This window comes from Triticum aestivum, chromosome 2D (genome assembly GCF_018294505.1).
Source record: "Triticum aestivum cultivar Chinese Spring chromosome 2D, IWGSC CS RefSeq v2.1, whole genome shotgun sequence".
Classification (NCBI taxonomy): Eukaryota; Viridiplantae; Streptophyta; class Magnoliopsida; order Poales; family Poaceae; genus Triticum; species Triticum aestivum.
The window spans coordinates 624,017,492-624,089,205 of NC_057799.1; the positions used below are offsets into that span (position 1 = coordinate 624,017,492).

General features: G+C 47.5%; 3 protein-coding genes and 1 pseudogene across 3 annotated transcripts; 1 reads left to right on the top strand and 3 right to left on the bottom strand.

The window, feature by feature from the left end:
• The first annotated feature begins 34,844 nt into the window (after positions 1–34,844).
• Positions 34,845–36,063, top strand: LOC123056089 (exocyst complex component EXO70H1-like; annotated as a pseudogene).
• A 718-nt stretch (positions 36,064–36,781) lies between these two features.
• Positions 36,782–39,938, bottom strand: LOC123055085 (ubiquinol oxidase 4, chloroplastic/chromoplastic). The gene is made up of 9 exons (XM_044479003.1): positions 39,465–39,938; positions 39,154–39,376; positions 38,970–39,063; positions 38,726–38,841; positions 38,440–38,548; positions 38,268–38,336; positions 37,713–37,784; positions 37,546–37,593; positions 36,782–37,258 (listed from the first exon to the last, which is right to left on the bottom strand). Exons 1-9 carry the CDS (start codon positions 39,596–39,598, stop codon positions 37,122–37,124), a joined length of 1,002 nt encoding a protein of 333 aa, XP_044334938.1. The 5' UTR covers positions 39,599–39,938; the 3' UTR covers positions 36,782–37,121.
• Positions 39,939–40,148: 210 nt separating this feature from the next.
• LOC123055086 (uncharacterized) lies at positions 40,149–43,736 on the bottom strand. Its single transcript, XM_044479005.1, has 5 exons — positions 43,470–43,736; positions 43,269–43,341; positions 42,487–42,551; positions 41,848–41,957; positions 40,149–40,819 (listed from the first exon to the last, which is right to left on the bottom strand). Exons 1-5 carry the CDS (start codon positions 43,581–43,583, stop codon positions 40,513–40,515), a joined length of 669 nt encoding a protein of 222 aa, XP_044334940.1. The 5' UTR covers positions 43,584–43,736; the 3' UTR covers positions 40,149–40,512.
• An 11,571-nt stretch (positions 43,737–55,307) lies between these two features.
• On the bottom strand, positions 55,308–56,979 carry LOC123050523 (uncharacterized). Its single transcript, XM_044473307.1, has 2 exons — positions 56,500–56,979; positions 55,308–56,314 (listed from the first exon to the last, which is right to left on the bottom strand). The coding sequence occupies exons 1-2, from the start codon at positions 56,953–56,955 to the stop codon at positions 56,207–56,209; spliced, it is 564 nt and encodes a 187-aa protein (XP_044329242.1). The 5' UTR covers positions 56,956–56,979; the 3' UTR covers positions 55,308–56,206.
• Positions 56,980–71,714: the final 14,735 nt, after the last annotated feature.

Genomic DNA, 71,714 nt, shown 5'->3' on the forward strand with positions numbered 1-71,714 from the left:
TCGTCGGCGCGCACGCACGCAGGCATGACATCGCCGCCGAGCGCACGCACGCACGCCCGTGCTCGCGCGCTACCCACCCACGTCCTTCTCTGCTTAGTCCTCCCCAACGCCGGCCGCTGCGTTCCCGCCTTATCCTGAAAGCCGCGCCGCCACACTGCCCACGTCGCTTGCCGTCCCGTCACGCACACACCATGCTCTGCTCTGGCTGGCCGCTGGCCACTCACACACACAACAGTACAGCATACACCAAGACTCCTCTGCCCACTCACGAGCCGCTCGGGCTGGACCAAGTCAGTGGAAAAACGAGCCGAGCCACCCATATGCAGCTCGTTGGTTTCACGAGCCGAGCCGCTCCAGACTGAGCTAAAGCGTGGCTCGGACCTAACTCGGCTCGGCTCGGCTCGTGTCCAGTCTTAGTGACGGGCGTACTATATTACCCGTCACTGCTACACTCACTGGCGTGTACTAAAAGGGACCCGTCACTGCTCTTGTCACGGCAATGAAGGCCACTACGTCGTACCCGTCACAGGTGAATTGCCTTCAAAATCCCTGCTTGATGAAAACCTCTAGTGGCAGCCACCGCTAACCGCCCGCTACTGCTCTATCAGACAGCTATGGCGGGTGGCAAAAATCGCCTGTCACATATGTCTTTCGGCAACTCATGCCGTAGTCATTCAAAAATTACAAAGAATAGCAGTGGCGAGTTCCTAACTTGATGTGGCGGGTAGTGGTCTCTGCCCGCCACTTGAACTTAGCTGTGGTGGGTGTTGTAATGCGCTCGTCACTGGTCATAGACCATATGGTTTACGGTTTCTAAGCCCTATGCGTCCGCATGCGCCCATATCTTATTCAAAAATATTTTACTCCCGTCCATCTCGCCCATATGAAACGTTTTAAGCAAGATGACATAATGTAGATAGAATAAAACCAAGCAGTATTTATTAAACCTCATCATTTTACTCTTATTAGCAATAATACAAATATGTGCCTCGATACATCAGCTGTCACTGGGTGAGGACACCGCAAGATTGAATGTACTACAAAGCACTTCTCCCACTGAAGGTAAATCAATCTAATTGGCCAAACCAAACGGATAGATCGAAGAGGAATACAAAGCTATAATAATTGTGCATAATAAAGTTCAGAAAAGACTCAATTACTTTCAGTGAATATTCCAATCATAAACTCACAATTCATCGGTCCCAAAAACACACTGCAAAAGAAGATTACATCGGATCGATCTCCGAGGAGAACATTGTATTGAAGATCAAATAGAGAGAAGAAGTCATCTAGCTAATCACTATGGACCTGTAGCCCTCCGTGATGGATTCCCCCTCCAGTAGAGTACTAGAAAAGGCCTTCAGATGGGATCACGAAAGAATAGAAACTTACCGTAGCAGAAAAAATGTTTCGGGTGGTTCTCTGTTGGTTTTGGGATTTACGGGAATTTATAGGACTGGAATTAGGTCAAACAAAGCTGCATGGGACCCACAAGCTCACGTGCCCCCCCCCCACCCTCGCCCCGAGGGTGCGTCATGTGAGCTTGTGGCTCTCCCATAGATCTTCTGGCCTCCTTCCGAAGCTTCTAGGGTCCCTTCTGGTCCAGAAAAGTCACCGTAAAGTTTCATCGTGTTTGGATTTCGTTTGGTATTGATTTTCTCGAAAACAAAAACATGCAGAAAATAGGAACTGACACTGTGCACAGAAGTTAATAGGATTGTTCCCGAAAATGATATAAAATTGCATATAAAGCATTGAAGACTGATAATATAATTGCATGAAACAATAAAAAATTATAGATATGTTGCAGACGTATCAGGCGGCGGTGGCGGAGGTGGCTGCGTGGAGGAGGAGAAGAGAGGGGCAACCTGGGATCCAGAGGGGCCGGAGGTGCCGTTGAAGAGAGATGGGTTCAACGTGTAGACAACTCTTCTCTTGCCGGGAAGCACTTGAAGCTGAACTTTGTGCTTGGATGGAAGGATTGTCTTTTGCCATTCAGAGGAGTGACTTGCCAATTATAATTGAAATGGACCCTGTCGTTGTCGTCAAGTTGATTCAAGCTTCAGATCTTGATAGATCAATTTATTCTTCTATAGTTAGAGAAATTAGGCACCTTATGTCTCTTCGTGATTCTTGTGTTACTCATGTAAATCACAATTAAAATAAGGTTGGCGATAGCTTAGCTAAATTTGCTAGAGTAGAGGGCAGAACGATGACCTGGGTTGGTTCTGGCCCGATAGATTCTTTAGAGCTAGCCAAAGCTGATTGTACGGACAATGAGATTTAAGTAATAGTATAAGAATTTACCTGTAAAAAAAGAAGAGAGATGGGTTGGAGCTAGCCAAAGCTGATTGTACGGACAATGAGATTTAAGTAATATAAGAATTTACCTGTAAAAAAAGAAGAGAGATGGGTTGGTGCCGAAGACGAAGGAAGGAGTCGCAGCCTGGGCGGTGAAAGAATTGGTACTGGCGGCGGTGGCGGCGGAGGAGTGGGAGCTCGGCGAGGCGGTGGAGGAGGAAGAACCTTGGTCGTCAGCCGTGGCAGAAGAAGCTGTATCTTATACCAAGTTGGAAAGTGAATCGACAATAATCACTGATTGATTGCCTAGCCGCGGTACAACAGTTTGCATACCTGAGTTGCCCATGAAAGTAGGCACGCAGGCCTGGGCACCGGTCAGATCCTACAATCTAGGATACAAATATGGCAACGTGACAACGTGCCCATACAATATACATGTACATGTTAACAAAGCCAGTCCATCTTTTTAGCTCTCTGGACACAAGGACGGTCCGGATCCGGTCGCGAGAATGTGCGCGTGATGTGGGTCCACTCGAGGGGACCGCGGCCTCGTACCCAGACTGACCCTGGCGCATCTCCTTCACCCCCACCCGCTCCACCTCGTTTTTGGCTCTTCGCCAGTTCGTCGCCCACGGTCGTCTTCATCTTCACGCCGTGAAGCCGCCGATGACGCCGTGTGGCTCAGATGATGGATGGTTCAAAGCACATGATGTTGCGAGTTGCTTAGGAGCGAAAACAAGCTCCCGCGTAGCCAAAAGAATTGTGTAACATATATTCAAATAAATGTTTAAAAATATGTATTTGAAAAACTATTAATCATGTATGCATTTGAAAAAGAATTAAAGTGTATAAAAATAATGTTTCTGATGCATATATGGAAAATATACAAGGTGTATGAAAAAAAGTAGAAATTGAAACATATATTTTAAAAACTATGTTATGATGTATGTAAAAAATTGTTAACTGTGTATGAAAAAAAATTCCTAATGTATACAGAAAATGTACAATGGGTATCAAAGAAAGTACACATCAAAACATATATTTCAAAAAAAATTATCATGTACTTGAAAAAAAATGTGTATAAAAAATATTCCTGATGTATACTAAAAATATATGATGCGTATGATAAAAATAAACATGTGTTGAAATTTTTAAAATAAAATAAAAGGAAAACGATCAAAACTGGTGAAAAGACAGATAAAACAAAAACAAAAAATATTCATTGAAATCCGACAAAAAAGCAGTGCCTAAAACCCGCTCTCCCAGGAACAAGATTGGGGCGGCCCATAGGACGCTCACTCCCTCTCGCTATAGGCGAGAAATAGTTCCCGCGAGGCGAGCTACACTTCCTATGGCAATAGGTGACATGTAGTCCTCCGCAAAAAAAAGGGTGAGATGTAGCCGAGCCCTCCTCCCTCTGCGCCCGCTTGCTCTCCACGACATCCTTCTCGTCCTCATCGCGTTGTCTTCCTCTGCAGCCCGGGGCTTGTTTCGTGTCACGCAGGAGGGGTAAGAGGTTTCGCGCGTTGGCGACGGCGGGAGACAAGGTGGAGGTCGTCGACGAGTCCTTCCCCTTTAGGAAGGCGACTAGCCCTCTTCCCGGAGGAGGCGCAAATGCCGCGGACCTGTTGGCTCCCGCGGAGGATGACGACTCCGTCGTGAGGCTCAAGCAGTCCTTCAACATCTTCCTCATGGTGAATGACTGATACAGGCAGCTGCCTCCAGATTCCCTACGTAGAATTTAGGGGGTGTTTGTATCCAGGGACTTTTTGGTGTAGGGACTAGAAAAAGTCCCTCTTAGTGACTTTTTTAACCAAACACAGGAGGGACTACTAGGGACTAAAAGTTGCTTTTTGAGACTAAATGAAGTAGACTCTCAAGGAGAGTATTTTTTGAGACTTTTCCAACAATGCCCCTCCCTGCACCCATTGCCCCACCGCCCATGGTATTGTATGGTTGTTATTTTCTGTATACTAAAGGTAACATGATCTTTTACATGTCATTTAATAACCTCTAAGGAGGAACCAGGGACTCTGAAAACAAACAGGGAGAGACTTTTTAGAGACTAGGAACTTTTTAGTTAGGACTAGAAAAGGTCCTATGACTTATGAACCAAACAGGGACTTACTAGCTCTAAATTTGTTTTCAGCCTGTCCAAAGCTCGGAACATGCGTATACATTTGAGCTCTGAATCTAATTTCAGCCTGGCTCCAGCGTTTGACTTGTCGCGCGTCAAGAGGATTCTCTTATCATGCATTACACGGAGTACTTGATGCTCTGTACCTGGAGCGTTTCCGTGTAACAAAGGAGCAATCACTCTTCCTCATTACCACTCCCTGCACCCCGCAGCACCCACTCCAACGTCAAGCCCTGCATCGACATTCAACTTCACCCAGCCATGAGCCGGAGAAGCCATCTCTCAATACTACGTACACCAGACTGAGCAAGTACATGATTAATTTGAATCGATTCACCAACTCAGGCGCGGTGGATCCAGGCCTTGCCGGTGGCAGGGCTCCAATTTTAAGTGTGTTTTTAAGTTTTATTAGAGTTTGTATCCTGCTCAGAAAGACGAGACGAAGATGGCTCTCTGAAGATGGAATAAGGTTACCCTATCTAGTACCGTCGGTGAATGTGTGGAGGTTTGTCTTTGGCAGATCTGCCTTTGGTGGATTTGCTCGGATCTATTCATCGTTCGTCTATGTTCATGTGTCTTCGGATTGGATTCTTCCGATCTACGCTACTCTTCATCGGCGGCGGTTGCTATCACTACTAGGGAAAAGCCTAGTAGTAGCGCTAGTTTTAGGGCTAGCAGTAGCGCGGGGGACCGCGCTATTGCTACGGCGCTACAACTAAAGGGTAGCTACCCGCGCTACTGCTATACCTACTTAGCACTAGCGCTTTTGGAAGAACGCGCTACTGGTAGTTACTAGCAGCGCGCCTCTCCACCCGCGCTATTATTATTATGACGTATTCTATTTCTTTTTTGTTTTACGTCGTATTCATACACCACTGTACAAATTTTCATATAATAGCAATTTAGAGATTGTTTTTACATTATAATGAGTTATTACACCACTAGATGAAAGAACCGTGGGTTAGTTTCAAATGGATGGATCCAAAGTGACCAAGTCATGGACGCTAATCCATGACTTGGTCACTTTTTTCGAAAAGGGGTGCTTTATATTACTTAACAGATTTAAGTATTACACCCGGCCTCTGCATAACTAAGATGCACACAGCCAAATAAGATCCTCTTATACAAATTAAAAATAATAAGGCGAAATACAAAGAGACATAGAGTCCGTATAACGCCTAAACGTAGGGGGGGCAATTCTAAGATCATGCTGCCACCCATGTTGGGTAAAAGTATCCCTCGCCGTAGCCTCCAATCGTGTACACACCTCCGTAAACGAGTCTTGATTCTCCACGCGTTGTAGAGAGGACCATAAACGAAGAGTCCCGGTACATCTATAGATAACCTACATCAAAGAAGTACTTTTATCATCAAAAACCTTATCGTTTCTACATAGCCAAAGCGACCAAATAACGACAAGCGCTCCCACTCTGAGAAGAGTTCTAAACCTGTGATCAATCTCATGCAACCAGTTGCCAAATACATTAGCAACCCTACAAGGAGGATACAAGCCAGAAGCTATTTGGACGACTGACCATATAGAACGAGCCAATTTGCATTGGAATAATAAATGTATTATTGTCTCATCACGGTGACAAAAGACACATTGCACACTTCCATGCCAATTTCTCTTAATAAGGTTATCTTTAGTAAGAATGACTCCACGATGAGGATACCATGCAAAGATTTTATACTTAAGAGGTATCTTCATCTTCCAGATCTTCTTATTATTATCAACTGACACATCAGACTAGATTAACGCTCTATACATTGACTCCACTGAGAATTGTCCATTCCCATGGAGGTTCCATCGGAAAACATCAGACCCATGTGACAATTGCATCGTGGACAACCGCTCGAGCAGTGTGTTCCATGATTGGAGTCTGGGTCCAACTAAATCTCTTCTGAACGTCACATTTGGTGGAAATGATTCCATTACCGTGGCAATAGTATCACCCTTGTGGCGCACAATGTTGTATAGAGCCGGATATTGTTCCCGGAGTGTGGCATCTCCTAGCCACGTGTCCACCCAGAATCTAATTTCTGATCCGTCCTTAATTGAGAAGGATCCATAGCAGAAGAAATATCTCTTCGTAGCCATTAGACCCGCCCAAAAGTGTGAATCCCCAGGCTTCCAGTATGCTTGGGATACCGCCTTGGAACCCACATATTACCTCCTTAGGAGGCTTTGCCATACACCATCTTCCGTCAGTAATTTAAACAACCATTTGCCAAGGAGGGCCCTATTCTTAACCTCAAGGTCATGAATGCCCAACCCGCCTTGGTCTTTGGGATGGCAAATCACACTCCATTTTGTCAGTCGATATTTCTTTCTCTCGCTATCTCCTTGCCAAAAGAATCTTGATCGGAAATAGTACAATCTATGTAAGACTCCTTTCGGCAACTGGAAGAAGGAAATCATATATAGTACCATATTATTTAGTACTGAATTTATGAGAACCAATCTTCCACCCAGAGACAGCAGTTTACCTTTCCAACTGCTAAGTCTTTTTTGCAGTCTCTCCTTGACGTGCTTCCATTCAACATTTGTGAGTCTCGGATAATGTATTGATATCCCCAAATATGTGAGCGGAAACTGGCCCAACCCGCATCCGAACAGTTCAGCGTACAAGTGGGCCTCGTCTTGAGCGTCGCCAAAGCAATACAATTCACTTTTATGAAAATTGATCTTGAGACCCGAGAGTTGCTCGAATGCTGATAAAATCGGATCCATCCACTAGAAACTAATCCGCGGTTCTTTCATCCAATGATATAATAACTCATCATCATCATAATACCATTAACAACTTATCATCATTGTCATATAACAACTCCTCGTGATCATCATTTTTGTCCATAAGACATCATATAACAACTTGATCACTAGTCATAATCACAACTCCTCCTCCTCATCATCAACTCTAACACATTATAACACATAATAACAACTTCTCATCATCATCGTAGTCATAATCAAAACTAACAAATTGTTCTTAATATCTAGGACCTACTCCTCTCTGCTATATAAAATATCATAAAAGAGATAAACCGGTCCATCTCCATAATGGAAAATGTAGATAAACCTATCTCCAACTTGTGGCTTGCGCATATTCATGTTGTATCCAATTAGTTGTGTGTGCGCATTCATAATTTTGCTCCATTCATTGATTTTGAGCCTTCCATCATTTGAAGAAATCAAGTATGTAGTATGGTAAGCCTTCGAAGGAGTTGGTCGTAAGCTAACCATATGCATATAACCTTCGGTAAACAGCATGTAAGGCACAACCTCCTTCGGGAGCCTCTGTTGAAAAACGTAATAGTAACATATATAGTTAGCAATGTAGTTTATATACTTAAGAAGAATGTATGCAATAAAGTTACCATCATTAACAAAACCTTACCAAGTTTTTGGCAATGTAGTTACCAAATTATGGACTAGTGGCACGTATCCAGTAAAATTTGGGAGGATAGAGTGTTTGGTTTTAAAGGCCTTAACATCATCTATGAATGAGACAAGATAACCTTTCTCCTCACAATTAAGCTCGGAGTCATAGCTGTAGTATGTCCTGTCTACAGCCTTCCGAGTATTTTTGGAAGATAAGAAATAAGCTGACAATTATAAATAAAGATGTTTAGTACCGATGAACACCAAATATTTTTAAATTAACAAATTAGATTACTTAACTTAACAAATTAGTTTGACAAACTTACATTAAGGCAAAACTTGAGGCATATCCACATCCACCCAGATGTTAACATTACCATCATCATCATCTTTGAGACTAATATCAAATGTTATTTGCATACCCTCATCAAATCCATATGCCTTGCAGAGAGCTTCACAATTAGAGCAACCGAAATGGGAGTGATTGACCGCATTGTACACCTTAACCCAAAACGCATAACCATGTTTAGTTCTTAAGTGAGTCCTCCTCGTCTCCATATTCTCAAAGTCTTTGAAATCGAGCTTCTGCAATACATATGGACTTGCATGGCACGGGATGTACTAATCGAATTGAAAAAAAATCAAGAAATTACACGTTGAACAAAAGAAGCAAAAGTGATGATATTAATTACGATGAAATGCTTGTCGTTGCGTATCGTACAAACATCAAAGGTCTCTTCTAGCTTCACTATGAAAAACCTATCATTTTGCAGGTGAGTATACCTGTCGCACAAACCCCAGTCATCGTAGCAGTAATGGCGCTCTGGGATCCTATCGTCATCAGACATCTGCTGTGTTCATAATTCAAAGATTAAACTTCTGAATATTCATCATGGGTTGACTTTCGGTCTGTCGAGCCTTCCTTGAAAACTCTCATCTCACGTGGTGTATATGGTGGGCACTCCCTCTTTCATATATTCGGCCGTCTGTGAATGCCGCTCCTCCCTTCGTCCCCGATTGCATTACACCAAATTGTCTAGCACACGGGAAAGAAGGAGAAGCGATCCTCACAACAACTGTCGGGATTCTTCATCTCTGACATTTGCGACCGTCGATGATGGTCGTTCTTCTCTTCATTCCCGTGCATTACAAAAGATCTATCACGAGAAAGAAGAGGAAGAGCGACCCCCACGACAACAGTCGGCCTTCTTCTCTCATATATGATGGACACTCCCTCACAGTTTTTTGACTGTCATGTATGGAGTCCCAACAGACTTAAAGTCAACCCAAAATATCGTTTAATGCTCTTTCCGGCAAATCCAAGGCACTCGATATTTCCTACATTCTAGCACAAGCCATGCTAAAATTCACGAAAAAATCCAGCATGACCTTTGCTAAAAAGGACATATCGAGCGCCTGAAATTTGTCGGAACGGAAATTAATCAACACTCCAGCAAAACATACGCCACTCGGAGGTGTTCTCTGCAAACATAGGCCACTTGGGCAAGCACATATCCTATTTGGCTACATCATCATCATCGACATCAATGACATGGGGATTTGACTGCTCTCACCTCAAGGTCGAAGGGGGTCGGTGACGGGGACGACGACAGGGATGATGCAGGGGCTCCTTGATTTCTGCAAAAACAAAATATAAACCCTATAAGCTATCTACTAAACATTATTATGTGGATTCAAAAGACCTACATTTACTAAAAATTCAATATATCTTTTAACCCGAATATTTCATTTGGTTAAGAAGCATAACTAATGTTTCTTTCTAAAAAATTCCATACCTAAATTTTCTTCCTAAAAATTTCTGTTACTAAATTTCTCATATGGCATTGTGATACATTTCTATATTTAAAAACTAGAATACCTAAACAATTTCTATTACTAAAATTTCTATTCAAAAGACCTAAAATTTCTGTTACTAAATTTGTATACCTACATTCTACAAGAACAGAAAGAGAAGGGGTGGAGGGAGGGAGGGAGAGGAGGGGGGAGGAGGGAGGGAGGGAGGGAGGAGGGGGGAGGGGGGAGGAAGAGGTGCCTCACTTGCGGTGGCGCGTCCGTGACGGCCGGGTGGTGCAGCGCCGGCGACGGCGGGGGGTGGTGGGGCGCAGGCGTCGGCGGCGGGCGGCGGTGACGGGGACGGCGACCAGAGAGTGTCTTGGAGTGAGAGTGAGAGTGTGGTGAGGGGGAGAAAACGGGCGGGGCATATAGGATAAGGTGGTTTTAGCAGTAGCGCGGGAAGACGAAAAGTGCTACAGCTAAAATGTTTGTTGTAGCGCGTTTACGCGGACCGCGATGCTACTAAAGCGAGACCCGGGGTGGCCGTGTGGCCCACTTAGTAGTAGCGCCTGGCTAGTGAGAGCACGCTACTGCTAAGTATTACCAGTAGCGCGCCCGCTTTACACGCGCTGCTGCTAGTTAGTAGTAGCGCGCCCTTTTAACATGCGCTACTGATAATGATCTGTGTATAAGGTTTTCCCTAGTAGTGCATTCTGTTGTGTTGGTCCTACATGGCCTTAGCACGACGACTTTCCGACTGTCTACTATAATAAGTTTTGCCCACTCCAGTGAGAGAGGGACGATTATGGCGGTGCATCTTCGGCTCGCTTCAGTGCTTGTAGTCATCGCTAGGTGGTCTATGAATTTGGATGTATTTTTTATTACTTTTTGTGTTTTGATCAAAGATGAATAGATCGGATATCCCCCCTCCCCCCAAAAAAGTGAAAAGAATAGGATTCTAATGCATAAAGAGAGGTCATCATTTGATAAAACAAGAAATAGGTCTAGCATTCGACTCATAAGGCCAACTCCAATGCACGACCCCAAACAAATGTCTGATTTTCCCAAATTTTGTGGGTTTGGGTCAACCTAGCAGACGATCCTGCCCGATTTTTATGTGGGGGATTTGCGTATGTCCAACATGGCCGACGCATTTCAAACTTTCTCCGTCTTTTGAACTTAAATTTAAACATAAAACAATTAAAACTTGAACTTATATACTACATTAAGTCCAAAAGTACTCCCGGTCGTCCATTAAACTTGAATTAAAACTAAAGAAAATAAAAAAATGGAATGAAAGCCTAGATCGCTTGTAGCCGCCGCCGCATGTAGGCCGCCGTCGTTGTCCTACTCTTCTTCTTTGTCCTCGGCGAGGTCCATGAATGGTGATAGCTGCCAAAGGTGGGCAGGTGGCGCGTGCGCCAGGCCATGCACCGCTAGAGGTGCATGCGGCGCCTGCGGTTGCTCACGGGGTGGTAATCACGGTTCGTCGCGCACCCAAAAGGCCAAGGCAGACACCAGCTCCTGCGTGCAGGGCAGCGTCGAGGTCCATCTCCAGGACTGCCCCACCAACGTCGGATCCCAAGGCACGGCTGGCGGCTCCAGAACGACGCCGTCCTCCGACTCCGGGATGGCCACATCTCTCACGGCCAACAGGGCCATATGCACGTCTAGTCCATCCAATTGTTTGTGCCCGTACTCGAACGAGTCCTTAAGCACCTTCTTCACGAGATTCTCCTCCTCTTCGGCGCTCATGGCGGGTGGCGCTGGTGGTGGAGGTGACGGGGACGGTGAGCGTGTGCGGCCCCACGCATGGGGCGGGTTGGGACCACTCGCACGGGGCGCGCTGTGAGCATGACCAATAAAGAGTCTTTGCCACTTCAGGTCATGCTTGTCCCCGAACCAGGTATCCAAGAGCGGCGAGTCGTCATAGCTTGGGTCGCTGAGGAGATGCGAAGGAATCTGAGCCCACCGGCAATTGATCTCCAAGAGGCGGGCACGACCGCTCGTCGGGATGGCCGGCATGGGCACCCAATCCGGGCTTAGATGCCACCCATTGGCTAGGTGCGCATCAGACCAAGGAAGCAGGGTTGTCGTCTCCTAGTACCGTCGGCAAATGTCGACCTTGACATGCAACCTGTTGCACGGCGCGGCGGCGAGCAGGGAGATGGAGAAGCCGGTTCCGCTCCTCGTCCGTGACGACGAAGAAATCGACCCCGCTTCCTGGTCGTTCTTGGTCGTCTTGCCAGGGATCCACTTTCGCATCCCGATTATGGGTGGCGGCGGCTGGCGGCGTGCTCTAGGGCTTGTCGGGGCTCGAGGGGGAGCGGAGGGTGTGGAAGTGAGCCGCACCGGCAGTGGATGTGGATTGGCCGGTCCACGACTTCACTATTAAAAATGACGCTTCGGGGGCGGCTGGGTGACTGACGCGTGGAACCATCCATGTGTGTGGATTAAATGGGGCCTATGGGAAGTGGTTGCATGGTCGACATGCGGGCTCGAGGGCGAACGATGAGAGGAAGCGTGTGGACGCAAATCTGGCCCAAATTTGCGTCAGAATTGGGACGAGGCAGGCGTAATTTGCTCATGCTCTTGCGCGTTGGGTCGTCACATTTGTCGGTTTCGACCCAAACAGACTAGGATGGACGAAATGGGCTCGTGCATTGGAGTTGGCTAAGGTATCGGCCTTCCTCTTCTCTTACAGGGGTCCAATGAATACAACATGCCAAGTTTCATCCCTTTTTCTAAGCTCTTTTGCACGCTATTTCGTACCGAAGAGTGTCTTGCCCTTCTAAGTGGCGAGAAAATCAGCTAATGCATCGAAAAAAGCAGACCAACTCAAAAAGTGGCCAAATTTGAGCATGGGGCTTTGGATGGTGTGTATTACTCATAGAAAAAGTTTGAAGTCTAAGGGATTTGAAAAAAATGGAGTTGAGTGAGAAAGACTCTGGTTTTCTGTTTGAAACCCTGACACTTGGGGGGAGATCGTCCGATTTGTACACAAGGTGCATCAAGGTTTTTGCTTTAACGCTCTAAATTTGTTACCACGCTCTACATGGGTCCAATGAATACACCATGCCAAGTTTCATCCCTTTCGGAGCTCGTTTGTACAGCATCTTGCCCTTCTAAGTGGCGGCAAAATCAGCTAATGCATTGAAAATAGCAGATCAACTGAAAAGTGGCCAAATTTGAGCATGAGGCTTTGGATGGTGTGTATTACTCATAGAAAAAGTTTGAAGTCCAAAGAATTTTTTTAAAAATGGAGTTGAGTGAGAAAGACTCTGGTTATTTGTTCAAAACCCTGACACTTTGGGGGACAGTGTCCAGTACGAAAATTATGCTCAAACCCTCAGGAGCAGGTGTGTGCTGCCTTACATGTTACTACTTACTTTGAAGAAAAGATTCCCGATTGGTCAACCCCGGAAGGTCGTATGTCAAAGGGCAAATTTTAGAATCTCCAAACTAGTCTGCCTAAACGACTGGTTCAGTGGGGCGCTGGATACTTGGCGCAGCCTGGAAGGGAGGTATAATTGGGGTTCCAAGAAAGGTCGGCGGAAAGTACATTAGAAGGCATGTGAGTTACATCCAAATTGCAAAGGTGGCTTAGGGTTCCAGGTCTTCCCTATGTTCAATCAAGCACTACTTGCTAGACAAACATGGAGACTTATCATTATGCCAGATAGTTTGTGTGATCAGGTGTTGAAGGCTCGGCACTACCCAGATGGTAAGATTGAGGATACGGTGTCTTGGGTAATGCTTCTTCGTCATGGACAGCAATAAGTCATGGTCTAGATATGTTGAAGAAGGGCCTTATAGGCAACTGGGTTCCACAGCCTTTTTCTAGACACAGTACTAGGGTGGTATAGGATCATGTTTGTTTCGGAATTGCTAAATGGAAACGGCTCTTGGAATATTGAACTGTTGCAATCCTACTTTGTGTTGTAAGATGTGTCTTTGATTTTGAAGATCAGAGCTTCCCCAAGATTGTTAGATGATATGATAAGCATGGGGTCCGGGGACATGTGGTCTTTTTTCGGTTAAGTCGGCGTACACTTTGGCATTTGAGGAGGCTACACGTGACAATTATGTTGCTTCAAGTTTGAATCCTGATGGATGTAGACCATGCTAGAAGTATATTTGGCCATGTGATCTTCGTCCAATTGTAAAAACTTTGTGTGGCAGCTTGCAACGGATTCTTCGCCAACTTGGCAAAATAAATAGAAGCGAGGGCTAGCTGGAGGTTTCTGACCTATGTCCAGTTTGTGGCAATGCTACAGAAAATAACTTTCTGTCATGTGGGGCCAGACTTATAGGCGCAAGGGCCCTGCACCACCCTAGTTCTGTCCCAGTTTAATTATAGAGTCCTAGATTTAGGTTAAAGAGTCTGGGTCTTAGTTGGAAAGGTTTAGTCCCGAAGAAGGTTACCCTGCTAACACCCAATTAGAGTTGGAGTCTGTCACGTCATTGTAATAGGCTACTTATAGCCACCCCTATGGGATCGAGGAAAACAACCAGAAAATAATCTATCTTCTCACCTCATGCACATGCGCCTCGGCGCCCCCTCCTCACCTCTTTCTCCAACCATAGGCCGACGAGAGTTTCGCCCTCGTCCTCCGACCTCCCACGACTACAACCTCCGGTCCAATCCAACCCCAGCCCGTGACAACTTGGTATCAGCTTCACCTTCGATCCCGGCGGTTGCCATGGCCTCTCCGCCGCCCCTTCCGCAAACCGTAGAAGAACTCGCTGCCAAACAACAGGCGGACCATGAAGCCGTGGTCGCGACTCTCACCGGCCTCTCCGATGAAAATCACACCGCGCGGGCTGATCGCGCCGAGGACCGCGCCACCCTCAAGTCCATCACCGAGATGCTCCAGAAGCTCCAGGGCCAGCTCGCCGATACGTCACAGCAACAGCGTGCGCAGAATCTGGCCCTCCTCCGGCTTGCAGGGAAGGGCATGCCTCAACTTGGTGGCCTCGGGCTCATGCAGCCACCTGCGCCTACATCCAACGCCGGGGACAGGGCCACGCTGTCGGATCCACCGATCGTGCTCCGCGACTCCACAAATCGACTTCCCCCTCTTTGACGGGGCGAGCGACCCACGGCCGTGGTTGACACGCTGCAACCTGTTCTTCCTCAGCCAGCGGACGCAGGATTCCGATAAGACATGGCTCGCCTCCTACCACCTCACTGACGTCGCCGCCTTATGGTACAGCCATCTAGAGGCAAAGTTGGGCCAGCGGCCGTCTTGGGGAGAGTTTCAAACACTCATCTCTAACCACTTCGGACCGCCGACACGCGCCAACCCCTTTGGCGAGCTGATCTCCACTCGCCGCTCCGGCACCGTGGCGGAGTACTCCAAGCGTTTCCTCGAGAATCTCTCTCGTGTGCACCCAATTGCCGATGCCGAGGAGCGTGATATCTTCACCAACAATTTGGGCGAGCCCATGAAAACTCAGGTCAAGATGCTTAAACCTGCGACTCTAGGCGCGGCTATGGACTTGGCAATTTCGTTCGAGCACCTCAACACTGTCACCGGAGCCACGGCCGCCGCCGCTCGGCCGAGCCGCCAAATTTGCCCCATGGCCAACCCCGGTGCGGTATTATCTGAATCCTCCAGCTCCACGCCGCTGCTCGTATTCAAAAAGCTCACCCCGGCCGAGATGGACGACCGGCGCGCCAAAGGCCTTTGCTTCAACTGCGATGAAAAGTTTGTTCGGGGCCATCGCTGCAAACGTCTTTTCTACATCCAGTCAGCAGACGATGAAGAAGAGCCACTAGCGGATTTCCAGGAGGCCACGATCTCGCTTCTGGCTGTCACAGGGATTCCCACCAGCGACACCATGCAGGTCGCTCTTCGTGTCGGGGATCGTGACCTCGTCGCCTTGCTTGATTCCAGTAGCACTCATAACTTCATCCACGAGGAGCTGGCCACTGTCGTGGGGCTGCCCTTCTCCTCCAACCGCCGCCTCGGCATCACGGTCGCTAATGGTGATAAGGTTACCTGCCGTGGACTCCTCAAGCATGCTGCTATCACGATTGACAAGGAACACTTCATTGTCGACCCGCACGCCATACCATTGGGCGGATTTGACATCGTCCTCGGCACGCGCTTCCTCAAAACCTTGGGGCCAATTCTGTGGGATTTCAATACCCAGTGGATATCGTTTTGGCACAGGGATCACCGCGTGGAGTGGTCAGGACTAGGCTCACCAGGACGGCCTGCCCACTTACATGTGTGCGACAGCAAGGACCTGCTCGACAGCCTCCTGGCCGCATTCACAGAAGTCTTCGCCGGGCCCCAGGGATTGTCGCCGCCGCGTGCCCATGACCATCATATTCACCTTATTCCAGGGACACAGCCTGTTGCCGTACGGCCTTACCGCTACCCGACTATTCAGAAGGATGAACTGGAGAGACAATGTGCTGAGATGCTGGCTCGTGGCCTTATCCGGCATAGTTCATCGGCGTTTTCGTCACCCGTCCTACTCGTCAGAAAGCATGATGGTACTTGGCGTTTCTGTATCGACTATCGTGGACTCAACCTTGTCACCATCAAGGACAAGTTTCCTATTCCAGTCGTCGATGAGCTACTGGATGAGCTGAAAGGCGCCCGCTTTTTCACAAAACTGGACCTCTGATCCAGCTACCACCAAGTTCGGATGGCCCCTGAAGATATCCACAAGACGGCGTTCCGCACCCATGAGAGTCTCTTCGAGTTTGTGGTGGTGGCATTTGGTCTGACAAATGCTCTAGCGACATTCCAGGCACTAATGAACGAAGTACTCCATCCCTTCCTTCGTCGCTTTGTGCTTGTTTTCTTTGACGATATTTTGATATACAGCTCCTCCTGGTCGGATCACCTTCGTCATGTCAAGCTCGTCTTGGAGGCTATGCGCACACATCAGCTTTTCCTCAAGCGTTCCAAGTGCTCATTTGGGGAGGAATCCATGGCTTACCTTGGGCACGTCATCTCTGCAGCAGGAGTTGCCATGGACAACAATAAGGTCCTCGCTGTGGTTGACTGGCCAGTTCTGCTCACTGTCCGTGCTGTGCGTGTTTTCTTGGGTCTTGCGGGCTACTACCGCAAATTCATCCGGGGTTTTGGCACCATTGCATCACCCCCTCACGGCGCTACTCAAGAAGGATGGGTTTCTCTGGACATCTGAGGCAGCCACCGCGTTCGACACTCTCAAGACTGCACTCACCACCGCACCGGTGCTCCAGCTCCCTGACTTTGCAGTTCCGTTTATTGTGGAGTGTGATGCATCTGGGTTTGGTTTCGATGCGGTACTGCATCAAGATGGCGGGGCAATTGCCTATTTTAGCAAAACCATAGCTCCTCGACATGCCTCTCTAGCCGCTTACGAGCGGGATCTCATTGGTTTAGTTCAAGTCGTGCGCCATTGGCGGCCATACCTCTGGGGGCGCGCCTTCGTCGTCAAAACTGACCACTACAGTCTCAAGTTTCTGCTGGACCAACGCCTTGCCACAATACCACAACATCATTGGGTGGGCAAGCTCTTGGGCTTTGACTTCACCGTGGAATACAAACTAGGCCGCCACAACATCGTCGCCGACACGCTCTCTCGCCGTGATGTTCCTACAAGCCACGCCTACGCCATCCAGGGGACTTCTTTTGATCTATTTGAAGCCCTCCGGCAGGCTGCACACACAGACCCGGCGCTTGTCACATTCAGGGAGCAACTGGAGTCTGGCGAGTTGGGGCTGCCTTGGGCTCTAGTCGATGGCATTGTTACCTTTCAGCAGCGGGCTTATGTGCCGCCCTCGTCACAGCTGGTAGCGGAGGTCCTGGCTGTGGCTCACGATGACGGACATGAAGGCATACAAAAGTCTCTGCATCGTCTCCGCAGGGATTTTCATCTGCCTCAAGCACGGTCAGCACTTCAGCAATATATCCGTGCTTGTTCGGTTTGTCAGCGCAACAAGACAGAGCAGCTTCATCCGGCTGGCCTGTTACAGCCTTTGACAGTACCATCTCGTGTATGGGAAGACATCTCCATGGATTTCATTGAGGCATTACCAAAGGTGGGCAGTAAAAGTGTTATTCTTACAGTGGTGGATCATTTCTCCAAAGATGTGGTGTTCACTTCGGGATTTTGGAAGGCTTTGTTTGCAGCCGCGGGCACACGCTTGCACATGAGTTCTGCCTTCCACCCGCAGTCAGATGGACAATCGGAGGCAGTGAATCGCAGCATCACTATGTACCTTCGTTGCATCACTGGGGATCGCCCATGCCAATGGCTCCAATGGTTGCCGTGGGCCGAGTTCTGCTACAACACTTCATATCATTCAGCGTTGAAGGACACTTCTTTCAGGGTGGTTTATGGACGGGACCCCCCATCTCTCCGGGACTATACTCCGGGCGAAATTCGCAATCAGGCGGTAGAACGGCAGATCATCGACCGCGACCAGTTCTTAATAGATGTCCGCGAGCGTCTCCTTCAAGCAGCACAGCAGTACAAGCATTACTATGATGACAAGCATCGGGCCCTTTCCTTTGATGTTGGGGAGTGGGCTTGGCTCCGTCTGCAGCACCGCCCAGCGGCATTCCTCGGAACAGGCGCAAAAGGCAAATTGGCACCCAAATACTATGGGCCTTTCAAAGTCCTCGCTAAAATTGATACGGTTGCTTACCGTCTGGAGTTACCCCCTCGCGCTCGCATTCATAATGTCTTCCATGTCGGGGTACTGAAGAAATACCATCGTCCGCCTCCTGAAGGTCCGCCCATGCTCCCTCCGCTGTTTCAGGGTCGAGTACATCCAACTCCCGTCCAGGCATTGCGTGCTCGTATTGCTCGCGGTATACAGCAGGTGCTGATTCAATGGGAGGGACAGCCTGCGTCTGCTGCTTCTTGGGAGGATGTCCCAGCCTTCCGCGACCGTTATCCAAGTTTCCAGCTCGAGGACAAGCTGTTTCAGAATGGAGGGGGAGATGTCATGTGGGGCCAGACTTATAGGCGCAAGGGCCCTGCACCACCCTAGTTCTGTCCTAGTTTAATTATAGAGTCCTAGATTTAGGTTAAAGAGTCTGGGTCTTAGTTGGAAAGGTTTAGTCCCGAAGAAGGTTACCATGCCAACACCCAATTAGAGTTGGAGTCTGTTACGTCATTGTAATAGGCTACTTATAGCCACCCCTATGGGATCGAGGAAAACAACCAGAAAATAATCTATCTTCTCACCTCGTGCACCTGCGCCTCGGCGCCCCCTCCCCACCTCTTTCTCCAACCATAGGCCGACGAGAGTTTCGCCCTCGTCCTCCGACCTCCCATGACTACAACCTCCGGTCCAATCCAACCCCAGCCCATGACACTTTCACTCCCTTTCTGTTTGTGCCCAAAAGCCATGGAGTTATGGACTGATATGTCTGTTGTTTGGAAGCTGTCAGCAATCAAAGAAGTTGTGCATACTGGAAAAGAATGGCTACTCCATGTATTAGAACCTCTCAGTGAATTGGAACGAAGCATGCTACTACTGACGCTTTGGAGGAGTTGGTTTACACGCAATGAGATTGTCCATGATAAAACACCACCACCTGTTGACGTCTCGAAGCGTTTTCCATCGCTAGTATAAAAGTTGAGCCTTATGCTGATGCATGTAAAGGGAAGACTCCTTTGTTGATAGGAGTGATTTCCAGCCCACATAAAGTACCAGAACACACTGCTCTTCCTGGCTGTGGCTGGTCCCTGCCTCTAGCTGGGTAGCTCAAACTGAACTCAGATGATTCGTTTGCTTTTGGATGGGTCTGGTGGGTATGGTATGGTACTTCGAGATGAATCGGAATCGATTGTTTTCTCAGTTTGCAGAGTACTTTGCTCCTGTCGGGAAGCGTTCGAGGCAGAACTTGATGCATTTACGGATGACCTCTCCGCCTCTCATATGATACAGTTCAGCGACACTGACAGATCGGTTTACTCGTCACTGGTTGAGGAGATCAAGTTACTCCTAAACCTTCTTAGAACTAGTATTACTCAATATTAGGCGCTCTCAAAATAAGGTTAGCAACTGTTTGGCTATTTTTGCTCTTGTGGAAGGTAGAACCATGACATGGTTGGGGTCTGGCCCTCCTAGTGTGATAGAGCCAAACGATGTTGATTGTAATCCTCCTGTGATTTGTGTAATACAAGTTTGTTACCCGCAAAAAGGAGATTATGTTCATATCGCGTTTGTATTTGCCTTGGATTTAGTAACGACAGACAATGGTGACCGTTGCCCGTGTTTTTTCTTTGATAGTAATACATAAGCTGTTTCCTTGAGCAAGTGAATGGAATCTAAGATTTCTTTTCATGCTTGGGCCTGTCTGTCTGTCTTCATTTTGAAATTGTGAAAATAACAGTGAGTTTCAATGTGAGTGCTACTACACCCTTATCTACGACGCTGATCCTTTACATCCTTGATTCAAAAACAAAAGATATTGCTATGATTTCGGGTTTGTTTTCGGTGGTTGATGAGCAGACCGCTCAACAGGGCATCACCGAACAAATAAACAGCTGCAAAAACAACCGGTCAGCGCAATCCAACAACCGCTTCGATAGAAGGCCCGACAACCGCAGTGTCCCGCCCAAACTTTCACAACAATGGTATATAGGTATTTCGCATGACTACGTGTCGAATTGTCAAGGAAATGCAAGCTGGACGGCACATATCTACATTGAAACGCGGTTGCCCGGCATATCGTTTGGCTTTGGTTCCTTCCTAGAAGCTGCCGGTGTGGCCACCAACCCTCATCACGCGGCTCCATTATTTTTATTTTTATTTTTATTTTGATGAAAAATGGAAACTGCTCTACTACTTGATGTTGACTTGAACCGGGTCTTGCGTTCGTGGGTCGCCGTCAAGGGGTCGGGGTTCCGGTATATTATTGTTGATTCTCGTCGCCCGGGCTCCCAATACTGCACTTCACTCGGTGGTTTCCACCCCTGCCAATCTCATCGAAGGCAAATTTGACAACTTTGACCTCTGGACGAAATCAATTCACAGAATGAACTGTCCGTGAAATTATTTCACTCCCTTGACCTTTTTGTGTAGCGCCCGCCATGCTGGCGCCACACCCTACGGTGCAGCGCCTAGCACGGGGGCGTTGCACTCCTGTCCACTGTGGCAGCCCCTGGGCCCGCACCCAGCAGTGCAGCGCCTTCGAGCTAGGCGCCACACATGTAATGTGCAGGGCCTAAGAGCTAGGCGCCACGCATTTAAAGTGCAGCGCCTAGCGCATAGGCGCTGCACTATGACTTATCCAGCCACTTGGCTGGCCCCCCTCCCCCACTCCCCCACACCACACACTCTCCCACTCTCTCCCCGAGCTTTGCCCCCTCTCCCACTTTCTCCCCTTCTCAAATCCTCTCCCAAATCTTGCAAATTTGAAAAATTTGTCCGTGGATTTCGAAGTCAAACCCTCCCTCAAGGTAATCTTCTCCGATCCCCTTGTTTTGATCCAAGTAATGTTATCAAATTGCTCATTTGTTGCTAGTTTGGGGAAACCCTAGTTTTGTTTGGATCTAGAGATTTGCATGGAGATGTGAGATGTTTGTTTGCCAATTTCCTATGATTAGGCTTTGTTAGTATGCTAGGATTATTCTTATGGGTGTTCTTATGTTGGTGCTAGGGTTAGGTTTATGACTAGGGTTATGGTTATGGTTAGGGTTAGGGTTATGGTTAGGGTTAGGGTTGTTGTTTGATATATATATTAGGGTTTGTATTCCGTGTTAATCCTTGGATTTGTATTCATGGAAGCAATGTTACCTTGTGTTCTTTGAATGCTTATAGGGATGGGAAGAACATGTGTGTTTGTTCATCATGGGGACAAAGACGCCTTTTTGAAAGGCAATATAGAACCGGACCTGGATGAGCTTGACATGGTGTTTGATAGTAGTCCTAGCTATGCGGAGCTCTTGCAACAAGTGAGGAAAGATTTGAATTGGATGGACCCTAGTGATATCGTTGAGTAGGAGGGAAGGCATAATGTTGGTTTTGGAATGCCCATCCGTTGGAAGACAATGCGTGTCAACTCGGAGCAACGTTGGGTTGCATACAAGGAGACGGTGGCCGAATCACTAGACAAGGCTCTTAAGTTATTTGCAACGAAGAAGGTTGATTCAAGTTTGCATTTGGACTTGAACCGGAACCCCTCCCCTTTGGTTGCTAGTAGCCCCCCACCCTTGAAGCGAGATAAAACTGTTGAACCTCTTTTGACCCAAGAAGTGAGGCCAACATTGAGCCCATTTACAAACAACCAAGATGAAGCTTTGCAAGAGGACAATGATGAGTATGCGGACGATGACAATGAAGTTGATCTCCATGACAAGAATGTGGGTGATCTCGACAAATATCATTTGCAAGAGACAATGGACCATTCCATCCCTTTTTCCCGTGCATATGCATCGGACTCGGATGACGATGGTCTCGATGAACAAGTTGATGCGGAGGGGTTCACGGTGAAGGAGGCCGAAGCTTTCGAGAAGGTATTCGGTCGGGATCATCGGACTACATTGTTCAAGGATGTTAGTCTCGCGGATGAAGCCGTGGTAGATGGTGGCCAATGTGTATCTCTTGGGGTTAGGCCAAGCTCTCACCGTGATTTGGGAGACGACAAGAACCGGATTGCTAAAGGTTCTAAGTTCGAAACCTTGTTGGAATTGAAGATGTGGCTCGACAACTACTCGGTTACGCATTATCGTCCACACAAGGTGGTGAACTCGGACGTCAATGTGCGCTGCACGGTTGCATGTGCATGTGAAGATGAAATATGTCCGTGGATTGTACGTGCAAGACCATGGAAAGGAGGTCCAACTTGGCATGTAGTGAGTTGTGTGCCAACTCACATGTGCCAAGGCAAAAGGGTGGATGGCAAGATTGTGTCCCAAGACCACAAACAACTCACATCCGAGTTCATCGCTTACAGGCTCTCCAACTCAATATCCACACTTCCAAGAATGAGCGTTCAACATGTCATTGACCTTGTGAAAGCCATCTTTCATTACAAGGTGAAGTATGGCAAGGCATGGAAGGCGAAGCAAGCCGCATTTAAGATGTTGTATGGTACTTGGGAGGAAGCATACAACCGAATCCCTAGGTTGTTGTTAGCCATGGCCGCGACAAACCCGGGCATGGTTCATGTGGTCGAGCCTCGTGGGCACCAAACAACGGTTCATGAAGGAAGGAAAGTCCGAGTATTTGGCCGTGCTTTTTGGGCGTTCGAGCAATGTGTGAGGGCTTTCGAACATTGTAGGCCGGTCATCGCAATTGATGGCACGTTTTTGACCGGACAATACAAGGGCATCTTGTTGGTTGCGATAGCAAGTGATGCCAATAACCGGGTGTTGCCATTGGCATTTGCTTTGGTTGAGGTGGAGAACAATGACAACTGGGAGTGGTTTCTGCATCTTTTGAGGACGAAGGTGTTACCCGCTCAAAGGGAAATTTGTGTCATATCGAATCGGCATCCAGGAATTCTTAACGCGATGGAGATTGACATTCCCGGGCATGCTCCGTTGCACCATCGATGGTGCATGAGGCACTTTTGTTCAAACTTCTATAGGGCATGTGGCCTTAAGGAGTTGGCCGATGATCTTCAAGATTGTTGTCTCGCTTTCTCCGATAAGCGCTTCGCCACTTTGTACAACAAATTGCTCGCACACAAAAAACTTGATCCCGAGGGTCAAGACTTTCTCAATAGGCACAAAAGAAGCGTCAAAAGGATTTTGAAGAAAGAACCATGAAGTTTTGGGCAATTGCAGCTGAAAAAAGAGAGAGGGAGGATCGAATATTCATGGAGAGGGTGGTTAAGGAGGATCACCTCATAAGGAAAAGGGAGGAGGAAGAGGAAGAAGAGAGGAAGAAGAAGAAGGGAAAGGGGCCTTGCTCCACGCAATAGATCTATGTCATCCTCTTCGATTTGGTTGTGAACTACTATGTGTCATGAACTACTATGTCTCCTCCTCGATTTGGTTGTGAACTACTATGTGTCGTGAACTACTATGTCTCCTCCTCGATTTGGTTGTAAGAACTACTATGTGTCGTGAACTACTATGTCTCCTCCTTGATTTGGTTGTAAGAACTACTATGTGTCGTGAACTACTATGTCTCCCCCAGTCCAAAGTAGAGGTTGGACTGGGGTATTGCTCTGCAGAAGACAAGTGCTCAAACTTGTACGAGAAATGGTATTTAAAGGAGAACATGGTCGGAACCACGATTGAAAAAGGCCAGATCCCAAATATAAGATGAACTTATACCAATGGAATAATTAATTTAAGAAAAGCTTTAATGATAAGATCTACATCGTGTCCATGGGCATGAATGCAAAGTTCAAGGTCGACTCCCACTTCTTCAATGCATAACCTTTCATTCACTTCTGCGTTTGATGAAGTTGTAGTGTTGAAAAATTTTATCTGGCAAAATACCAGAAGAGTATGACTCATGAAAACTTTCGAGTTCACACATATTATGAAAGGCATAGGTTCAACCCATCAAGGCATCTTAGGAACATATACCAGAAACTTCGGAGTAAATATTACAAGCTCGAAAGAAGAGCATTGTTCCAAAGCAGATGATACAATTTACCAAAGGCATTAAATACCCATGGAAAGGCTCACAAGGTTATTCAATAGGAAGGACGCTGTCGGATAAAATCCAACAAAGGAACCGATGGTCCACAAGGGATCTGATGTGAGCATCGGTACTCAACCAGAGGAGGAAGAATGCAAGGAGATCTGATTATAGAAACAACTGACTAACTCAAGGTTCAAATGTAAAAGAATTTTGATTTTCAAATCAGGGGGTCAGAAGCAACGCTCTGATCAAGGATGGATAAGTTGAGTAGGCTTAGGGGTACAATCGATGACGATTAGATTGGTTCTAGATCCAGCTCATGTTAAAAATGATGTCTGAGCCGGAAGGATGAATTCTAAGATCTGATTGAGGATTGCGAGCATTCGTGACATATTGAATCAATGGACTCAAAATGATAATGACAAGAGATGCCAATAAGATTACGAGACTTATGGGATTAACCATAATGCAAGCAAACAAGAATTTCAAGAGCAATAGGCTCTTGAGGATTTTCGGAAGATCGACTAGTATTTTGAAGACTATTGTGAAATACTTGAATCAACTGGGGATGACCGGATACTGGGTAAGTGCGAGAATTATCCGTAGGGGTATTCAGGTGACAAAGAACAGCAAGGCAGTAAGCTCAAAGGATTTTCGGAACAACAGAGAGAATTTCGGGGTATCTTGTAATAACAAGATCAACTGGGAAACATTGTATCAGTGGCGAGTATACGTGGTTATCCATAGGAGTTTATCGATGAAAGGGAATTGCCAAAGCGATGAACACAAGTTCTCGGGTTATCAGCGGAGAGTATCTTCAGGGTCTTCACGTGCAGCAGACGATCATCAGTAATAAGGGGCTCTCCGGGTGAAAGTGATAACGAGATCCTAATGTTAGATTTAGCAAAATTCACTTAACCCGAATAGAAGAGATGTCAGAGTCCCAGAGTAAAGGTCGAGGAGTAAAAGATCCTAATACCACCCAATGGCGACGTGGGCCCGTAAGACACACAGCCATGTTAGTAAAAGTTTTTGAAATGTCTAGACTCGACTTCGGCCAAGGAGTTGGAAAGGGGGATTCCTACAGGCAGTTGGCTCTGATACCAACTTGTGACGCCCCCGATTTGACCGTACACTAATCATGCACGCAAGTGTGTACGATTAAGATCAGGGACTCACGGGAAGATATCACAACACAACTCTACAACATAAATAAGTCATACAAGCATTATAATACAAGCCAGGGGCCTCGAGGGCTCGAATACAAGTGCTCGATCACAGACGAGTCAGCGGAAGCAACAATATCTGAGTACAGACATAATTTAAACAAGTTTGCCTTAAGAAGGCTAGCACAAAAGTAGCAACGATCAAAAAGGCAAGGCCTCCTGCCTGGGACCTCCTAACTACTCCTGGTCGTCGTCAGCGGCCTGCACGTAGTAGTAGGCACCTCCAGTGTCGTAGGTGTCGTCGTCGACGGTGGCGTCTGGCTCCTGGACTCCAGCATCTGGTTGCGACAACCAGATAGAAAGGAAAAAGGGGGAAAAGAGGGAGAGAAGCAACCGTGAGTACTCATCCAAAGTACTCGCAAGCAAGGAGATATACTACATATGCATGGGTATATGTGTAAAGGGGCATATCAGTGGACTGAACTGCAGAATGCCAGAATAAGAGGGGGATAGCTAGTCCTGTCGAAGACTACGCTTCTGGACATCTCCATCTTGCAGCATGTAGAAGAGAGTAGATTGAAGTCCTCCAAGTAGCATCGCATAGCATAATCCTACCCGGCGATCCCCTCCTCGTCGCCCTGTTAGAGAGCGATCACCGGGTTGTATCTGGCACTTGGAAGGGTGTATTTTATTCAGTATCCAGTTCTAGTTGTCATAAGGTCAAGGTACAACTCCGGGTCGTCCTTTTACCGAGGGACACGGCTATTCGAATAGATAAACTTCCCTGCAGGGGTGCACCACATAACCCAACACGCTCGATCCCATTTGGCCGGACACACTTTTCTGGGTCATGCCCGGCCTCGTAAGATCAACACGTCGCAGCCCCACCTAGGCTCAACAGAGAGGTCAGCACGCCGGTCTAAACCTATGCGCGTAGGGGTCTGGGCCCATCGCCCTATGCACACCTGCACGTTCCGTACGCGGCCGGAAGCAGACCTAGCCCCCTTAATACAAGCGCGAGCTTACGGTCCAATGCGGCGCGCGCCACTCAGTTGCTGACGTCAAAAGAGCTTCGGCTGATACCACGACGTCGGGATACCCATAACTACTCCCACGTAGATGGTTAGTGCGTATAGACCAAATGGCCAGACTCAGATCAAATACCCAGAACTCGTTAAGCGTGTTGTTTATCCGCAAACGCCGACCAGGGCCAGGCCCATCTCTCTCCTGGGTGGTCTCAACCTGCCCTGTCGCTCCGCCACAAAGTAACAGTCGGGGGCCGTCAGGAACCCAGGCCCACCTCTACCGGGGTGGAGCCACCTGTCCTTTCAGCCCCCTCATCAGGATCACTTGCGGGTACTCAACGAGCCGACCCGACTTTAGTCACCACATGTGTCATGTATGTAATGTATATAGCATATACCCGTGATCACCTCCCGAAGTGATCACGGCCCAGTAATATAGCATGGCAGACGGACAAGAGGGTAGGGCCACTGATGGAACACTAGCATCCTATACTAAGCAGTAGGATAGCAGGTAAGGGTAACAACTGTAGCAACAATGACAGGCTATGCAACAGAATAGGATTAATCGAAAGCAGTAACATGCTACACTACTCTAATGCAAGCAGTATAGAGAAGAATAGGCGATATCTGGTGATCAAGGGGGGGGCCTTGCCTGGTTGCTCTAGCAAGTAGGAGGGGTCGTCGACTCCGTAGTCGAACTAGGCAGCAGCAGTGTCGGTCTCGTAGTCTACCGGAGAGAAGAGGGGGAAGAAACAGTAAATACAATGCAAACATAAGCATGACGATGCGTGACATGACAATGAGCGGTGCTAGGGGTGTCCTAACGCGACAGTAGGTGGTACCGGTGAAGGGGGGGACATCCGGGAGGTATTCCCGATGTTTCGCGTTTTCGAACAGACGGACCGGAGGGGGAAAGTTGCTTGTTTGATAGGTTAGGGAGGTGTGGTGGACGAACGGACTGCGTATTTGGATTCGTCTCGTCGTTCTGAGCAACTTTCATATAGAAAACATTTTCATCCGAGTTACGGTTTAAAAGATATGAATTTTCAAAGTTTATTTGAATTTCTGGAATTATTTATATTAAGCAAAAATGAAATATGACGTCAGCATGAGGCAATGCTGACGTCAGCAGGTCAACAGGTCGGCTGACCAGTCAAACCAGACAGGTGGGTCCAGTGGGACCCACATGTCAGCCTCTGTTAGTCTAATACTTATTTAAACTAATCTAACAGTCTAATTAGAGGGGTGGGCCCCATATGTCAGTGAGTGATTAGTTAAACTAATTATTTTTATTTATAAAACATTTTTCTTTTCCTTTTCCTTTTTTTATTTTTGCGGCGGGGCCCGCATGTCAGTGGCTGGGCCTGCCCAGTCAGCACGTTGACTGGGTTGACCCAGTCAACGGGGCCCACGGGGCCCACTAGCAGTGGCACTGGGGTGGGGCCCGGCCGGCCACATCGGCAGGGCACCGGAGAGTGGCTCCGGCGAGCTCCAATGCGGCGGCGCGGCGCAGGTGAGCTTCGGGTTTCGCCCACAGGGCATCCCCAGGGCTGTGGTTTGGCCCATTCGAACGGCCAGTCCACACCGCGTCGAATGGAGGTGGTGGCGTGGCTGGGGACGGCCGGGAACGTCGCCGGCGGCGAGGCAGGTGGTGGTGGGTTTCCGGTGAGCGGCGAACAGGGGGCTACGGGGCACGGCGAGAGCAGCAGACGCGCGTGTTGGGCCACTAGGAACCCCAGGAGCACGATGCGGCGCTCGGCCGCATGTGAAGGCGACCATGGCCACGGCGCCGAACTCGTCGGCGGCGAGGTTCTTCGGGCGAGCTACGGGAACGGGGCTACAGGCGTCGGAAAGCTCGGGAGAGAGAGGGGAAAGAAGCGCAGGCTCACAGCGATGCTCGCATAAGACTCGGGAAGGCCGGGGTGGCGCCGGAGCGGTGGTGTCCGCCGCGGATCGACGGCAGCCGAGGCGGTGCGGAACAAGGCGATGGCGGCGCTGCGGGGCTCCCCGGCTTGTTCTCGAGGGCGCAGGCGACGAACTCTTCCCCGGTGGACCTCCTGGACCCGTCGGTGTGGAGGACGGTGGCCGGTGGCCGCGTGCACGTTGACGACGCGGCCATGGAGGCGCTCGGCGAGGTGAGCAGAGAGGAAACGGCGCGTGTGTGGGGAACGGGAAGGCGGGCTAGGGTTCGGCAGGGGGGTCGTGGGTGTCCTCCTTATCCTCTCTAGAGCACTCGAGAGGAGCAGGTGTCGGTCATCCGGCCGTGGCGCCGGGGGATGGCCGCCACGCCATGGCCCCTGCCTTCTCCTCTGTACAGGAGAAAGAGGAAGGCCTGTGGTGGGCTGGGCCGTGCACTATAGCACTGGGCCTGTAGTGTACAGTGTGCACTTAGCCCCTGTTCCTTCTTCTAATTTTCTGTTTTGTATTTTCTCTACCCTTTTGTATTTTAATTTAATCCAAATAAGTTTTGTTGAACACAAAACTTGTCACATAAATAATAGGCAATGTTTTGAGCTAGCACACACGATTTCAAGTGGTTTGTAAATACAAAAACATTCGTTTATTTTGAAATGGCTAATTTATTTGTTGTTGGACCACTTATTAATTTCCTAGGGATTTATCTATGAGTCAAATGATGTTGGTACCATCATGGCAATGATTAGGGGAATTTATAGAATAGTGTGAACATTTTAGTTTTATTGTTTGAAAACTTTTATCGCTTGCCTTGATTTTGAATTTTGAATTTGAATGGGATTGAATCATCGGGAGAATAACAACAGTGATCGTGGTGATGTGGCCCCATTAGCAGGGAATTACTGTAGTCTAACTATCCGGGCGTCATAGTAGGCGAGCTATTGTTTTTTAGGAGTACGGCGGGGTAGGGCGGGGCGTGCTATTTAAGCTCGTGCGGGCGCGCTTCGGCAGGCGAGGTGGAACTAAAGTTAGACCTCGCCTCCCGCGGCACTGCGGACCGCCGAGGTGGGTCGATATCGGTGGGCCGAGTGGGCCGCCTGGAAGGCGCGCGCGCGAGCGGTCCAGGGCGCAGGGGCGGTGTGCGGTACGGTGGAGGCGCACTTTTTAGTCCCATGTCGCCCGCCGAAGGACGCCTCGACCGGCTTAAATAGCCGGATTCATGCACTCTGGCAGATAAGATAGTTAGTAATAATTTGATTTGACTTTGCACTGCCCGGGCAGCTCTGCCGCAGCTGCCCGGACAGTGGGCAGCTGCGGGAGTGCTGCTAGCGCATTGTAAACTCAAATCATATCATTAGTATCTATCTTATTTTTGATAGTTTACCACTCTACGCAAGTTTGTTTCACCTCACTTAAATTACATCATTAATACCTATATTTTTTAATATTTGTGTCACCTGATTTAAATCACATTATTAGTACCTATATTAATTTTGACCATTTGGCTGCCCCGGAGCACACACTCATGTCGCGTCACGTCCGGGGAGTGTGTTTCGGTTTCAGAGAACGAAAAATCGTAGAAAATTGTTGGAGGTTGGAAATGCACCGAAACTTCACATGCTTGCTTGACATGAGTGTCGAAACGTATGAAAAAAATGGGTCCATTTGAAGGATGTCAAAAAAAACCTCCGTCGGGACGGGGCCTTCGCTCCTACTAGAACAGCGTGCGCTGAGGGAGGTCATTTTTTGGCCATCTTCAGAACGACCCCAAATTTTGCAAGAGGGTAGGCATGGCCACCGTAGGACTCCTCGTCAAATTTCATCGTGTTCGGAGCACACACTCATGTCGCGTCACGTCCGGGGAGTGTGTTTCGGTTTCAGAGAACGGAAAATCGTAAAAAATTGTCGGAGGTTGGAAATGCCCCAAAACTTCACATGCTTGCTTGCCATGAGTGTAGAAACGTATGAAAAAAATTGGGTCCATCTGAAGGATGTTAAAAAGAAACCTCCGTCAGGACGGCGCCTTCGCTCCTACCAGAACTGCGTGCGCTGAGGGAGGTCATTTTTTGGCCATCTTTAGAACGACCCTAAATTTTACGACAGGGTAGGCATGGCCACCGTAGGACTCCTCGTCAAATTTCATCGTGTTCGGAGCACACACTCATGTCGCGTCACGTCCGGGGAGTGTGTTTCGGTTTCAGAGAACGGAAAATCGTAGAAAATTGTCGGAGGTTGGAAATGCCCCGAAACTTCACATGCTTGCTTGCCACGAGTGTAGAAACGTATGAAAAAAATTGGGTCCATTTGAAGGATGTCAAAAAAAACCTCCGTCGGGACGGGGCCTTCGCTCCTACCAGAACGGCGTGCGCTGAGGGAGGTCATTTTTTGGCCATCTTCAGAACGACCCTAAATTTTACGACAGGGTAGGCATGGCCACCGTAGGAATCCTCATCAAATTTCATCGTGTTCGGAGCACACACTCATGTCGCGTCATGTTCGAGGAGTGTGTTTCGGTTTCAGAGAACGGAAAATCGTAGAAAATTGTCGGAGGTTGGAAATGTCCCGAAACTTCACATGCTTGCTTGCCATGAGTGTAGGAACATATGAAAAAAAAATTGGGTCCATTTGAAGGATGTCAAAAAAAACCTCCATCGGGATGGGGCCTTCGCTCCTACCAGAACGGCGTGTGCTGAGGGAGGTCATTTCTTGGCCATCTTTAGAACGACCCCAAATTTTGCGACAGGGTAGGCATGGCCACCGTAGGACTCCTCGTCAAATTTCATCGTGTTCGGAGCACACACTCATGTCGCGTCGCGTCCGGGGTGTGTGTTTCGGTTTCAGAGAACCGAAAATCATAGAAAATTCTCGGAGGTTGGAAATGCCCCGAAACTTGACATGCTTGCTTGCCATGAGTGTAGAAACGTATGAAAAAAAATGGGTCCATTTGAAGGATGTCAAAAAAACCTCCGTCGGGACGGGGCCTTCGCTCCTACCAGAACGGCATGCGCTGAGGAAGGTCATTGTTTGGCCATCTTCAGAACGACCCTAAATTTTACGACAGGGTAGGCATGGCCACCGTAGGACTCCTCATGAAATTTCATCGTGTTACGAGCACACACTCATGTCGCGTCACGTCCGGAGAGTGTGTTTCGGTTTCAGAGAACGGAAAATCGTAGAAAATTATCGGAGGTTGGAAATGCCCTGAAATTTCACATGCTTGCTTGCCATGAGTTTAGAAACGTATGAAAAAAAATAGTGTCCATTTGAAGGATGTAAAAAAAACCTCCGTCGGGACGTAGAAAAAAATTCTTCAAGCGTGGATAGTCATAGCTTACAACACTTATACAGGTCATGTTGTATCAGTCCACAATAATTGTGGAGTGACAGAGCAGAACCTGTTGGAAATATGCCCTAGAGGCAATAATAAATGGTTATTATTATATTTCTTTGTTCATGGTAATTGTCTATTATTCATGCTATAATTGTGTTATCCGGAAATCGTAATACATGTGTGAATACATAGACCACAACGTGTCCCTAGTAAGCCTCTAGTTGACTAGCTCGTTGTTCAACAGATAGTCATGGTTTCCTAACTATGGACATTGGATGTCATTGATAACGGGATCACATCATTAGGAGAATGATGTGATGGACAAGACCCAATCCTAAGCATAGCATAAAGATCGTGTAGTTTCGTTTGCTAGAGCTTTTCCAATGTCAAGTATCTTTTGCTTAGACCATGAGATCGTGCAATTCCCGGATACCGTAAGAGTGCTTTGGGTGTGCCAAACGCCACAACGTAACTGGGTGACTATAAAGGTGCACTACGGGTATCTCCGAAAGTGTCTGTTGGGTTGGCACGGATCGAGACTGGGATTTGTCACTCCGTATGACGGAGAGGTATCTCTGGGCCCACTCGGTAATGCATCATTATAATGAGCTCAATGTGACTAAGGCGTTAGTCACGGGATCATGCATTGCGGTACGAGTAAAGAGACTTGCCGGTAACGAGATTGAACAAGGTATTGGGATACCGACGATCGAATCTCGGGCAAGTAACATATCGATTGACAAAGGGAATTGTATACGGGATTGATTGAATCATCGACATCGTGGTTCATCCGATGAGATCATCGTGGAACATGTGGGAGCCAACATGGGTATCCAGATCCCGCTGTTGGTTATTGACCGGAGAGGCGTCTCGGTCATGTCTGCATGTCTCCCGAACCCGTAGGGTCTACACACTTAAGGTTCGGTGACGCTAGGGTTGTAGAGATATATGTATGCGGAAACCCGAAAGTTGTTCGGAGTCCCGGATGAGATCCCGGACGTCACGAGGAGTTCCGGAATGGTCCGGAGGTGAAGAATTATATATGGGAAGTCCAGTTTCGGCCACCGGGAAAGTTTCGGGGGTTACCGGTATTGTACCGGGAACACCGGAAGGGTCCCGGGGGTCCACCGGGTGGGGTCACCTATCCCGGAGGGCCCCATGGGCTGAAAGTGGAAGGGAACCAGCCCTTAGTGGGCTGGGGCGCCCCCCTTGGGCCTCCCCCTGCGCCTAGGGTTGGGAACCCTAGGGTTGGGGGGCGCCCCCCTTTGGCTTGTGGGGGAAGCCACCCCCTTCCCCCTTTGGCCGCCCCCCCCCCCCTGAGATCCCATCTCCAGGGCCGGCGCCCCCCCAGGGGGCCTATATAAAGGGGGGGAGGGAGGGCAGCAACTTGACAGCCTTGGGCGCCTCCCTCCTCCCCTGCAACACCTCTCTCTCTCGTATAAGCTCGGCAAAGCCCTGCCGGCATCCCGCTACATCCACCACCACGCCGTCGTGCTGCTGGATCTCCATCAATCTCTCCTTCCCCCTTGCTGGATCAAGAAGGAGGAGACGTCGCTGCACCGTACGTGTGTTGAACGCGGAGGTGCCGTCCGTTCGGCGCTGGTCATCGGTGATTTGGATCACGGCGAGTACGACTCCGTCATCCACGTTCATTGGAACGCTTCCCTCGCGATCTACAAGGGTATGTAGATGCACTCCTTTTCCCTCGTTGCTAGTATACTCCATAGATGGATCTTGGTGAGCGTAGGAAAATTTTAAAATTATGCTACGATACCCAACAGTGGTATCAGTGCCAGGCCTCTGCGTAGTTACTATGCACGAGTAGAACACAAAGCAGTTGTGGGCATTGAGTTTGCCAATTCTTCTTGCCGCTACTAGTCGTTTCTTGTTTCGGCGGCATTGTAGGATGAAGCGGCCCGGACCGACCTTACACGTACGCTTACGTGAGACAGGTTCCACCGACTGACATGCACTAGTTGCATAAGGTGGCTAGCGGGTGTCTGTCTCTCCTACTTTAGTCGGAACGGATTCGATGAAAAGGGTCCTTATGAAGGGTAAATAGAAATTGGCAAATCACGTTGTGGTCATACGTAGGTAAGAAACGTTCTTGATAGAAACCTACAAACCACGTAAAAACTTGCAACAACAATTAGAGGACGTCTAACTTGTTTTTGCAGCAAGTGCTATGTGATGTGATATGGCCAGAAGATGTGATGAATGATATATGTGATGTATGAGATTGATCATATTCTTGTAATTGGAATCATGACTTGCATGTCGATGAGTATGACAACCGGCAGGAGCCATAGGAGTTGTCTTTATTATTTTGTATGACCTGCGTGTCATTGAATAACGCCATGTAAATTACTTTACTTTGTTGCTAAACGCGTTAGCCATAGAAGTAGAAGTAATCGTTGGCGTGACGACTTCATGAAGACACAATGATGGAGATCATGATGATGGAGATCATGATGTCATGCCGGTGACGAAGATGATCATGGTGCCCCGAAGATGAAGATCAAAGGAGCATAATGATATTGGCCATATCATGTCACTATTTGATTGCATGTGATGTTTATCATGTTTTTGCATCTTATTTGCTTAGCACGACGGTAGTAAGTAAGATGATCCCTTATATTAATTTCAAGAAAGTGTTCACCCTAACTGTGCACCGTTGCGAAGGTTCGTTGTTTCGAAGCACCACGTGATGATCGGGTGTGATAGATCCTAACGTTCGAATACAACGGGTGTTGACGAGCCTAGCATGTACAGACATGGCCTCGGAACACACGCAATACACTTAGGTTGACTTGACGAGCCTAGCATGTACAGACATGGCCTCGGAACACGGAGGACCGAAAGGTCGAGCATGAGTCGTATAGAAGATACGATCAACATGGAGATGTTCACCGATCTTGACTAGTCCGTCTCACGTGATGATCGGACACGGCCTAGTTAACTCGGATCATGTTTCACTTAGATGACTAGAGGGATGTCTATCTGAGTGGGAGTTCATTGAATAATTTGATTATATGAACTTAATTATCATGAACTTAGTTAAAAATCTTTACAATATGTCTTGTAGATCAAATGGCCAACGTTGTCCTCAATTTCGACGCGTTCCTAGAGAAAACCAAGCTGAAAGATGATGGCAGCAACTATACGGACAGGGTCCGGAACCTGAGGCTCATCCTCGTAGTAGCCAAGAAGATCGCTCACCAGATGGTCATAGACGGGTACGCCAAGCGCATGGTTGAAGAATTCGTCGCCGCAGCTCCTGAACCGGCACTCAAATCCGGTGGTAGGCCGGACCATGCCCTGGAAAATTGGTTCTCGGAGCTCGACGTCGACTGGGTTCTCCAAATCGACGACGAGCAAGGCTTACGGCGGCTGCTTCGAGACAAGCCGGCGACGACGCAAGGCTTGGTGGAGAAGTGGATCCGGGCTCTTACCGTAATTGTCGCCAGTATCACTGAATTGGTATTCCCCTTCCACTGGACGCCGGCGGTCGCGCTGTTTGGTAAAGCGAGCATCACCGAGATGCTCGATGTCGTGGATGTCATCATCACCGTTCTCGAAGCGGAGAAGCTGCAGGTCGTGCTTGACATGTTTGTCTGTGTCTGCTGCGTCGCACATGTTTACGCCGGTAGTCATCTCTCCAGAAGCCCAACGCATTTTCAACGAGATGGGTGGCCCGTTAGAGAGAGAAGGAAACAGGCTATGGGAGATCATATTAAGCACGATGAAGGAGGTGAGGACACTCATGGAGGAAGATGACTCATGGGCTATCGAGATCTCGCGAGGAGGAGGCGAGGTTCACAACAACACCCGGTTCATCATGGATTGCATAGTATGCATGAAGAATGCACGGACTTCAATGAAAAGCTCTGCACTGAGCGACAACACTGAAAACCTTGGTGTCCTGATCGATGGTACAATCGATTATCTAAAGAGCCTTCTCTTCACAAAATCGGAGTCATGCTCGGATCAAATCCTCCGGTATCTCTTCCTGCTCAACAATTCCTATTTCGTAGCTAATGTGGTGTCTGAGTCATCCTTCATTGATGAGCTGTGGGACCTCGAACTTGAACTTACGCCTGAGTGTAAGAAGTACATGGATAGTTATATCGATGTTTCTTGGGGGCATGTGGTCTCCTGCATACCAAAATCAGGATTTCCTGGACCGATCCAACGTTGGATCAACACCTCTTCAGTGGCAAAATTCGAGTCAGCATTTCACAAAACGTACCAGACTCAGAAGTTGTGGAAGGTTCCGGACCCTCGGCTCAGAGATGCGCTGCGGAGAGCTATTACCGAAAGAGTCATTTCAGGTTACCGCGATTACCTGGTGGTGCATCTGTTGCTAGAGAAACACGTTGTCCGTGAAAGTAGTCGTCCTGAAGTTTTGGAGGGGATGTTGGGAGAGCTATTTGAAGGGTGAGAACTGCTCGACGCATAGACAGAGTCACCTGACAAATCAGAGGCTGGAGTGATATTTCACCGTTGCATTCGGATTCTATTTTCCCCCTTCCTTTTGAGGTGAAGCTGTATTCTGAATTCTGTTGGCAGCTTAATAAGCGTCGGATACTGTATCAACTAGGCACCTGCTGCGGCTGTTTTAAATTTGATGTCCTGATTCCATTTCCAAGTCAAATACTTCCGCATTTGCCTCTCCGTCAGTTCCATATATAGATAACTGCCATGTTTATTTCTGATTATGCAACATCATATATGCACTTGTTTTTTTTTTTGTCTATTTCCATAAAAGTTCAGCTTGCAGATGCCAAGAGCACTGAAGAGTAAAAGTAAACGCATACTTGGGGAAATTTGGTCACAAAAAATAGTTATATTTGCCTGGTATCTGTGAAAATTCATTTGCGTTTCTTATACACCAGTAAGAGTACTAATGCTTATCTTACTATTCTACGCCATTATATATGTAGACCAGCAGAAATAATCATTGCCGATACATTACCTTTGAGCTATATATTTTATAATCTCCTAGAGCGAATGTTCAATCCTTTTTTAACCTTTATAAATATAATACAATAGATTAATTGGACAGACTTAATACCATTTTCAATCTTGAGCTAAACTGACGATATACGCAACATGTATCGTCATCACGGATTTCCCAATGTCTTTTCAACAGCAAAAACTGAATCAGCAAAACATCAAGACTTTTCCTTCAACAAGCATCAAAACACTTGATGTTACACACACCACAACACAGCTGGATTACACCGTTCATGGCCCGTGGTAATGCCTGACCAACGGTGCACATCTCTCGTTGTAAATCTGTGATGCATTTATAAACCTATATTCTCTATGTAAGATTCACAAGTACGAAAGTCTGGCTAATGTCTACATACGAAGAGAAGGGAGAAAAAGGATGGAATACAATATATCACCAAAATTTAGTATGATACTCTATGATGCTCTAGCACGGAGTTACGTACAACCGGTCAATCTTCATTTCCAAGGCACTTCTTGACAGAATCATTCTGCATCAGCTTCTACTGAGCTCTGCACGGCATGAGGAGAACGGAGGGTTTCATGTGTTTGACAGGCCTTCATTGTCTTGCAATGCTCCGCCTCATCGTCCCGTACATTCACGAATACATCATACAAGTTATCTGCAATGGGTTAAGGGGAGCAGTGAGCAGTTCATTCAAACTCATAATCTTTATGGACAAAGCATTAAAGGGGAGAGTCCAGCTTTTTTTTATAGGCGCTATATTATCAGCATAGAGGGTTAAAATCCGAATGGCAGTAAGAGAGTCAGCAGATCAAGTAACAATCTACTGAAATGAATCATAACTGTGAGTGAAATTAATTCCCAAAGCTACAGGCAATTTGTTAAGCCCTGACATTCTGAAAACCGTAACTCAGTAAAACTGCCAGGGGGGAGAAAGAACTATACCAACTTTAGGCCTCCTAGAATTTGGAGCTCTTGATGTTTGAAACTCATCTGGGAAACAAGCCATGCAAGCAATAAGCATAGAAATTAATGTTTAATACATATAAAGCATAGAATAAATACAGGTTAAGGTACATCTAGAAAAGAACACAAGTGAAGTAAGGGCCTACCAAACATGTAGAGATCCTCATTCATGTAATAGTTTACAGCCACCTCTGGAGCTGGTAGTTTTTTCAACTCCTCTGAAATAAGAACGAGTAGCTCACATTATTATGGAACTGGAAGTATCATTACAGCAAAGGAAATATGTTTGGATTGGGAGAACACATTAACTGAGTTAGCAACTTTCCCAGTGCCCAGGTAGGTAGGCACCAAAACTATGATTTAAGCAAAGAGCAATCACTGGTTTGTACGATTTAAGCTTTCCATTTTTTGGTAGGATTAGGAAGGGCAGATTTAAATATAGGTTAAAGGATAATGATATAAATTGCAAAATGGATTCCATTACAAAGTCACAATGATTTGGCCCTCAACCCCTCAGCTCAAAAAATTCTGAACAGAAGGTTGTTCACTTCAAACCAAACATGGGAAACAAGAGATAACCAACTTGACTATATAAGCTAATACTCTGTATTCAATAGGCAGGGTGCTGTTATTCCATAAAATCCTGGATACAGAACTTGCACAACAGGAAGAATTTACTTAGCCCATTAAAGTTGCCTTACCTCCATTGAGCTTTAGGAACTTGTCATAAGTTGAGTATGCATGCCTCTCAACACATTCAGAAAAGTGGTCTGCATACAAGATATTCGAGTTCAGAGCAGCTTTATCATCACAAAAACACAGTAACAAAAAAGAAACATCTGCTTCATACGTAGAAGTAATATGTGCACTCACATGCCATTCTTGGGCTCAGCATGTACATGGCAACAGTGACAAAGTAGTAAAAGAAGGCACTAAACCGCGCAAGAAAGCGATCAATCCATACAGAGTTGCCACCCAATGCCTGATATGAACAAAGAGATTAAGAGAATGAAGAAAGTAAGAAATATGCAATAACATAATCCAGCAGAAAACTATATATCAAGAGCTGAAGTTAAGGGCTCGGTAGAAAACAGGATATATTCATTTTTGACACATAAAAACATTGAATGAACAGACATATAAAAGATTTTGCACATACTTCCATGATTAAGAGGTGATGGAACTCATTCATGCTTTCAGCAAAGTGCACTTTGATATTGTCAGCTCTTCTCGACCAGCCAAAGGTCTCGTACAAGTGAAGCACCGATATAAACGCTGTTCAACAATCAATCAGTCAGTTAACAAGAGAGTGACTAAATTTGTACTGCATGCCAGACCATACCAAAACCATATATGTAGAGGCAGAATTCAGTAAGCTGCAGACATGAAGATGAGATCCTCACCAAAATAGGGCACCCTGGCGATGGTCTCGAGCACGAAGAACCTGGCGTAGTCGCGGTCGCGGTACAGAATATCGAGTATAAAGATGACAGTATCCTGCGGACGGACACACCAAACGTTGAGGCCGAGAGTGAAATCTGATGACCTCGAATGCGCCGGGAATCTGGGCTGGAGTCAGACGCTCACCGTGAGGAATACGTTGAAGGACTGCTCGAACCTGACGACCCAGTCGCCGTCCTCGCCTGCGAGGGTCAGTTCTTCGTCGAATCCCCCTTCCTCCTCCGGAGGAGGAGCGGCGGCCGCCTCCCTGACGGCGAAGGAGTCCTCGACGGCGGACACCTCGGCTTCCTGCTGCTCCTTCTCCTGCCGCGTCCTCGCCGTCGCCTCCGCGCGGATCCGCCTCCCCCTCCTGCGCGGCACGAAGTCAACAAAGCCGTACGGCGAGGAGGCGAGGAGGCGAGGAAGGAGATGACGGGGGATCGAGTCGAGCGGGTTACCCGGAGGCGAGGACGGCCGGATTGAGGCGGCGAGCACGAGGAGGGAGCGGGAGGAAGGCGGTCGGGGCGCGCGCGGAGGCGGCGGCGTGGCTGCGGGCGAGCGCGGCCCGGAGCGGCGCCGCGGAGGCGGCCATGGCGGTGCGGAGAGGGGATGGATATTTTCCCGGGGCGTGGCAGTGTGAGATGGGCGCGGCGGCGAGGTGGGTAGTGGGGAGTGGTGGGGTGGCGGGTATATTCGCGCGGGCGCCCGGCGCGTGGGGTGTTTTGTCGTCGGGGGGAGGGGGGAGCGCGACGGCCGCGGAAACGACGGCGCGGCGGACGGAGGAGGCGAAGCGAGGCTAGCGTGACCGCGACCGGGTGCGCGTGGGCAGTGGGCCGGCTAGTGCCGACTGACTGGCCTCGCTGGTTGATCGCTAGTGCGGCGCGGGGGAGACCCGTGCCGTCCGTGTCCCCGGTGCCCAACGGGTTGTGGCAAAGAGTGAGAGGTGGCGCACGCCACGAACTCGGTCAACATTGGCCGTGACTCGAACATCTGTGAGGTTGTGAGCCGCCTGGGAGCACGATCGGCATGGGCCCGCTCATCGGAACTAGAGTATCACGCATGCCACGACCAGGCAACCGCATCCTGAGTTATCCAAACACAAATATGGCGACGAGCTTCAAAAAAAACAAACACATGGCGACGACACAAATATCGCGAGGATTTCAGGACTACGGTGCATCAGCCCCGTCTGTTACTCCCTCCGTCGGAAAATACTTGTCATCAAAATGGACAAAAAAAAATGTATCTAGAACTAAAATACATCTAGATACATCTCCTTTTATCCATTTTGATGACAAGTATTTCCGGACGGAGGAAGTACTTATCAATCAAGCAGCAGGTTTAGCCCACTAGCGCTACAAAATTATCCACCACCGGATCAGACCGACTAGCGGCTGGCTGACAGCCAGTTCACATAAGCTACATCATCTTAGCATGTTTGCCCTCTATTCTCAGGCACATCATGATTGTTTCCTTCAAAACCCCGCGTTTTCTTTCTAATCAGAATCATCTGCAGCCTGCCGCCGCTGCTGCAGGCTGAGAGCCGCTGCCAACGTTCGCAGAGGCCGCCTTGTTCGAAAGGGCCTCTGCCCCCTGGCCCTTGTTGATTGAGGCCTCGGCGTCCTTGCCGGGAAGTGGCGGGGCGTCCGAGCTCTTGGAGGCGTGCCGGTTGCTCCTGAAACGGGTTCTCAGCTTGCTGAAGGGGCGCCAGTGCCACCGGTTCTGCGACTTTATCTGGCCCATCAGCTTCTGCTGCTCCCTCCGGACGATCCTCCGGGTGTACCAGGCTCCGCCGCGCCACCCCAAGGCGTACCTGAAAGTAACACAAAGTTGGCAGGTTTCATCCTTCAGGTTTGCAAGATTATAGATATAACAATGATAGTTGAGCGTTAGTGTCAGTATGGATTCTAAGATTCACGGCAGAGACCAGGACCACTTATGTGCACCACTCACTCGTGATTGATTCAAAGGAACTGAGGCGTGACAGGAAATTTAGCATGTTTTTCAAAATTCGGAGCATTTACAGAATCACGGCGAAACTATGTCGTTTGCGCATGTCCCACTGATGGATGTATTTGGAGGAGGGTGTTCAACTAAATATATGGCAACATCGGAGTCAGAACTACTACAATTTTGCCTTTATGCATATTCAGGTGGTGCCAAGTTGGAGCAGGGTATTCAAAACCAGATGTGATATTAAATAGTATTTGCACAAAATTAAAGCTAAACCCGAAAGCAATCGATAAAATAACCCAAAGTAAATAGCCTATGTGCAGCACTCACTCTTAATTATTTCAAAATGAACTCAGATGTAACAGGAACTTTAGCAGGGATTTCGATTATGAAGTTCCTTTGGAACATATAAGGAAGATGACGGCAAAACTATGTTATTTGTCCATGTCCCAGTAATGTGTATAGCTGGAGCAGGGTATTCAACTAAATATGTGGCAGCATAAGGGCTACACTAAGTTGGAGCAGGGTAATAGAAAAGCAGCTGTGATATTAAATACTATCTCTGCAGAAAATGAAAAATAAACTCGAAAGCAACCGATAAAATAAGACAAAAGTAAATAGGCATTCACATCCTAAGTCAGTATGTCAGTGTTACAGCCAATGTTTATATGAACATATGATTCCATGATTGATTGAGAGTTGAGGCATGTTGATCAGCATTGACTGCATTAATATGAGCATACAGAGTATATATAAGCTTCACTAGGGCATTGAAACCTTATGTATGTAGAGAGTAAGTAACGTATGCCTGGTGCTACCAATACATATATTATTGAAAAAGGTTTGGATCACAGTAGTATATATATATTAAGAACAGCATGAACATACCCAAAAACCGTAGTTGTCAATGCAGTGGCTATACAAGCTGAAGTGCTAATATTATAGGAGGTAACAATCTTTTTGATCTCATCATGTTCAACTTTGTGGGTGTTCCTCAACTGTTCAGAAAATAAAAGAGAAGAAATGTATCAAAGATTGTCCAGAGAAAATATTCAGTAAAAGTAACAAATAAATATTGAAGGTACATCAGGTAGTTGATCCGCCGTCTAGAATGAAACAGGAAATGGAAGCAAATGTTTCTAACTGTACGAAAGTTGTGACCATCAAAGTGTAAACCCCACTGTTATAAACACACCATAACTCATCACAAATGTTAAATATCATCACCTCAAATTTCTTTTAAAAAAAGATGAAACAAACAACAAAATACATGTTAATCTCATCATCAGAAAACATGAAAGCATGTTGCACTGAATTGACAAGGTAAGACATATGCACACAGGGTTCTGATTGTCTTATGCCAATAAGCTACCCTGGAGCCATCTTGAACTTCTGTCAAGGGTCTAACTGCCTATTAGCATTTCTATAAGTCGTGCACCGAGAAATGCACATTACAAAAGGAGAAGAATGTAACCCATTCACAAAACAAGTAACCATGACATTAACAGACTCTCCTAAATTGCTTACAGATTCCTCAATGGAATGGAGCCTCTTGTCGATCTTTGTTTGCTGCATATGACGAAGAGAATAACCTATAACAAGGAATTAAAAACGTATTAGAAACTGTAAATCATCCAAAGAGAGAATTACCAAGTAACTTAAGAAACAGTACAGATGTACGGCATAATGACATATGCTCCACTCGGCATGCATTACCGACATGAACAAAAACAGCACATAAAGCGGACTTCCTTTGTTAATTGCAGTACACGAAAAGGGGCCTATCAGGCTATCATCAGTTGAAAAAAGGCAAGTAGTCTGACTTGAAAGTAAGCACGCATATTGGAATTACTTGACATTTACTAGTCAGGTAAGGGGCGAAAGTAGTTCCACATCTCAACTAAACCGGGGATCACCAGAGAATCCAACATTTCAAGTGAAATAGTTACTGCTGTACTAGCGTGCAGCGATTGGGGAGAAAAACTCATCAATTAGAGTGTAACTTCTGAAATTGTGCACTTGCATTCAGTCATCACCACCAATGGGGGGCATTCTGAAACAAAACTGCTCTAAGTGCAGCCGTGGTTCCCATTGAGGTGTGCCCTATGGTCTTACATAAGCCAAACAAACTAATTAGGGTTCAGCAGCAAGCAGCTGCACAACTGCATCACTCTCTTCGTCAGATAGTCAGATACATCGATTGAAACAACTAAATCAATCGGACAAGCCAACGACACACTCTGAACCCGAGAACAGCATACAGAGTTTACGAACTGCGTTAGAGAGCAGGGGAGGGAACAGTGGCGTACCGGCCCACGCCGTGAGGACGGAGGCGATGGAGGTGCCGACGGTGAAGACGACGCGGTGGCTCTCGAACACTTCCTGCACGCACGCACCGCGTCGGGGCATCAAAACCAGATCACGGGAGGCGCGCGGGTCGGGGGCGCATCAGGGATGGGGTTAATTTGATTTGATCTGGGCGGGGCGGGGCGGGGCGGGGGGAAGCTTACCTTGGTGGAGAAGAAGGTGTCGCGGACGGCGGCCCAGGAGTTGGTCGCCCGCCGCCGCACGCTGGGTAGCGACAGCACCGCGCGGCCCGCGCCGGCCAGCCGCCGAGCCGCCATCTCGGGTGTCCTCTGCTCGCTCGGTGGGATTTATTTTCTTGAGGATTTCGTTCGGGGGGAGCGGGGTTTGGGGGGGAAGGTGGGCACGATTCGGCTCCCTTGAGCGCGCAACCAACTTGCGAAGGAAGAAACGGAACGGAACGGGCGGCGGCGAGGGGGGCGGGCCAAAATAGCCAGCGGCGGCTACGGACGGGGGAGCGTCGGAGGGCAACGCGGCGGCGGTGCGGGGGGCACCGAACCGGATTCTTTTTCCTTGTCCACTGCCTATTGGCTATTTTTTTTCGTTTTCAGAAAATATCAAAAGATTATCAGTACTCCCTTTGTAAACTAATACTCCCTCCGATTTCTAAATATTTGTCTTTCTAAAGATTTCAAATGGACTACCACATACGAATGTATATAGACATATTTTACATTGTAGATTCACTCATTTTGCTTCGTATATAGTCACTTATTGAAATCTCTAGAAAGACAAGTATTTAGGAACGGAGGGAGTATAAGATTTAGTGATCTAAACGATATTATACTAATTTACAGAGGGAGTACTAGGTACCAATATTCATGCCATTCCATCTTCCTCGCCACAATCACTACCAATCCCAAAATCCGTACAATGATCCAACGGTTTCGTCTTGGGGGTTTGGATGGTAGTCGCTCAAGTTTATTACTCGGTTTTTATGTATGTATGGATTTTCCGCAAAGAAAAAAAATGGATGGATTTGTCGATCATATGTGATGTGTTAATCTTATTATTTGTATTTTGAGAAAGACATCACATCAGTTAGGCTACTTGTAGTGGGGAATATGATACGCTATCTGTGATACTAGTATATTTCCGCAGAATAAAAGGTAGGATGCTATCTATGTAGTGCATAGTATCATATATTAATATTTTATTACAAATGACTTTTTTATTATCATGCATGACACATGATAGCACATCATTTATTAGTAGGTCTTGCTCATGATAGCACATCATTCAATATGCAGATGATACTGTATTATGCGTTGATCATCTTCCTCACAAGGCTAAACCTCAAATTATTGCTTCATATGTTTAAAATGATGCTTGGGTTAAAGATCACTTCCACAGAAGAGAAATCCTATGTGTGGGAGATGATGATGAAACTCTTAAGATTTATGCTCACATTTTTATCTCAGATTGGGTACTTTCCTATGAAATACCTTGGGGGTTCATGTGAGCTTCTCTTGCCTGAGGGGGTTGGATTGGGATTTCATGGGATCCAAATACATTAAAAAATGTGACTATTGGATTGGTAGATCTGCATCCTCTTGTGGTAGATTAACTCTTTTGAACTCTAATCTTTCTAGTATTGCGTACTACTACATGTCTATATTCCTTTTGACGAAGACATTTATCAAGAGATTATATAACACATAGAAGGAGGTTTTTGGCAATCTGGTAATGTCAAACAAAAAAAGATATTACCTAGTGAAATGGTCTAGAATTTGCATGTCTAAGAAAAAGGGTGGCCTGGAAGTGAAAGATTTACATAAGTAAAATCTCAATTTGCTCGCCAAATGGTGGTGGACACTAGAAAAATATATAGGATTATGGCAAGACATTGTGACGGCTAAGTATTTCAAAAGAGCTACTATAGCCATTGTGAAGAAAAAAATCAATGATTCTCCTTGTTAGAAAGCCATTCTTGAAGTGAAATATTTTATATGGTTGGAAGACATGTGGAAATCCATAATGGTAATATTGCCAAACTTTAGAAGAATACTTTTGTTGATAATATGCTCCTGGGAAATTTCATCAGCTTTTTAACATTTGCAATTTCCATGATTGCACAGTTAAGGTATTAGTTCCATTTTCAGGAGAAGGTTAAGTCCAGATTGTGATAAATGGAATGGCATTTTTGCAATGGCCAGAAACCTTTGTGCCTCTGCTGATGGAGACATAATTAAGTGGTCTCTTGGCCTTAACTCTAGCTTTACCACTAAGTCTGTGTATAGTTTGCTTGAACAAAAAATTGCTAGAAATGATTATAGGTGGATCTGGCAAGCCAAGATCCCCTTGAAAATCCAGATTTCCCTTTGCGAACTATTCCAGTAGGTCACATGTCCCATGCAGGTCGCCCTTGCCTCTATGTCTCACTTGCAGCTCGTACGAGCACGTTCATTGCCACCGGCACGACCACCATCATCACTAAGGGGAGGAGACAGACTGGTGGGAGTGGGCGTCATAATCACATGGAACCCTTCGTGGTCAACACCGCAGTTGCCGGAGAGCGCACCTCCTCCTAGTGTCGTGACATCAGAAGCCTTGATGCGTCCATGGTAATCGGTTGAAGAGGACCTCTCTACCGTCCTCCTAGGTGATAGAGTCGAGGATCCAAAGATGACAAGGGTGACTGGCCACTAGTGGTAGCTACCTAGCAGATGGGTCGGGCGGTGGTTTGGAATCTCTGATCCGGAATTCCCGGATCGTGAGATTTGGCTGGGGGCTTCTGCGTCCTCTCTATCCGCTAGTATGACAGAACTATGTGATAACTATCCTATTGATGTATCTAATAGTAAAACGTGTCTACATACATTTGTATCTAGCTAAATCCGAGACAAGTAAAATAGACCGGAGGGAGTAGTTTAAATGGTCAACCAACTGCGTTGATCTAATCGAACAATGGTGGCAGTGCAACAAGCGAACACAATGAGATATGTTGCCCATAATCGTTATTCCCGGCCCTCGCGTAGGGTTTCAGACTGAGTGGGGGTGAACTAGGGCATCTTCTGGTCACTTATAGCAGCCAATGCCATGCTACAGGAAATGAATCCCTACCGGACTCAATTACACCCTTATAACTGCCCAACTATTTGGAATTCTAGCCAAAGGCTCTCTCATGTCATGTGTCATAGGAATTTTAGAACATGCCTAGAGCTATGTATGTTGGTCTCTGCCTCCATTTCTTAGCAATTTGGGTCAAAATTATGCCAAACCTTTGAAAAATTTCCATAATTTTAGTTGGCTCACAAGCACAAATGGGCAACTCAAAATCAGGATAAATTTATAATGTGTCATTTGTATGGTGCAAAATTGTCACCCAAAAAAATCGTAAATGTTACCTGGCCTACGTCAGCCAGGAGCGAGGAACCAACAAACGCCCATCCAGCCATAGATTGCTTTCACACGAAACATGACGTAACGATGGTGCCACATTAGTTTCCCCTACCAGTTGACTGCGAACAGCTAGCCGGCGAACACCCTTTTCTTTTTCTTCCCAACAAAAAGGAAACCGGGTGGTGCGGGGGATGGGGATCAAGCATGGGACCTCCTTATAGACTAAGGTGGGCTTCTACCATCGTACCTAGTTGTCCTTCTATTATAAAATGTTATAAAATTTGGTACATATACCTTCATGTTCCTTTTTAATTCTAATTACCTGAATATATATCAAAAACCTGATTTTGTTTCTCATTTAAGAGATGGCACTTTCTATTATCAACAGATAATAATTTTATATTAAGAGATGGCATTTTTTATTATTGTAGAGATGTCATTTTCTATTATTAAGAGATGGCATTTTTATTGTTAAGAGATGACTTTTTCATTTTAAGAGACGGCATTCTTTCTTATTAAGAGCTGGCATTTTTTATTTATTAAGATATGGCATTTTATTATTAAGAGATCACATTTTTTATTTAAGAGATGGCGGTTTTATTATGTAGGGATGGAGTTTTTAATTAAGAGATGACTTTTTTTATTTATCAAGATATGACATTTTATTATTAAGAGATCCCATTTTTATTTAAGAGATGGCATTTATTATTTAAGCATGGATTTTTTTAATTATGAGATAGCATTTTTTATTTAAGAGGTAGCACTTTTATTATTTAAGAGATGGCATGTTTTATTTTAAGAGATGACATTTTTTATTAACAAATGAAATTTTATATTTATTATGAGATGAAATGTTTTTTGTCTATTAACAGATGGCATTTATCTTAAGAGATGGCATTTTTAGTTTAAGAGATGACATTTTTACTATTTAAGAGATGACATTTTTTATTAATAGATGACTTTTTAGTTTTAAGAGATCACATTTTTATTTTAAGAGATGCCATTTTTTATTATTAAGAGATGGAATGTTTTAGTTGTTAAGAGATGGCATGTTTATTTATTAAGTGATGGAATTTTATTTTTAAGATATGGTGTTTTTTGTTTAAGATATGGCATTTTTATTAGTTAAGAGGTGGGTTATTTATATTAAGAATGGCATATTTTATTTAAGAGACACTAGTGCAGAACCGGGCTATATCACCGGTTTGTAAGGCCCTTTAATGCCGGTTCTGTAACCGGCACTAAAGGGTGGGGGCCCTTTAGTACCGGTTCAGCACGAACCGCCACTAAAGGGCCACCACGTGGCACGGGCCAGGGCCGGGGGCGGGGAGACTTAGTACCGGTTGGTAACACCAACCGGTACTAAAATGTTTGGAGTTTTTGGGTTCATGATTTCTTTTTCGTTTAATTTTGTTTTTTCGTTTAATTCTTTTTCATTTGCTGGTATTTTACGATACTACATATTGTACACGTTTAATTCTTTTTCATTTGCTGATATATATATCTTCGGCTGCGACCCACTTGCTGCTCCGCGCCGCCGCGAGCCTAAGATGCCGTTTTATCCTTGACAAAGCTTCATGTGGATTATCATATGCTTGTTCAATTAAACCCCTCTCCCGTACGACGTCGACCTCCCGTGCTTCCACCGCGCCGAGTCGATGGAGCTGAGATCAAGAGGTTCATCCGCCTCAAGCTCCCCAAGCATGGGAGTTGTGGGAATGGGTTCATAGAGAAAGCTCGTCGCTGGCCAACCGTGGATCTCGATCCATGTCCGTCCTGCCTACGGCTTTCCTATTGAAGCAGATGCTCTGCGAAACGGAGGCACACGCCATTACCATTGGTGTTTGCCGTGTCGGGGCAGGCATGCATGTGCCTATCTGGCTCGCTTCCTGTCTTCAACTACAGTGACATAATCAGCGATGTTATGGTCCAAGACCCACCGAAGAAGCCTATTCAACATGAGTCAGATCAATTTTTTCAAAGAACTTCTCAAATTTTGTCTGCATCATCACAACACACCGCCCATCGCTCATCGAATGGATTTTCTCCACGTGCTCCCGGGTCGCCGCCATCATCGCCGGTGACGAGGACAATGACATTTGTGTGGTATGATCCCTGGCCCCGGAGAGGAAGAGGTGGTTGTGGTTTTGGAGTGGGGAAGCTAACTAGGCAAGAGTGAGAGCAGTACCTGAAGTTAGCACCTACGGGCGGTGGCGCTTGGAGGAGGTGCTGGAGAGCTTGGATAACCCGTAGCGCCCTCCCATTGTCCTGCCATGCAGAGGCAGAGTCCTAGACACAGCTCAGGTCCCATTGTACCGTCCATAAAAGTCGCCGTTAGGATCATGTTCATAAACATAGCTGAAGTCACAAACATTCAGAGGCAGTGCGGCGCGGAGGCGAATCAGATCATGGACAAACATGCTTGAGCGTCCTCGACTAGTGTCTTCGTTGATCCGTAGGGTGGGGAGGCCGCAGTGGTCAAGGCCCAACTGGAGGACGCGCGCGAGGAGGTCGACGCCCTGCGGGAGAAGTATCAACATCAAGGTCCTTGCAGCTTCGTCGCGGCCAACCTGCTCGACACAATTGCTGCTGAGGTCAGATGAAGATTTCTCTGATCATTCACCAAAGTACTGACACAGTCGGCTCAACCGTCCGACGTCGCTCGGACCGTCCAAGTCGCTCGAGCCGTCCGAGTCGCCCTGATCCAAGTCGCAGTTAGTTGTGTGGCTGATACTGCTGAAACTGAGGCACCATTCTATCCTTGTTATGAGCTTGAAGCCGCCTCCAACGGTGAGCTCCTCCGGCGAATCGTCCGTGCCATGGATTCCCTCCTCTTCATCTTCTTCCTCCTAGAGATCTTAATCCCGCCAACATTCCCCTTGATTCTAACTTACTCAGTAAACTTAGTGGTTAGTCTAGCTACACTGCGCAAAGCAGCGAGTCTCGCCCCGTTCTTTCAGGTCAGCTCTGGAAAACAGTTGACACCATGAGGGATTGTGCAATGTCATCTTCACCGCCATCTTCAAGTTCGGTGCGGGATGAAAGCAGCATACCGTCACACTTCTTCTGTCGGCGCAAAGGACATGGTGCTCTACTCTACCTACATGGAGATCTGCAACCAGCTCTGCCCTGACAGGCTCTTCAACCTCTCCGCCGAGGAGAAGGAGTTCGGTGCGGGATGAAAGCAGCATACCGTTACACTTCATCTGTCGGCGCAAAGGACATGGTGCTCTAGGCTGCTTGGATGCCGCGATTTTCTATAGTACCTGCACCGCCGCCACCTCGCCCAGCCCGGCGAGCCACTGCTGCGCTTGCGGGTCCACTCGCTGCCCGTGCCGCCCCTCGAGCTGCGACAGCTCCCGCTCCACCGCCGCCGGGAGCTGGCAAGCGCGCAGCATGCCTGATGCCCTTCCTCACGCACTCGCGTTGTAGACGGCCGTCGCGAAGTACTTGAGTTGTTCCAGCGTGCACATCCCCAGCGTCTGCCCCAACATCAGAAACACCCAGTTGATCTTCTCCTTCTCTGTCGGTATCACCGGCCTCACGCTGCCCCTCTGCACGCACAGAAAGCAGTTCAGCGTCTGATTCATGGGGTGTGTCCACGCCGTCGGCGTGTGGTCTTCCATGTCGTGGATGTTGTGTTCCAAGAAGTCGCGGACCTCCTAAAACTTGGACGCGATGTCGTAGGATACGGTCTTCCGGGCGTCGTGGCGGCTGCAGTACACCTTGCCCTCGACGGTGGTGATCCCGAGAGCGAGGAGGTGGGCGATGGGGTGGGCGATCCCAATGCCTCTTGGTGGAGAGGTTGAAGAGCCTATCAGGGCAGAGCGTGTAGAAGTACTTGAGTTGTTCCAGCGTGCACAGCCCTAGCGTCTGCCCTAGCATTAAAAAAACCCAGTTGATCTGCTCCTTCTCCTCGGCGGAGAGGTTAAAGAGCCTGTCAGGGCAGAGCTGGTTGCAGAGCTCCATGTAGGTAGAGTAGAGCACCATGTCCTTTGCGCCGGTATGGTGCTGTCTGGTGTGCGTGTAGAAATCCTTGAGTTGTTCCAACGTGCACAGCCCCAGCGTCTGCCCCAGCATCAGAAACACCTAGTTGATCTGCTCCTTCTCCGTCGGTATCACCGGCCGCACGCTGCCCTTCTGCACGCACAGAAAGCAGTTCAGCGTCTGATCCGTGGGGTGCGTCCACGCCGTCGGCGTATGGTCGTCCATGTTGTGGACGATGTGTGCCACGAATACTTAACTCGAAGAAATAAATTTTGCATAAAGCATATGTCAGGCATCAGAAACACCCAGTTGATCTTCTCCTTCTCCGTCAGTATCTCCGGCCGCACGCTGCCCCTCTGCACACACAGAAAGCAGTTCAGCGTCTGATTCGTGGGGTGTGTCCACGCCATCGGCGTGTGGTCTTCCATGTCGTGGATGTTGTGTTCCACGAAGTCGCGGACCTCCTAAAACTTGGACACGATGTCGTAGGATACGGTCTTCCGGGCGTCGCAGCGGCTGCAGTACACCTTGCCCTCGACGGTAGTGATCCCGAGAGCGAGGATGTGGGCGATGGGGTGGGCGATCCCAATGCCTCTTGGTGGAGAGGTTGAAGAGCCTATCAGGGCAGAGCGTGTAGAAGTACTTGAGTTGTTCCAGCGTGCACAGCCCTAGCGTCTGCCCTAGCATCAGAAACACCCAATTGATCTGCTCCTTCTCCTCGGCGGAGAGGTTGAAGAGCCTGTGAGGGCAGAGCTGGTTGCAGAGCTCCATGTAGGTAGAGTAGAGCACCATGTCCTTTGCGCCGGTATGGTGCTGTCTGGTGTGCGTGTAGAAATCCTTGAGTTGTTCCAACGTGCACAGCCCCAGCGTCTGCCCAGCATCAGAAACACCTAGTTGATCTGCTCCTTGTTCGTCGGTATCACCGGCCGCATGCTGCCCCACTACACGCACAGAAAGCAGTTCAGCGTCTGATCCGTCGGGTGCGTCCATGCTGTCGGCGTGTGGTCGTCCATGTCGTGGACGTTGTGTGCCACGAAGTCGCGGACCTCCTAAAACTTGGACGCGATGTCGTAGGAGACGGTCTTCCGGGCGTCGCAGCGGCTGCAGTACACCTTGCCCCCGACGGTGGTGATCCTGAGAGCGAGGAGGTGGGCGATGGGGTGGTTGTGAAGAGGCTAGAAGAGAAGATCAAAGATGAGGAACTTATAAAAGCTAAGGCTCTTATCAAGAGAATTCTGTGGAGCAATGTACTTGGAGTCAGGCATCTGCAACTAGATAAGAAACTGGTTTCTTTTCTGATAGATTTATGGGATGAACCATCGGAAAGGTATGCTGCTTTCATCCCGCACCGAACTTGAAGATGGCGGTTAAGATGACATTGCACAATACATCATGAATGTATACTTAACTCGAAGAAATAAATTTTGCATAAAGCATATGTTCTTGGAGAAGAGAAGTACACGTTTGTGGAGAACGTAAAGAATCCCCACTCTTGTGGTGATGGCGTCGGCAAGCTCCCGAACTCCGTGGCGAGCATCGAAGAGGTCTTGCCGACACTCGAGAGCGACGCGCGCGTGGGAGATGTCGCAGCTCGAGTGGTGCATGTCAGCTCCTGGCTGGATCACTGCGTTCTGTGGTCTCGTGTAGCGAGGATGCGCGCGGCCGCACTGAAGTCGGTTATGCGGTATGTATTGGAGAGGTGGGCCGCTAAGAGCTAACAGGCGCCACTTGAGCTGCGACAGCTCCCACTCCATTGTCGCTAGGTGCTGGCAGGCGCTTTTCTGTCAAGCCATTGCTGCGCAGCGTCTTTCGTTCTCCACAAACGTGTACTTCTCTTCTCCAAGAACAAGCTCATAGACAAGACCGGCCACGCTATATGTCTCCATTAGTTTACAGAGAAAAATATTGACGCAGAGTGCAACCACCTTTGTTCTAAGAGTTGTTCTTGCAACCATTTTCAAGATCTCCCTGTCAAGTAGATCACCAATAACAACTGGTGTCTTGAATGGCTCGAGAAATTCAAGAGTTTCTTTCTTGGCAACCTCAAAGCCATCAACCAAAAACCGATTGCACCGAGGTGAGTCCGGCTTCCGCTGGCTTGCTCTCAGAAGCGATGAGTGGTTTGCACCAGCGATAGGTGCATGATCATGTTCGACCTCTTTGCCTGCCCTCGGCTGCGCAACGTCGCCTCCAGCACTTCGCTCTTGACGGCCGCCAAGGCCTTCGCTCTCCAAGAATGGCTTCACCTTGTCGGCTCCGCTGCTGGGCTACTTCGTTTCTGTCATTGACTGTAGCATCCCATCCTTCCACCGCGCTCTCCTCGTCGCGGTCGGAGAGGAGGAGTGCGCGGTGGAAGGACGGGATGCGGTCGTCAACGGCAGAAATGAAGTAGCCCAGCAGCGGAGCCGACGAGGTGAAATACCTAGGCCAAATTATGAAATACCTAGGCTTTCTCAGCTCCAAAAGATCTTAAATTTTGTTTTTATTGTATCTTTTTATCAAATATCAAAGTTTACAGCTAGCTGAGAACTATCAAAGCTGAAAAAATTACAGGCAAGAATATGCATGGATAAGCACGAGAGAGCATGTTGACATCTGTTGCTCGCGGTGTCGCAATCCGCGTCCATGCGTCTATGTCGTTCAAACTGCCAATGGTATTAACGGAGATCTCCATGAACAATTGGGTCTGGTTTGTTTTCATGCAGAAAAATCAAAGCTGAACATATGGATAAGGCGACAATATTTTAGCAAGTAATTTTGGATTTCAGCAAATATTTCAGCGAGTGCTCCAAAATTCATTATTGCAGAGCGCGTTCCGGGCGAAGGGCGCGTCCGGCGCAGCGTCGTGCATGCCTTTTCGTTGGGCTACTTCATTTCTACCGTTGATGGCAAAATCCCGTCCTTCCGCCGCGCACACCTCCTCTCCCATCGCGACATCACCGACGTCATCCGTCACGGCGATTTCAATCTGGTAACGCTGAATGACTTGAACATGTATTTTGTTTCTTGTTTTCCAGACGCCTCCGATGGTGAGCTCCTCTGGCTAATCGGTCGTGCCATGGATTCTCTCCTCATCAAGATTTTCTTAAGGTTTGAACTTATTTTGTTTTCTCTGTGAATACCAATTCTTTCCTCTCGCATGCCCAAGAGGGCCACACTAGGTAGCTGCGCCGGCGGGTCGTCGGCAGCAACGGTGGCCGATCAAGGTGAAGAGATATTGGCGATGCGCCGCTGGACCGTACGACGCGCGGAGCATTGCGCCAGTGGAGCGCGCGGTGGTGGCCCCGTAGCCACAAAGGCCGCACCGGCTGCACGAACATGTACGTGCGCCACAAGGTTCAGGGCGGCTGCCGGCGCAAGGATGACCCGCGAGGAAGTCGTCGACGTGAGGGATGTGATCCCGTTGGTAGAAGAGTCGTTGGCTCCGTCCAGTAGCGAAGACGTGATCTGGGATCCGGCAGCCAAAGATGAAATTATGGCCGTCTGAGATGGGCTCTCATGGCACCGCAAAGGCATCACGCCAGCAGGGGCAGGGCTCCTATCTGGCTCAATCTTGACAGTTGGTCCCAATGCAGATTCATGTTTGATCCAAGACTTTGTCAGTACAAGAAGATTGCCATTATGCATTTATACCATGAGCAAACATAGGAGAACTTCAGTTCGGAAGAATTATAATTAAACTGGCATGTAATGTGCACAGATGAAATGTGCAGGCTCTAAAACTAGAAACTGACAAGGTGACAAATAGGAACACGGTTACACGACTACAGCTAAGCACAACATAAGTTCACAACTTGAGGGAGTTCTCCTCCAAATCACATGACATAATGTTTAAGAAGGTTGCTACGCCTCCAGCCCCTAGCTCTGACGAGTCTGCTCATGGGCATGTCTTTCTTGGTATTCCTTGAACTGGTTAGCCTCATAAACGCCGTTCATGCTATAAGCAGCAGACACAATTATTCCTACCATCTATTATCCAATATATTTCTTTTACTTGATTACATGTTTTGTGTAGGGGCCTCCGTAGATAGACTTACTGAGGATGGGCAGTCACAGTTTACATGTATGTTTTGTTACATTACCGACTGACCATAGGTTTAGGTATTGCCAAGGATATAAGATTGATTCACAATGGAATGCAATATTAAGAGCTTTTGAAACTATCATAAGACATAAAATGATTGCAATAAGTTAACATCTCCAGGCGGCAACTTAGTGGAATCTAGAGGCGGCACAGGAGAGAATTTCCGCTGGAGAAAAAGTAAACTTGGAAGACTCATTTATCAACTTTTTTGTCCAGTCATTTCTCGGTTCTTATGTTCGGGCTGATTCAGAATGCATCAATAAACTTTGTATATCTGCATTGCCTATATGCTTTTTTCAAAAGCTCTTAATATTGCATTCCATTGTGAATCAATCTTATATCCTTGGCAATACCTAAACCTATGGTCAGTCGGTAATGTAACAAAACATACATGTAAACTGTGACTGCCCATCCTCAGTAAGTCTATCTACGGAGGCCCCTACACAAAACATGTAATCAAGTAAAAGAAATATATTGGATAATAGATGATAGGAATAATTGTGTCTGCTGCTTATAGCATGAACGGCGGTTATGAGGCTAACCAGCTCAAGCTCTTCCTACTGAGGTCACACTCTTTTAGCTTTTATCACGGGAGTCATAAGCTCTTCCTAGTTTTATTTCTCTTTCTAGATGTCTTCAATTCACCGCAACAGTGAATTTAAATAGATCAGCCATCCAGCTTGTATTTTGTAGTTCTCGCAAAAAAAAAGCTTTTATCATGTAATAGGTACTGGAACATTTTAAAACATGGCACCATTAACCTTGTCTAACTCAGACCTAATTATTGAAGACATGGAGGAGTTTTCTCATGTAATGCACGATTAAAACCTTCATTTATAGAACTTCAAAATAAAATTAAGAGTTAGTACTTAGTAACCAAACGTACCTTGGAATAACTATAAGTTTCTTCCTGCGCTTCTCAGATTGGAATAGACAGTACCTTGCTTTTCATTTCCCCGAGAAACACACTTAGTCTTTTTGAATTAAAAGACACAGTTTGTTTCTTTGTCTTACCATCTAGTACAAATTAGCTATTAGAAATGATACTGATCCATTTAGATTAGAATAGTATGATACAAGGAATGGAGCCATGTTGGACCTTTCTAATAGAGCTGTGTGGATCCTGTACAACTCGTGTGTAGTTATTATAGGCATGCGAAGCAGAAACTTACCTTGGTCAGACGTCAGAGTTCTCCAGAAGCCATACATTGATCTCATGTTGAGCACTACAGGTGCATAGATCTTCAATGTGTAGCTTCCATCATGTATATAGCACATGGTTAATTTTGTCTTACTACAGGAAGATTTGTGCATACCCATAGGCAGGATAAGAATCAGTGACTACCATTGGTAGATGCACTGAAATCCATCAGTGGATACCTTGTTCCAGTAGCTTGGGCCTTCCTTGCACGCCTGAAAAAAGTTTGCAATCTTCGTGAATGCCTCCCAGCCGACTGTTGTTCGTTGGGTTTAATTATGTGGGAACCTGAGATCTCTGCTGGCTCTCCTTGATTTGTCATGGACGTTGGCTGGCAGCCGGAAGTTTATCGCCTCAATGACTGCTAGCCGAATATAATGCTTCATAGAGAGCAGAGTGAAAACCAGAGATATGCAATGTTAGGCTAGAGTTTAGTTTTTATTTCAAGGAACAAAATAAATGCTAGGTTTAGTTTGTATGAGCTGGCGAGGTTATCCCAAAACATACACTACAGAGGACAGATGCCTATATTGTTCATGACTAAACAATTGTGTAGGTTGTATACCTGAACAAATTCACCCTTTGTATCTGTTATATAACAGTAGATCTCATCATTGCAAACACCATCGGTCGGTGCCTTGATCCAGCCAATCTTTCCTTTCAGTTGGTACTTGCCTATCAAATTGTTTATCTCCTCTATCTCTTCTCCGTCCTTGGACTGTGCGGCATTAGGAGGCTTGCCAGTTGCCACACCGAGGAGGTTCACAAGGTCCCTGACCTTCTTGTCCTGGACATACCATAGTCGTAGATGCTTCCATGGTTTCCGGGCGAAGGAGGCCCAGGCCGTGGCGGCGTTCGGAGGCTGGGCACGCGCGGGGAGGGGCGCCATGGAGTGGGGCGGCGGGAGCCTAGATTTCTGGCAGAGGAGGGACAGGCCCTGGCGGCGCTGGGAGGTCTGGGCGCGCACGGTGGCAGCGAGGTCGGTGCCCTCGTCCAGGACGGTGTTCTGGAGCCACGCCATGGGTGGAGATTGGATTTTGGTCAATCTAGGAGGAGCCCGGGGATTTCAGGCGTGATTTTCTCAGGTCGTTCACTGAATTTCTGGAGTGGCATCGGGGGGTAATTATCGAGCCGATCCCGTGTGATCAACGTCTACGTTAGATTGGATGGTCATGATTTCTCCAATGATGTATGTTGAGTGTTTGTTTGCCGACCACGGACTCCTTTTTAATATAGTAGAGACAATGCAATGACCTTTGCTCTGTTGACAGAGCAACAGCTGGAGCCGCCGAAGAAGCGTGGCCGTCGGAGCAAACAGGACCAAGCCAGCCAAGCTCTCGTGGTTTCACCTAACGGAGCTGCGCGCGAGAAAAAGCAGGTAGTTGGTTACATTCATTGTTAATTCAGTGTACCATTTTTTGTTTATAAATTCAGTTTGTTGAATAATTGTTTTGACATCTGCAGAGCAAGGAGAAAAGTATATCTCAGTGCTCGCCCAAGAAGTTTCAAAGACTTGTTCTGGAGGATGAGAAGATGAAGGATGTTCTCGCTCGTATCAAGGAAGTTGCCGAGAAAATTGACTGGAAATGTGTACTTGATATCCAGCCCGTGAAACAAAACAAGCAGTTGGAGGTATATCTGATTGGTTGTTTTGATGAAGCATGTAATAGGTTCATGATCAATGGGGTACCCATTGACATCAAGCCTCTGGTACGACCGATTGTAGGCCTGTCCAATGAAGGGAATGCAGTTAACCGTGGCAGTGACTATGATGAGGTCCTGTATGATCTGTTCACAGTAAACGGAAAGTCAATTCCGGCTAAAGATGGTATAAAGTTTCTGAACAAGGATGTAGATGAGCTAGCCTTCTGCATTTGCTTCGTCCTGGCAGCCATGGGTTTTATTTTCGGTCCAAAGGCCAATAGATGCCTGGATAGAGAGTACTTGCCGTTTTTCTTCGGCCTTAAAGTTAATGATCTGAAAAATATGAAATGGTGTGACTTAATTGCCGACCTGCTGATAGAAGCCATAAAAAAGTTCAATGCTAGCCAACGTCCATTTAAGAAGTGTGGGGGGTGTTTGCTAGTTCCGGTGGTAAGTGGTGTCCTTGCAAACTGATTACTCACTTTTTGTGTTATCTGTGGGGGTGTTTGAATATTTTTTCTTGCAAACTGATTACTGATAAACTCTTGTTTTTCATGCAGAATATGTTTTATGACTTGGTGACTGCAAAAGGGTCACGGGGGAATGGGTTTCCCCGGGCAAATCATATAACACAAGAGAATTTGGACACCTTGAAGAATTTTAAGGAATTAGAGAAGCTAGTAACAGTAAGATATTGTACCCATTGTGCTTTTACATTTGAGTTTCTAACATTGTTTACCAATGTTTTGTGTGAAACCTTTTTGCAGTTTGAGGCATTAGAGGAGTTGTACGAGTTCTACGGACTGGGCAAGCCATCAGATCCGGTGTTCAAGGAATACCAAGAAAGACATGCCCATGAGCAGACTCGTCGGAGCTAGGGGCTGGAGGCGTAGCTACCTTCTTAAACATTATGTCCTGTGATTTGGAGGAGAACTGCCTTAAGTTGTGAACTTATGTTGTGCTTAGCTCGTATTGTGAGGTTAAGACAGTGATGTTTAGTCTTGACTGTTCCATCCGGCTTCACAGGCTAGTCGCCTGGTCGTGTAACCGTGTTCCTATTTGTCACCTTGTCAGTTTCTAATTTTAGAGCCTGCACATTTCATCTGTGCACATTACATGCCAGTTTAATTACAATTCTTCCGAACTGAAGTTCTCCTATGTTTGCTCATGGTATAAATGTATAATGGCAATCTTCTTGTACTGACAAAGTCTTGGATCAAACATGTGAATCTGCATTGGGACCAACTGTCAAGATTGAGCCAGATAGGAGCCCTGCCCCTGCTGGCGTGATGCCTTTGCGGTGCCATGAGAGCCCATCTCACGGCCATAATTTCGTCTTTGGCTGCCGGATCCCAGATCGCGTCTTCGCTACTGGACGGAGCCAACGACTCTTCTACCAACGGGATCACATCCCTCACGTCGACGACTTTCTTGCGGGTCATCCTTGCGCCGGCAGCCGCCCTGAACCTCGTGGCGCACGTACATGTTCGTGCAGCCGGTGCGGCCTTTGTCGCTACGGCGCCACCACCGCGCACTCCACTGGCGCAATGCTCCGCAAGTCGTACGGTCCAGCGGCGCATCGTCGTACTGGTGAGCAGCGATTGGGGAGAAAAACTCAGCAATTAGAGTATAACTTGCTGCACTTGCATTCACTCATCACCACCAATGGGGCATTCTGAAACAAAATTGCTCTAGTGCCGCCGTGGTTCCAATTGAGGTTCGCCCTATGGTCTTACATAAGCCAAACAAACTAATTAGGGTTCGGCAGCTAGCAACTGCACAACTGCATCACTCCCTGTTCCCCTCCCTTCAGATACAGCGGCTATTGTTGACCTCCCCTCCTGGTGTACTCTAATTACTGGCTAATCTGCCAACTCCGCTGTTTGCTGTCCCCTCCTTGCTCCTGTAGTCTTCCTCCCCCTTCCCAACCTTTTCTTCCTTGTGATCTTGCACCTGGGTGCACTTCACAAGCCTAATGTAACAAGTTACTTTCACAGGTTTTTAAACCTGTTTTGAAATATAAGGTTGGCCTTGAGCCACCTTTTCTTTCAAAAAAAAAATAATAAAAAAAATTGTTGAAGACAAAAAGGTAATCAATCGGACGGGCCAGCGACGAACTCTGAACCCGAAGACAGCATGCGAACTGCGGGGGAGAGCAGGGGAGGGAACAGGGGCGTACCGGCCCACGCCGTGAGCACGGAGGCGATGGAGGTGCCGACGGTGAAGACGACGCGGTGGCTCTCGAACACTTCCTGCACGCACGCACCGCGTCGGGGGATCAGAACCAGATCACGAGAGGCCGGGTCGGGGGAATCAGGGATGGGGTTAATTTGATTTGATCTCCGCACGCTGGGCAGCGAGAGCACCGCGCGGCCCGCGCCGGCCAGCCGCCGAGCCGCCATCTCGGTGTCCTCTGCTCGCTCGATGGGAGTTTATTCCTGGAGGATTTCGTTCGGGGGGAGCGGGGTCTGGGGGGGGGGGGGGAAGGTGGGCACGATTCGGCTCCCTTGAGCGCGCGACCAACTTGCGAAGGAAGAAACGGAACGGAACGGGCGCCGCCGAGGGCGGGGGGGCCGAAGTAGCCGGTGGCTACGGACGGGGGAGCGTCGGAGGGCAACGCGGCGGCGGTACCGGGGGCACCGAACCGGATTCTTTTTCCTTGTCCGCTGCCTATTGGCTATTTTCTTTCGTTCTCAGAAAATATCAAAAGATTATCAGTAATCCCTTTGTAAACTAACATAAGATTTAGTGATCTAAATGATCTTATATTAATTTACAGAGGAAGTACTACGATACCAATATTCATGCCATTCCATCTTCCTCGCCACAATTGCTACCAAACCCAAAATCCGTACAATGATCCAACGGTTTCGTGTCGGGGGTTTGGATGGTAGTCGCTCAAGTTTATTACTAGGTTTTTATGTATGTATGGATTTTCCGCAAAAAAAAATATGGATTTGTCGATCATACGTGATGTGTTAATCTTATTGTTTGTATTTTGAGAAAAGCATCACGTCGGTTAGGCTGCTTGTAGTGGGGAATATGATACACTATCTGTGATACTAGTATATTTCCGCGGAATAAAAGATATACTATCTATGTAGTGCATAGTACTTTCTCCGTCTGAAAAAGTTTGTCTCTCAAATGGATGTATCTAGCACCAGTTAGTGCTAGATACATCCATTTGATTTGAAAGACAAACTTGGGACAAGCTTTTCGGGATGGACGAAGTATCATATATTAATATTTTATAGATGACTTTTTTTATTGTCATGCATGGCACATAATAGCACATCATTTATTAGTAGGTCTTCCTCTTGATCTAATTAAAAATGGTGTAGCTATTATTTTTTTTGGAACGAAGGCTCAAGAAGAGCCCGGCTTTGAATTAACAAAGCCATCAACCGGCCAGGCGAACAAGACTGCAACTAACAACAAGAAAGAGGAAAGCGGAAAGAAAAGATACAATGTGCTCAGCAGAACAACTCGAAGGCAAAGAGTACACACCACTCTTGCCATCGAACGACGCAAAGCCAAAACTAGCTAACCTACGAAAGCGCCAGGAGGAGGGCACCACCATTCATGATTTGTGTCGCTGGCTGCCACCAAAGGGATCAAACAGGGCAAACATGATATGACTCCGCTACCGCAAAGGGCCCCTACCCTACCACCCGGGTTCGACGGGTGCCGCACCGGCGGCCGACGGAGTGATTCACCCTAGAATCCAAATCAGAGTGCCCCGGCTGCCAAAGGAGAGGCACAAGGGACAGACCCACATGAAACGGCGAGCCGACCACCAAAACACCGTCGTCGGCAGCAGCAAGGCAAAACACCGAACGAGAGTTATCGGACGCAGACGCTGAAACCTCAGAGAAGGCCAAAAGGATGCGACACCAAGCCCCCTGGTCAAGGATAGGAATTGCCACGCCGAAGGCCTACCGCCGGCATGGAGGCAGGGACCCCAATCCCCTCGAACCAGCGGCTGGAACCCTCCGCACCTGGACCAGAGAAGGATGCCGTTGATGAAATCAGGCCACCACATGCCGCCCTCGAACCACACCCAACTCCACCACCACTCGAGCCATCCCCGGACGACACCCTCAGGAAGGAACACGCCACCAAAATGCCGCTGTCGCCAGGAAAAGGGGACCTGAGGCTTTCACCTGAGCTCTTGGACGGGATGGGAGGAGGAGGAGTCCCACCGAAGCCTCCAACAAGGTAAACGACGCACAAAGGCTGATGATACTGTATTATACATTGATAGTCTTCCTCACACGACTAACCTCAAATTATTGCTTCATATGTTTAAAATGATGCCTAGGTTAAAGATTACTTCCGCAAAAGAGAGAGATGGTGATGAAATTCCTAAGATTTATGCTCACATTTTTAGTTGTCAGATCGGGTACTCTCCTATGAAATACCTTGGGGGTTCATGTGAGCTTCTCTTGCCTGAGGGGGTTGGATTGGGATTTCATGGAATCCAAATACATTAAAAAAAATGTGACTCTTGGATTAGTAGTTCTGCATCCTCTTGTGGTAGATTAACTCTTCTGAGCTCTAATCTTTCTAGTATAGCATACTACTACATGTCTATGTTCCTTTTGACAAAGACATTTATCAAGACATTTGTTAACACACAGAAGAAGGTTTTTTGGCAATCTGGTAATGGCAAAAAAAGGGTATTACCTGGTGAAATGGTCTAGAATTTGCAGGTCTAAGAAAAAGGGTGGCCATATAAAGAATTATGACAAGACATTGCGATGGCTAAGTATTTCAAAGAGCTACTATAGCCATTGTGAAAGAAAAAAAAGTGTCGGGGGATGACCCCCGGGTAGGCAAATCCGTACCTAACGATCTTCTAAAACAACGAGGCGGCAAGCACTGCGCCATCCGGCTCGCCCCGCCAGCCGGCTAAGCGTGGCAACAAGGCTTGACCCCGCCGGGTCGGGTCCAGCTCAAGCCGACCAGACGACCGCACAGCCCCCTCCTACGACGGGCGGACGTGGCTACAGTGCATCTGTCGCCCCGACCAAGGCAGGCATGGCTATAGTGCGCCCCGAGGCCACGTCCCGGGGTCGGCGGCGGCGACCCGGTGCGGTCCTGTAGCAAGTCGGCGCCCGCCACTCCATGACGTGGACAACGGCGTGCCACAGTGCCGCGCCTCCCGCGAGACCCGCGCCCGGCTGACCCGGCAGCCGACGAGCCCCACGGACGACTCCAGACAATGACAGCAGGGCCCCGCATCTATGTAGCATTACCATTGTAACCCTGGGGAGCCGGCCTATAAGACCCCCCAAGAGCCGTCCATGTAGAGGGCAGCTTCCCCCCCCCCCACACACACGATAACCAGGAGAAGGACAGAGCTAGCTCTTCTTCCTCCTTCCCCCAACAGCTCCAGGAGCACCTTGTATTCACCTTGTGAGATCCATCTAGTAGATCCAGCAAGACTAGGGGTTTTACCTCCCCGGAGGGCCCCGAACCTGGGTACATCGCGAGCCCCTCTACGCTTGTCCCCAATCTCACCTCCGGAACCCTCCGACGCTCTTAGGCCCCAACCACGTTCGATAAGCCTACCAATGGCGTCTGCCGTGAGAATACCACGACACAAAGTGAAATAATTTTATATGGTTGGAAGACATGTGGAAATCCATAATGGTAATATTGCCAAACTTTAGAAGGACACTTTTGTTGATAATATGCTCATGAGAAATTTCATCAGTTTTTTAACATTTGCAATTTCCATGATTGCACAATTAAGGTATTAGTTCCATTTTCAGGAGAAGGTCAAGTCTAGATCCTTATGATAAATGGAATGGCATTTTTGCAATGGCCAGAGACCTTTGTGTCTCTGCTGATGGAGACATAATTAAGTGGTCTCTTGGCCCTAAATCTAGCTTTACCACTAAGTCTGTGTATAGTTTGCTTGAACAAAACAGTGCTAGAAATGATTATAGGTGGATCTGACAAGCCAAGATCCCCTTAAAATCCAGATCTCCCTTTGGAAACTATTCCAACAGGTCCCATGTCCCATGCAGGCCGCCATGTCCACTATGTCTCACTGGCCGCTCGTACAAGCACGTTCACTGCCACGGGCACGACCACCATCATCACCAATGGGAGGAGACAGACTGGTGGGAGTGGGTGTCATGCTTGCATGGAACCCTTCGTGGTCAACACCACAGCTGCCGAAGAGCGGACCTCCTCCTTGTGTCATGACGTCAGAAGCGTTGATGCGTCCATGGTAACCGGTTGAAGAGGACCTCGCTACCGTCCAACTAGGTGATAGAGACAAAGAGCCAAAGTTGACAAGGGTGACTGGCCACTGGCGGTAGCTACCTAGCAAATGGGTCGGCCGGTGGTTCGAGATCTCTGATCCAGAATTCCCGGATCAGGAGGTTTGGCTGGGGGCTTCCGCGTCTTCTCTATCTGCTAGTATGACATAACTATGTGATAACCATCATATTGATGTATCTAACAGTAACCATCATATTCGTATCTAGACAAATAATATGGCCGGAGGGAGCAGTTTAAATGGTCAACCAACTGCACTGATCTAATCGAACAACGGTGGCAGTTCAACAAGCGAACACAACGAGATGTGCTGCCCATAATCGTTATTCCCCGCCCTCGTGTAGGGCTTCAGACTGAATGGGGGGTGAACCAGGGCATCTTCTGGTGACTTATAGCAGCTGAAAGATCGAGGATGTCGCCTAGAGGGGGGGGGGTGAATAGGCGCTTTAAAATAATTACGGTTGAGGCTTGAACAAATGCGGAATAAACCTAGCGGTTAATTTGCCAAGCACAAAACCTACAACAACTAGGCTCACCTATGTGAAGGAAATATGCCCTAGAGGCAATAATAAAGTATTATATATTTCCTTATATCATGATAAATGTTTATTATTCATGCTAGAATTGTATTAAACGGAAACATAATACATGTGTGAATACATAGACAAACAGAGTGTCACTAGTATGCCTCTACTTGACTAGCTCGTTAATCAAAGATGGTTATGTTTCCTAGCCATAGACATGAGTTGTCATTTGATTAACGAGATCACCTCATTAGGAGAATGACGTGATTGACTTGACCCATTCCGTTAGCTTAGCACCCGATCGTTTAGTATGTTGCTATTGATTTCTTCATGACTTATACATGTTCCTCTGACTATGAGATTATGCAACTCCCGTTTACCAGAGGAACACTTTGTGTGCTACCAAACGTCACAACGTAAATGGGTGAGTATAAAGGTGCTCTACAGGTGTCTCCAAAGGTACTTGTTGGGTTGGCGTATTTCGAGATTAGGATTTGTCACTCCAATTGTCGGAGAGGTATCTCTGGGCCCACTCGGTAATGCACATCACTATAAGCCTTGCAAGCATTGTGACTAATGAGTTAGTTGCGGGATGATGTGTTACGGAACGAGTAAAGAGACTTGCCGGTAACGAGATTGAACTAGGTATCGAGATATCGACGATCAAATCTCGGGCAAGTAACATACCGGTGACAAAGGGAACAACGTATGTTGTTATGCGGTCTGACCGATAAAGATCTTCGTAGAATATGTGGGAGCCAATATGGGCATCCAGGTCCCGCTATTGGTTATTGACCGGAGACGTATCTCGGTCATGTCTACATAGTTCTCGAACCCGTAGGGCCCGCACGCTTAACGTTACGATGACAGTTTTATTGAGTTTTGATGTACCGAAGGAGTTTGGAGTCCCGGATGAGATCGGGGATATGACGAGGAGTCTCGAAATGGTCAAGACGTAAAAATCGATATATTGGACGACTATATTCGGACTTCGGAAAGGTTCCGAGTGATTCGGGTATTTTTCGGAGTACCGGAGACTTACCGGAATTCGTATTGGGCCTTAATGGGCCATACGGGAAAGGAGAGAAAGGCCTCAAAAGGTGGCCGCACCCCTCCCCATGGTCTGGTCCGAATTGGACTAGGGAAGGGGGGCGTACCCTTCCTTCTTTCTCCTTCCCCCTTCCCTTCTCCTACTCCCAGAAGGAAAGGAGGAGTACTACTCCCGGTGGGAGTAGGACTCCCCCCTATGGCGCGCCTCTCCCCTTGGCCGGCTGCCTCCCCCTTGCTCCTTTATATACGGGGGCAGGGGGGCACCCCAGAGACACAACAATTGATCCTTGAGATCTCTTAGCCGTGTGCGGTGCCCCCCTCCACCATATTACACCTCGATAATACCGTTGCGGAGCTTAGGCGAAGCCCTGCGTCGGTGGAACATCATCATCGTCACCACGCCGTCGTGCTGACGATACTCTCCCTCAACACTCGGCTGGATCGGAGTTCGAGGGACGTCATCGAGCTGAACGTGTGTAGAACTCGGAGGTGCCGTACGTTCGGTACTTGATCGGTCGGATCGTGAAGACGTACGACTACATCAACCGCGTTGTGATAACGCTTCCGCTGTTGGTCTACGAGGGTACGTGGACAACACTCTCCCCTCTCGTTGCTATGCATCACCATGATCTTGCGTGTGCGTAGGAAAATTTTGAAATTACTACGTTCCCCAACAGTGGCATCCGAGCCTGGTTTTATGCGTTGATGCTATGCACGAGTAGAACACAAGTGAGTTGTGGGCGATATAAGTCATACTGCTTACCAGCATGTCGTACTTTGGTTCAGCGGTATTGTGAGATGAAGCGGTCCGGACCGACATTACGCGTACGCTTACGCGAGACTGGTTTCACCGTTGCGAGCACTCGTTGCTTAAAGGTGACCGGCGGGTGTTTGTCTCTCTCACTTTAGTTCAACCGAGTGTGGCTACGCCCGGTCCTTGCGAAGGTTAAAACAGCACCAACTTGACAAACTATTGTTGTGGTTTTGATGCGTAGGTAAGAACGGTTCTTGCTAAGCCCGTAGCAGCCACGTAATATATGCAACAACAAAGTAGAGGACGTCTAACTTGTTTTTGCAGGGCATGTTGTGATGTGATATGGTCAAGACATGATGTGATATAATGTGTTGTATGAGATGATCATGTTTTGTAACCGAGTTATCGGCAACTGGCAGAAGCCATATGGTTGTCGCTTTATTGTATGAGATGCAATCGCCATGTAATAGTTTTACTTTATCACTAAGCGGTAGCGATAGTCGTAAAAGCAATAAGTTGGCGAGACGACAACGATGCTACGATGGAGATCAAGGTGTCGCGCCGGTGACGATGGTGATCATGACGGTGCTTCGGAGATGGAGATCACAAGCACGGTGCTTCGGAGATGGAGATCACAAGCACAAGATGATGATGGCCATATCATATCACTTATATTGATTGCATGTGATGTTAATCCTTTATGCATCTTATCTTGCTTTGTTTGACGGTAGCATTATAAGATGATCCTTCACTAAATTATCAAAGTATAAGTGTTCTCCCTGAGTATGCACCGTTGTAAAAGTTCTTCGTGCTGAGACACCATGTGATGATCGGGTGTGATAGGCTCTACGTTCAAATACAACGGGTGCAAAACAGTTGCCCACGCGGAATACTCAGGTTAAACTTGACGAGCCTAGCATATAACAGATATGGCCTCGGAACACGGAGACCGAAAGGTCGAGCGTGAATCATATAGTAGATATGATCAACATAGTGATGTTCACCATTGAAACTACTCCATCTCACGTGATGATCGGACATGGTTTAGTTGATATGGATCACGTGATCACTTAGAGGATTAGAGGGATGTCTATCTAAGTGGGAGTTCTTAAGTAATATGATTAATTGAACTTAAATTTATCATGAACTTAGTCCTGATAGTATTTTGCAAATTATGTTGTAGATCAATAGCTCACGTTGTTGCTTCCCTGTTTATTTTTGATATGTTCCTAGAGAAAAATTATGTTGAAAGATGTTAGTAGCAAAGATGCGGATTGGATCCGTGATCTGAGGATTATCCTCATTGCTGCACAGAAAAATTATGTCCTTGATGCACCGCTAGGTGACAGACCTATTGCAGGAGCAGATGCAGACGTTATGAACGTTTGGCTAGCTCAATATGATGACTACTTGATAGTTTAGTGCACCATGCTTAACGGCTTAGAATCGGGACTTCAAAGACGTTTTGAACATCATGGAACATATAAGATGTTCCAGGAGTTGAAGTTAATATTTCAAGCAAATACCCGAGTTGAGAGATATGAAGTCTCCAACAAGTTCTATAGCTAAAAGATGGAGGAGAATCGCTCAACTAGTGAGCATGTGCTCAGATTGTCTGGGTACTACAATCGCTTGAATCAAGTGGGAGTTAATCTTCCAGATAAAATAGTGATTGACAGAATTCTCTAGTCACCATCACCAAGTTAGTAGAACTTCATGATGAACTATAGTATGCAAGGGATGGCGAAAGTAATTCCCGAGCTCTTCGTGATGCTGAAATCGACGAAGGTAGAAATCAAGAAAAACATCAAGTGTTGATGGTTGACGAGACCACTAGTTTCAAGAAAAGGGCAAAGGGAAGAAGGGGAACTTCAAGAAGAACGGCAAGCAAGTTGCTGCTCAAGTGAAGAAGCCTAAGTCTGGTCCTAAGCCTGAGACTAAGTGCTTCTACTGCAAAGGGACTGGTCACTGAAAGCGGAACTACCCCAACTATTTGGTGGATAAGAAGGATGGCAAAGTGAACAAAGGTATATTGGATATACATGTTATTGATGTGTACTTTACTAGTGTTTATAGCAACCCCTCGGTATTTGATACTGGTTCAGTTGCTAAGAGTAGTAACTCGAAACGGGAGTTGCAGAATAAACAAAGACTAGTAAAAGGCGAGGTGACCATGTGTGTTGGAAGTAGTTCCAAGATTGATATGATCATCATCGCACACTCCCTATACTTTCGGGATTAGTGTTGAAACTAAATAAGTGTTATTTGGTGTTTGCGTTGAGCATGAATATGATTTGATCATGTTTATTGCAATACGGTTATTCATTTAAGTTAGAGAACAATTGTTGTTCTGTTTAACATGAATAAAAACCTTCTATGGACATACACACCAACGAAAATGGTTTGTTGGATCTCGATCGTAGTGATACACATATTCATAATAATGAAGCCAAAAGATGCAAAGTTAATAATGATAGTGCAACTTATTTGTGGCACTGCTGTTTAGGTCATATCGGTGTAAAGCGCATGAAGAAACTCCATACTGATGGACTTTTGGAACCACCTGATTATGAATCACTTGGTACTTGCGAACCGTGCCTCATGGGCAAGATGACTAAAACGCCGTTCTCCGGAACTATGGAGAGAGCAACAGATTTGTTGGAAATCATACATACAGATGTATGTGGTCCGATGAATATTGAGGCTCGTAGCAGGTATCATTATTTTCTGACCTTCACAGATGATTTGAGCAGATATGGGTATATCTACTTGATGAAACACAAAGTCTGAAACATTTGAAAAGTTCAAAGAATTTCAGAGTGAAGTGGAGAATCATCGTAACAAGAAAATAAAAGTTTCTACGATATGATCGCAGAGGTAAAATATTTGAGTTACAAATTTGGCCTTCAGTTAAAACAATGTGAAATAGTTTCACTACTCACGCCACCTGGAACACCACAGTGTAATTGTCGGGGATATACCCCGCGGTATGACCCGGCCGGAAGTATGACCCGGCCAGACTTGGCGCTTCACCGTGACCCGCCGGAGGACTGGAGACTCACGGGTCTGGCGGCTCACTGTCAGACGACTCACGGATGACCCCGACGGCGGGTAAGATAGAAGACAAGGCCCAAGGCCCAGAAGGCCGGCTCACGTTTATGATGGGCCGACTTAAGAAGAAAGGGATGACGAATATTTCCTTTACGAGGAAGCAAGACCCGGACTTGTAATTAACTTGTAAGAGAAGATAGACTAGTCCTAGTCCTACTAGGACTCCACATGTAACCCGCCCCTCTAACTTATATAAGGAGGGGCAGGGCACCCCAAAGAGGAACAAGTAACAAGAAACAATCTCTAGGGCTAGACACCGAGAGCCGGTTCCTGGCGACTCTCCCGTGATCATAATGAGACCTAGCCTCAAACAGTATGTAGGGTTGTTACCGGATGATGTTTCCCGGGGCCCGAAGCTGTCTAAATCCTTGTTTTGTGTTGCGTCTCTCGATTCCGCCTAACCCCTCTCAAGCTACCACATAGATGCGCTGGCCTCGCGACTAAGTCCTGACACTAAGGACATCTGCCGTGACAATTCCACGACAGTTGGCGCCCACCGTGGGGCCCGCGCACGGTGGTGTTGAGTTCTTGGAGGGATCTCTCTGAGGAACCAAGAAGATTAAAATTCATCGGATAAAGAAGATTCAAGAAGTTAGGGTTACTCCTGTGCGCCATCGCAAGTCGCCGAGATCATGTTCGTGAGCTCTAATCAGAGCAAGTTTGGATTGATCAATTCCGATGCATCACGTGAAGACTCAAGAAGCATCAAGGAGAGGTTCCAAGCGTAACAATATGGTACAAGCCGGCTTAAAAGATACTGGTCCACACAAGATCTCAGAAGGAATCCGGCATGTGGTTGGAGATTAAAAATAAAATACAAGGGCCACGACCTGGAAGATGCGGGGATGGATTCGTCCAAAACTAGCACGACTCGAAGGAGGAAAAACGCACCTTGACCGCTTCGTCATCTTCGTTCCAGGCCGCCTTCACCTCGTCCAATTACCGCAGGACGCCAAGTACAGAGAGTTTTGACCAATTACAACTAGTACAACTACTCGCTGGCCAGAAGCAAAGTAATACTCCATACAAGTTTAATCTACTTCAGATTGTCTAGTGAGTTTCGTCCATGAGAAGCAAAATCAGTTTTTGGGTTCAATCCCTTGCTGCTACACACACTAGAACCTGGAGGGGCCAGCGTGACTAAAGATTAAATAAAGAAAGTAATGATTTGGAAAAGGAATCGGACATGGATTGGTCAAGCCGTCTACGACCCGGAGGAAGATGCAGCTGTGGCTGGCCCTGCCGCCCGCCGCGGTGGCCATGGATGCAACCTGGGCTACCCGCGCCAAGCCGGCCGGCCTCCGCAGCAAACCACCTCCGCCGTCGCCTCACCGAGCACCCGCGGCTCTCCTCACCTCATTTCGCCGGCACGTAGAGTTGCTGATGTGGTCTGTCGTTGCCCTTGTTTTAAACGTTGCGCGGACATGGGTACAAACCAACTGTGACCCGGAGAAGGAGGGCTCACCTTGAGCCGGATGCTACTTCGCCAGGGTCTTCTGCTCTGTTTCCTATGTGACCGCAGCGACCGCCGTGGACATCTCACCTCTGCAGCTGCCGTGGTTCACCCGCGTTGAGTCGCCGACCTCTGTTCCAGGCCTGCTTCAACAGCCTGTCGTGACCCGAACCTCGTTCGGCCTATAATCCGCCATCACCATGGAACTGCCTGAGCCGTCTCTGTCGTATTGAGCCGTCGGGGGCTATATTAAATTGCCGGCCTGCCTGAGCCGCCTTTGTCGCGTTGAACGGATCACCGTCATCTGAACAAATCAGCAACACAACGCGGCCGACTCGCCCGTCTGCACCGGCTTGCAATGCCACGGCCGACTCATCTGTTGTCCGGGCGAATCAGGTGATATCCCTCTAAGTATAATTTTGGCACATATTCCTTTTTGTCAAAGAACAATTACTTTGGCCTGTGGTACTTTTTTCGCAGGACCCTTATTCATTACAAAGGTGTCGCATAAGGGGCGCGCGCCAACATCACTTTTGTACTAGCGTTTATTAAGCCGCCGAGGCAGCGTTGAGCCGCCCCTGCTATGGTGAGCCGCCGACGCTTCACGCCTCTGCCGTTGTCTCATCCTTGCGACCTTCTCGGCCGCCACTACTTCTGCGCCGCCGCAGCTGCTTACTGGCCTTGACCCGCCCGGAGCTGTGCTTTAAGCCGCCATCTCTGTCATCATTGTTGCAACCCTACAGCTGATGCTTCTTGATAAAACGTATCAGGTGAAATCCATCCTGTCAAGTTTCTATTGATACATTCTTATTTTCTTCGCGAACAATTACTCTCGTTTGTGCATTGTCATATACAGGAGAATTATTCATTACAAAGTGGTGTTATGCCACGGAGGCACGTTCGGCGGTACCGCACGGCTTCACGGACTGGCGTGTCATAATCCGGATTACGTC

Bases quoted from the DNA above. Each gene is read 5' to 3' on its own strand.
- LOC123055085 (XM_044479003.1), bottom strand. From the start codon at position 39,598: ATGGCCGCCTCCGCGGCGCCGCTCCGGGCCGCGCTCGCCCGCAGCCAC. The intron at 37,785-38,267 runs GTAAGGCAACTT...TTCTTATTTCAG, and splicing joins GTTCCTAAAGCTCAATGGAG to AGGAGTTGAAAAAACTACCA. The intron at 37,259-37,545 runs GTATAGTTCTTT...AACCCATTGCAG, and splicing joins TTCTAGGAGGCCTAAAGTTG to ATAACTTGTATGATGTATTC.
- LOC123055086 (XM_044479005.1), bottom strand. From the start codon at position 43,583: ATGGCGGCTCGGCGGCTGGCCGGCGCGGGCCGCGCGGTGCTGTCGCTA. The intron at 43,342-43,469 runs GTAAGCTTCCCC...GCGTGCGTGCAG, and splicing joins ACACCTTCTTCTCCACCAAG to GAAGTGTTCGAGAGCCACCG. The intron at 42,552-43,268 runs GTACGCCACTGT...TCCTTGTTATAG, and splicing joins CGTCCTCACGGCGTGGGCCG to GTTATTCTCTTCGTCATATG.
- LOC123050523 (XM_044473307.1), bottom strand. From the start codon at position 56,955: ATGGCGTGGCTCCAGAACACCGTCCTGGACGAGGGCACCGACCTCGCT. The intron at 56,315-56,499 runs GTATACAACCTA...CTCTCTATGAAG, and splicing joins CAAAGGGTGAATTTGTTCAG to CATTATATTCGGCTAGCAGT.